At 39.8% G+C, this 72,089-nt stretch overlaps 1 protein-coding gene, 2 long non-coding RNA genes and 1 pseudogene across 3 annotated transcripts; 2 read left to right on the top strand and 2 right to left on the bottom strand.

The window, feature by feature from the left end:
• Positions 1-1,951: 1,951 nt before the first annotated feature.
• On the bottom strand, positions 1,952-3,449 carry LOC140779113 (protein RADIALIS-like 3). Its single transcript, XM_073124085.1, has 2 exons — positions 3,083-3,449; positions 1,952-2,238 (listed from the first exon to the last, which is right to left on the bottom strand). The coding sequence occupies exon 1, from the start codon at positions 3,354-3,356 to the stop codon at positions 3,111-3,113; it is 246 nt and encodes an 81-aa protein (XP_072980186.1). The 5' UTR covers positions 3,357-3,449; the 3' UTR covers positions 1,952-2,238; positions 3,083-3,110.
• Positions 3,450-20,601: 17,152 nt separating this feature from the next.
• LOC140776991 (uncharacterized) lies at positions 20,602-22,905 on the top strand (annotated as a pseudogene).
• Positions 22,906-33,674: 10,769 nt separating this feature from the next.
• On the top strand, positions 33,675-41,889 carry LOC140779344 (uncharacterized). Its single transcript, XR_012107327.1, has 2 exons — positions 33,675-34,091; positions 41,565-41,889. It is a non-coding gene; the product is annotated as an uncharacterized lncRNA (long non-coding RNA).
• Positions 41,890-55,771: 13,882 nt separating this feature from the next.
• LOC140779420 (uncharacterized) lies at positions 55,772-57,511 on the bottom strand. Its single transcript, XR_012107340.1, has 3 exons — positions 56,928-57,511; positions 56,250-56,351; positions 55,772-56,141 (listed from the first exon to the last, which is right to left on the bottom strand). It is a non-coding gene; the product is annotated as an uncharacterized lncRNA (long non-coding RNA).
• Positions 57,512-72,089: the final 14,578 nt, after the last annotated feature.

The raw sequence follows: 72,089 nt of genomic DNA, 5'->3' as shown, positions 1-72,089 counted from the left end.
TGGATTTTGTACCATGCGAGGACGATACTGTGGCATAATTAGAGCCAATTATTTATGAAGTGATGTTAGGCAAGTGAAACCTCTATAATCTAGAAATAGTGTAGATAATGCAATAACTTATCTTATGACATCATCATATTTATATTATGTATGTGCATATATTTTCTTACTATTATTAATATACATTATGCATGTTAATTTTATCTTGTTGTTCGACAAGATTTTATGTATTATGATTTCTACGCATATTTATTGGGCATAATTATGTGTGATAGCATGTAACACATGATAATAATGTGTGTTCCATTATGCTTATTGTATTGTATAATATCATGTCACTTACACACATACACGACTAGAAAATGAGTGATTTATATGTCTCGATAGTATTCAACACCTCCCCAAATAGAGTTAAGGGCGAGAGATATTATTTGAGGTCTCAGTTTGTTAATCACAGTCAATTAGGCAGCCATTTCATTAGGCTATGGATGATTATAGATCGGTGAGAGTCAAACCTTTTAGAGTATTTAAGTTAGAAAGTGAAGGGTAGGATGACATAAACCTAGCGGTACTTAATGACAAAGGTGAGGACATCCATGAGTGACAATTTATAATTTTCCACACGGTGATATAATGATGTGAAGTCAAGGGCTCAAATAATAGTATTGATGTGCGATACTGATGGTGACGAATAATCGATCATATTGTTTGCCGGGTGATAGGCTGGCGAGTTACTGCTAAGATTTACCCTCTCTTATGGGTATTGTACGGTCCATTGTGAGCGTTATTGTGGCTTACAAGCAATTCTAAGCCTATAAGAGGAAGCACCATAAATGAAGATACTTCACTATGATTAGGATGGGTGTTTCATGTTGTGGTTTTATATGAGTATCAAAAATTCCATATATAGAGAAAAAAAATCAAACATAATTTATAATAATAATATATAGAGAAAAACATAGCAAAAGAATAAGGGGGGCAGATTATAGAGCTTGCTTTTTTGTTTTAAATTGACACTTGATTGACTTAGATCAATTTGCTAATTTTACGTCAAAATTTTTATGCCTTCAATTTGGGAAAAAAAAACTTGTGAGATTAAGAGAGAGAATGAGAATATGTGATGAATTTAGAAGAGATTATTCTCTATTTGTAGACAAAAGAGTTAAACTAAAGTTACCTTATTACCTCTCCAAAGTAGATATTTTGACTATTTAAAAGAGTAAATTTAGTAATTATACATTGTGTTACATAAGTACCTTTACAAATTAGTCATTCTTTTACTACCATAACCCAAAATCCCTTTTTCCTAGAGGAAAGATATTGCCATGTTGTCCACCCTATCCACCATAGAAAGAGGCACCGAACAGGACGACATAGCATAGGAAGGAAGAATAAGAATAATAGAATGAATCAAGATGGTGCGACCAACTTTGGACAAGGTAGCCCTCTTCTGACCATCATCAAGCTTGGCTTTGGCTCTAAAGACCAGGTTATCAATATGCCTCACAATGGCCTTAGCAAGGCTGATGTTAGCCCTACCACATATTTAACCATGGGGTCACATTTCTACGAGGATCGGGTTGCCTAATCCGATTGGTGGATCCAACATTTCCTATAAATATATATGTATATTTATTTATCTTTAAATTGTATCTGGGGTACAACTACCTCATATAATGTATATATATATATACTCGTCTATCAATGTGAAAAAAAGTATTTCTTCTTGCTAATTTGGCAGGCTGGGAGGCAGAACCTTCATATTAGAATGTAAGATGTAGGTCAATTTGCTCCCTAATAGCGAGCCATATTATACAAAGTCGAAGCAACAATATTCTAGCAGCTCATATGCTCGTTAGCTTAGCAATCAGGTCTTACAAGAATGTAACTTTGGACTGACTCATTGGAGTATTATATTTCCAAAGCTGATGAATAAGATTGCATGGGTCCAAACAGTTTATTTTATTTAGAAGTAAGTTCCATAGAGAAACAGAGAGTTTGCACACTTGGCAGTCTGCTTAATATATAATATACACAAGAGCCAGCTAGGGAGAACAGCACACACACATATATATTATCTAAATATTGGCAAACTCAAACTAAGTTTCTACTAATTTATCTTTCTTAGAGTAGTAGATACACAATCTTGCTTTCTTTGCTCTGCATCTATCTATCAGCACATAGAGAGTTGGATACATAGGACACTCCCCACCCACTATAACTTCAGAGTACATTGGCCTGCAAAAGTTTGAAAGAAAGTTTCATTATTATATTATTATATGTAAAGATACTGTCCTACTAAGAGTTTGGCCGACGTGGATTATCCTGTAGTGCTAATCCATATGTACGATAAAGCTGACGTGGTTAATTAGGAGGTCCAGCTACTTAGGCAACTCTCCATGCAATCATACTCCAAGACAGCAGGAAATTCCTGCAATTATGGGTGCAGGCAATCGACTGCAGTGGGGCTCTCCAAAATATAATATAATCATGTATTTTCCTAAATTAACCTCCGTCCCTTTTATAATCCAGTAACGATCGAGCCAGAAATTTTAATTAATTTATAGACGGTAATCTAATACTAAAATGTATTTATCTGGAAACAATATGAGTATATAAAAGAATATTTTAGATTTAAGGGCCGCCAACTAATGATATTTATTAAATTTATTAAAAATATATTAAATAAGCAAAGTTTCCAAATCAGGGGGGATGGCTCCCCATTGGGTATACATGGCTCTGCCCTCGGTCACATTGCAACCGTCCGCAGCCAATTATGAGGCGCCATGTAACCGACTGCAGCAAGTTCCTCCACAAATGCTCTATACAATCCGATGCCGACTCATGGAGTGGCACATGAAGCCGTATATGTGGATCAAATCTCACGTGAGATTGGTGGGTTGAGTTAGTGGCAAGAATATGTTTCTACGGACCAATCAACTTCAAGCCAGCCAGGATACAAAGAAGAAAGAAGAAGAAGAAGAAGAAGAAGAAGAACGACCATTTGCTTACTAGTGTTAGGGTGATAAGAGTCATACATAACTTCAACAACAATAGAGAGAGTGAGAGATAATCAAGAAACCTCTTTATCGGGGGCGGAGAACGCCGCCTCAGTTGGTGGCGGAGGAGTTGCCATTAGAGCGATAGTGGCCGCGGCCGGCCGACTCGATGTGGTTGAGGTCCTGGATGAGCTCCTGGTAGTGCTGCTTGACCTCCTCCACCGACTTCCCACCGACGGCGCGTGCCACATTCTGCCACCGGTCCGGGGTGTCCTTGTCGTAGACCGCCAGGGCCCTCTCGAACAGCTTGTTCTGCCTCTCCGTCCACGAGCTTCGTGACACGGATCCCGACGCCATTTCTTAGGACTGCAGGTTAATGGAGGAGTAGCGGAGGGTTGCAGGTTATGAGTAGCTGATATTTGGGTTGTGGAGGAGACATGCAATGGGGTGGCTCCTTATAAGCAGGAGAAGGGTTGGTGGGGGTCAAGATGGTGATTGCAAGCAGTACTGGGGCAAGTTGGCTATTAATATTGGCCAAATCTGGGGTATAAAACTATAATAAGATATTATTCGCTTGCATGAGAAAGTGAGAGCAGACAGGCGAAGGAAATAACCTGAGCCAGCTTATTCATGCTATAAAAATTAATTTGGGCCCCATTTTATGTACTGATTCCTTCTTTATTTTCTGCTTAAATTAGTATTAATTTTGGTGTTGGAGTAAACGTCGGATGTGATTCTCATCGATATGAAGAGATATTTCTTAATCCGCAACATTCCAGATGATCGACTCAACGATTTCTCTTGAATTCGAGCGACTGTTGTTTATTTTACAATTTTCTATTCTTGAAGAGAAGTGAATTGTTCTATCCGATCGACCTTTTGATGAAACTATCTATAAACTGTAACGAGATCTAGCTGCAGCCTTTCTAGTTTTTATAAGATATGATGACGTAGATGCTAAAACTAAAGTCCTATAAAAGAAATGCTAGGTGGACATTCTATCCTGCAATCAACATCATATGGAGTCATTCATTCCCATTCTCTTTCCTTTTTCATTTTGTAAACTTGATGAGGCCCTCTTTAACAAGCGCAAAAGGATGCTCCCTCTATTTCTTATAATACAAAATGGAGGACAACTTAGATAAGTATTCGGTGTTGGCGCACATCTCATGGTCATGATCGCACCTGCTCTAATCTACCAGGCTCCTCGTGTATATCCTGTTTTGAGAATGATCAAATTCCCTTGATTTAACTTGGAAGATTGTGTAAACTGGCTTGACAAACTAAGATGATTAAGTTGAATAGAGTTGTCCCATGCATGCGCTATTCATGTTCAATCATGATTTAGTCGTTGGATCATGTGATAAATATTATCTTGAAGTAATTCCAATATTGATCAGTAAGCAACCATTGTCAATGAAAGATAAGCTATTATTTCTAACAACAACTCTTTACCAAGAAGAGAACAGGAGAAGAACATGTATAATCCATAATATTAGTGGTGGAAGTGGGGCGTTGATGGTTGAAAGGGATGGTTTGGAGGTAGGGACAATGTTGCACATTGTAAACATGTTGACTAAATGGCTACAGTTAGTAGATGGAAACAAGGACTAAGGTGGATGAAAGCAGAACAGAATAACTTGATTTATATATTATCTCACTAAAATTGCTAAATTCGTTGAATGAATGTGGAGAAAGTTAAATAGTTGTTAATAATGCTTGTGGACAATTGGATGCAAAGTTATTCTGTAACTCAATGTTGGAAACTTCTTTTCGGCTTATATAAACTCAAGAAAATCTTATTTGCATCTTTACCCTTAAGAAGTTACACGCAAAGGTTATCCACATATACCACAGAGATGTGTAATTATCAAGTTCCGGAGGGGGTTACTGTGCCAATAAGAATTTTTTGCATAAAAACAAAGAGAAGGGTGATTTTCACTAAAAATACATTTGTTACTTGAATGTCTCATTAAATATTGATGAGATATTATAGAATTAATGGATGATGAAGAGAGTGAAGTTAATGATGAAGAAAAAGACGAGGTGTCTATGAGTGATGGTTCAAACGTAAAGTATGCGCATATTACACATGCAAAATTGGTTTAAAGTGGTTATTTAGTTTGACAGACCATGATAATTTATTGTTGTATGATCTCTCACTATTATTGTAACACCTACAAATAAAAATAAATAAATAAATAAAAGAGGTTTGTCGATGCACAGCATGTGCTACCCTTCCTTACATGCTTGTCTAAGGATCTTATCTTCTATTGACCGCAAAACTGATAGCCTCCTCCACATGTCACCGACAGCATGAGTGTAGGGTGGCTGACTTCTGGTAGCAAGCCCACCCTTTTCTTTTCCTTGTCTAATTCCCTATTTCTTGATTAGAAATTTCCATTGAGTTTGCACCTCCCTTAATTTTTAGTTTGTCATGCCATAGTGAGAGCCAACGCCACTCTACTCCTCTCACCAGTGACTTCATGACTCTCCTCTTGGTGAGATTTCTCTTCCATTTCCCTCTTATTCTAGTTGTAGCCTTGCATGGGTGTGTTGCAATCGTCCATCACTAGTGAGTATGTGATGGCTTTCTCGTCAATTGGTGGTGACTAGAACGACGACCCTTGAGGTCAATGAGTGTCCCTAGGCAATGGACTACAACATGTACCCCTCCCCCACCTTCGACGAGGCTCAGTTGGCCTCAATGGTGGGTGCCCTACTCAACGCCTGTTGGACTGTTTGAGATCTCATCGTGGCCATCGACAAGTCGCGCCACCCTACAACACAACTTCCTTAGCATCTGCTGCCCCTACTCGGTACCTCATCGTGGCATTTAACCCTTTCCCATTGTCAAGGCCATCTCAGCCTCCACCACCTCATTTCTTTCCCCATAGACTATCATGGCGTGATTATTATGCCCTTGGCGAACCATGGTCACCTTCCTTGGTGGACCCTCGGTCGTTGTCCCTTGGTTGGTGGGTGATAAGGGATCAACGATGTCATTCCCCTCTCAATGTGGGTGAGAGTAGTGAGAGGGAGGAGAGAATTCTTATTTCCTCCTCATGAGTGTGGGGTTAGGTAAGCTCGAGCCACTTGGGTTAGGATTGTTGGGTGCCATGCCTTCTGGCTGGGTTGGGGTTAGTTGGCCTAAGCTCATTTGGGTTATGGGCTAGCTAGCTTGAGCCTAGTGAGGGGCGGGGTTGTTGGTTGGCTAGCCCAAGCCCTTGTTGGCCAGCTTGAGCCCTGGCCTAAGCCTTTCTTGGGTTGCTTTAGATCATCAGGGATGATTTTAATCTATTTTCATTTTTTTTAATGCTGAATATGTTATTAACCCTGCATCTTTGTCACAAACCTTTTTGAGACCATTGTGAACCCTAGAGTCAACCTATTTCAGATCAAGTCCTTTTCTTGTTATTTTCTTAATATATGCATGTGCTAGGCTATACTTGAGAATAGTTACATATTTGATTGCCCAAACATTATAGTTACACATGCTGATTTAACCTAGTGGTTGATATGATTACTTTTACCATGTTTGCTATGCATATCAATTAGCATGCTTTTTTTTTATGATAATACATATTACTCTATGATGATGATGTTTCCTCTATGCTTATTTTTGATACATAATATCATGTCACTAGCATACATATACTACTACAAATAGGTAATTTATATGTTTCGGCAATATCCAACACCTCACTAGCTAGGATAATAAGCGGGTTATTATATTATTATATATTAGGGCCTATACTTAAGATCTCAGTCTATAGATATATTAGTACAATCCGGCATGCTATTCGCTGAGTGATGGGCGATTATATTATCGATTAACAAGAGTCAAACTTTTTAGGATATTTAAGTTAGAGATTAAAGGCCGAGGTGACATAGATCTAACAATACTCGATGACACAAGGTGAGGGTGTCTTTAAGCAGTAGGTCAAGAATTTTGCATAGGCAATGTGATAATGTTAAGTCGAGGGCTCGGGTGAGTAGCATTGAGGCATGATACCAACTCATGGTGATAGGCTTACGGTTGAGATTCTTCATCTATGAATGCAAATAATCAGCAAATTATTTGCCCGATAATGGGTAGACAATTCTACTATTAGAGTCTACCATTCTTTGGGCGAAAATATATTGGATGAGTATGAGTGATAGCTTGTGGGCCCAGTGCCAAACATGGTAAGTAGTTTCAGTGGGGGTGAATAGAGTTATCATGAATCGAGTTGGGTTGTGCTAACTAATACATTTATGTGAATGACTTATTTTCTATTATAATGGTTAGCTATCTAGATATTCCTAAACTTTCCATGTTAGGTGTACTCATGTCCTTATTATTCTGCAAGTGATAATGCAACTTTCTAAGTGTTAGGGTAATCTATATTTGACATATATATTATATATTAACTGTTAATGTGATGGGAGCCCGTAATAGTTTCACTTAGTAGGGCATTAGGCCAAACTTTCTTATTATGTATATTTTGTAAAGAACTCTATATTTTTTCTTTATTATATCTTTCTTTTGACATGTATTCTTATATTTGATAACTCTACCTATATTACTATATTATGGATGAATCTGTTGCGGCTTGTGAGCCTCTATTTTATTTCTAATATTCTAGTCTTATCTAGTATTGATTGTATGTTGCTAGCTCTTCTAGCATCCATGTGAACCTCATCTATGAGGCATATGGCGGGTTGGGAAGGTTTCAAGATATAATCAGAGCTTAGTTACCAAACTTCAGCAAGTCTATCTATTGCTATATATTCTGATGTAGAATACCAATCATGATAATGTTAATAAGGCACCAACTTCTAGATGAATAAGTTAGGATGTTGTCTTTCACTATCTAGGATGTGCGCCATCATCATCGAGCCACTATTTTGGAGGGAGCATTGACTCTTGTGGGAAATCCCAATATAGACGTGCTAGTGATCAACATAGAGACTTTTGCATGCCTATTCCAACGACAAGAGCAACTCATTGAGGAGGTTCTCCATGTCTCCACAACCTTATCATGCACTAATGAGGCACCTAGCCATCTCACTAGCAATGGAGTAAGGATACTACTGAATTAGTTCATACAGCTAAACCCTCCCTTATTCAATGGTGCCATTGTACCTTTCAAACCCAACAGATAGTTAACTGGCAACATAAAGATCTTAGATATCCTTGAGTGTCTTGAGCGCCATCTTTTCACCTTTTTCACCTTCTTACTTTGAGATGATGTCGAGTAGTGGTGATAGGCGACACTGAGTTGATTCGAATGACAACCTGAATGTGAGACGATTACTTGGACCATGTTGACAAAGGACTTTAATATTAAAAGTATTTTCCTAAGACTGTGAGGAGCAAGTTGTAGACTGATTTCTCTTAGCTAAAGCAGGGAGATATGACTATGGAACAATATGAGACAACCTTCAATGCCATTTCTTATTTCGTCGCATACTTGGTCCCAAATGATGAGATTAGAGCAGAGCACTTTTATTAGGGTTTGAGACTCGACAGTAAGAAGCGATCAGCTATTTTGAGCCCACTACGTCATGATCATGGAATGAGCATTGCTCATAGAGGTAGGTATTTTGAAGTAGAGGTCACTAAATCATGATAATGCGAGATTTGGTCATCGACAAGGCCGCAGTAGAGTTGGACGTCATTCTGGTGTGAGCTCAGGGTGGGTGGCCCCTCGTTTTAGTCGAGGCTAGCTATTCATCCCTACTCAAGCAACACTACTTTTGAATCAGCCCTTGTTAGCTCTAGTCTCATAGTTCAAGAGGCCTTAGTCTTGGAGGCAATTAGGAGCCTCTCAAGGTGATTGCTAGGTCTTGAGGCATACCTAGACCTTTTGAGAACTAGAATGCTATGATTGTAGTTAGGATGACCATATGGCAAGGGACTGCCCTCAACTGTATTATCTAACTACTTTTACTAGTGTGGCCAATTGAGTCATCTTCATAATCACTGCCCTATGTTGTTTGCTACTCTTGTCCCACCCTTAGCTTTCTTGGTGCTTGGGAACTTCTTAGGTTCCTTCTCCCAAGAGCTGTGGTCAAGGATCAACTAGATTAGATAGTGGTCCCCATATTGGTCAAATGTTTGCGATAACTAAGGATGATGCTTTGGCCTCTAATAAGGTAGTGATATGTAGTATGACCTTATTTTCTCAGCCGCTAAAATTTTATTTGATTCGGAGGCCACACACTTTGATATTTTCTTTTTATTATTTCTCATGTTAACCGCCCTATTGAGTTCCTTGATGAGCCTCTCTTGATATCTACGCTTTTAGAGGATGCATATGAGGTTATCTTTCATTCTTGCATCATTGGATTCAGTAAGTGGGCTAGTGGATCTCCTACCTTTAGAGATGCACAACTTTAATATTAAATCTGAGGAATGGATTGGCTAGTGTCATATCATGATAGCATTGTTTGTCGCTAGAAGGAGGTGGTACTATAGTTAGTGATGGAACAGAATGCCAAATTTGAAAGACTCATCTAGGCTTCTTGTCTCGTATCTCTTCCACTTTTCATACCTGATAGCTGGTGCAAAAAAATTTCTTTTGCCTCGTTGCAAACATATTAGTTGTACCAAAGATGCCCTTTGCCTTGGCCAATGTTGTTGTTTGTGAGTTCCTTGATGTTTCCCATAAGACATGGATAGGCTACCCTGTTCGAAGAGTCGAGTTTGTTATTACCTTAATCCCCAGGGTGAGACTTGTTTTGAAGGCACCCTATTAGATGGCACCCATATGACATTGATGGGCTACCTCCTTACACTTATGCATCAACTTCTAGGAGTTGAATCGAGTGACTATGAAGAACATCTATCCTTTACAATATATCGAGAACATTTTTGATAGCTTCGTGGAGCCCAAGTGTTCTTCAAAATCGATCTAAGAATGGGCTATCATCAAATTGAATCAAAGAGGAGGATGTGCCAAAGCAATGTTCCAATCCATCATGATCACTTTGAGTTCTTGATGATGCCTTTTGGATTGACCAATCTGCCGTCTATTTTCATAGACCTAATGAGTAGGGTTTCTTACTCTTGCTTTAACCATTTTGTGGTGGTGTTTATTAATGATATTTTGGTTTATACTTCCGGTGAGCATGTGCATGAGCAACATCTTTGGTTGATCTTGTAGACCTTGAGAGAATAATGTCTTTTTGTTCAATTCTCGACATGAGAGTTTGGGTTCTAGGAGGTGGTTTTTCTAGGCCATGTTGTCTCAAGAGATGGCTTCTATGGACCAATCAAAGATCACAGTAGTTATGGAGTGGAAGCGGCCAACTAATTTTGTAGAGGTCTAGAGTTTCCATGCTTTAGCGTGCTATTATTGGAAGTTTGTTTAAGGATTTTAAAAAATTCTCATCCCTCTTTCTGAGCTTACTTGTAAGAACTAGTGGTTTGAGTAGGACCAAGAGTGCGAGGAGAGCTTCTAGGAGTTGAAGCATTGGTTGATTGCTACCCTAATTCTCATAGTGTCTAGGAGTGAAGCCTAGTTTCAAGTATACTATGATGCATCCATCCGCAGTTTGGGATGTGTGTTGATGCAAGACAAATTGGTAGTGGCATATGTTTCATGACAACTAAGGAACTATGAGAACTACCTAACTCACGACTTGGAGTTGGTTGCTATCATTTGTGATCTCAAGATTTGGCAATACCATCTCTTTGGGGAGAAATCTGAAATTTGTTCAAATCATAAGAGCCACAAGTATTTATTCATCCACAAAGACCCAAATCATCATCATTGTCGGTAGTTAGAGCTGGTAAACAACTGTGATTGCATCATTAACTATCACACAGGGAACGCTAATATCATGGCCGATGCGTTGAGTAGAAAATTCATTGGCAGTCTAGCCTACCTAATCACTGCTTGCAGTGGCTCAACACTTTGATACTAGCTCAGAGGGGATGGAGGAGTCTGGTCGCCTAGTTGATTGCCAAAAATGTACCTCTCTAGATAGGATCAAGGCAGCATAGTGTAGCGACCTTGCTTTTCTCCAGATCATCCAACATGTACGGAGTGCAAGAAGACAAATTTTAGTTTGGACTCTTCCATGGCATTAAGATATGGAGAAAGATAATGTGTGTGCTTGAGGTCGAGGGGTTACAGGGGAAAATTTTGGCAGAAGTTCATCAGTCCGCTTCCACTCTACAACCAGGTGAGACCAAAATCTACCATGACTTGCAAAGACATTTTTAGTGGTTGAGTTTGAAGAAGAATATTGCAAAGTTTGTTGCTAATTGTCTAACCTGAGTGGAAATGGGAGCACATTATGATACACTTTGTTATTGGCTTGCCCCAGACCAAATGGAGTAAGGATTCTAACCAATTCAGCACACTTTATACCAGTCAACGTCACGAACTCAATTAGCAAGTTGCACTCCAGTTCGGAGACGTGATCTTTGCTCGTTATTGAGTTCTAGTTTCTATTATCTCCGACCAAGATTCGAAACTTTTCTCTCAATTTTGACATCATTTGCACGAGTCATTTGGAACTAGGTTGTAGTACAAGAGATCATACCACCTTTACATTAAAAGGTAGTCAGAGTGCATCATTTAGGCCTTAGAGGATATGCTTCGAGCTAATATGGTGGATTTTGGATTAGGTTGAGATCAACACTAATAACGACTATCATTCTACTATTAGCATTCTCTATACGAGGCCCTATGTGAATGCAAGTGTATATTGATTAGATGAGATGCGATGGAAGAGAGAAAGATGGAAAATGTTGTATTGCTCTAGCTACCATAGAAAAAGCCCCACTGATTAGAGTGCCTTTGGACTACCTAAAGCCAATAGAGGAGTAATGTAGATCATTGTCGTCGTGATCTCAAGTTCTAAGTTAGGGACAAAGTCTTTCGTAGGGCGTCTTCTTAGAATGGAGTTTTTTATTTTTGAAAGGACAAATTGAGTCCTCGCTACGTTGGGTTGTAGAGATCCTTGAGCGTGTTAGGCCAGTGGTGTACTAGATTGCACTATCACCTGACCTGGCGCAAATCCATGATATGTTCCATATTTTTGTGTTGAAGAAATATGTGTATAACCCTTCTCATGTGCTTTATTATAAACCGGTCTACTTGAAAAAGGATTTGATTTGTGAGGACCAATCGATGTAGATTCTTGATAGGAGATGAAAACTCTGAGAGCCATAACCATACTCTTACTCAAGGTGCTTTGACAGAACCAAGCAGTGTAGGAATCCTCATGGGAGCTCAAGGAAGAAATGAGGGCGTTGTACCCCTTCCTATTTGATCTAGCTAGTGAATAAGTAAATTTTGAGTCAAAATTTTATTTATAATTGGTAGAGTTGTAACACCCAAAATAATAAATAAATAAAAGAGGTCTACACATGGAGAGCACAAGCTGCCTCTTACTTTCTGCTCCTCACTTAGAAAATAGAGGGTATTATCCTCTATTAGGGGCAAAGGGCTGTCACCCACCCATTTCTTTCCCCATTTAGTTTCTTTTCCCCTTCTTATTTCCCTTTTCCCTTTCATATACTTCCACAGAGTTCCCCCCACCTCCCTCAACCTCTATTGCCATGTCATGGTTGGAGCTATTGCCACTCCCCTCTGTCCACCATTGGTGACTCTACAATCCCCCTATACTCTTGATGATATTACCTTTTGTTTTCCCCTTATTCTAGTGGTAACCTCGACATGGGTGAGTTGTGGCCGCCTATCATAGTGAGTATATAAGGGCTTTTACACCGGTCGATGATGACTATACTGATAACCCTCAAGTTTGGTGAGCTTTCCTAGGAGATGAACTATGGCGTGGACTCCTTCCTAACCTTTGATAAGGCTTGATTGGCCCCAAAGGTCAATGTCCTTTAGACCACCTAGATCTTGCCGTGGCCCTAGGCAAGCCGTGGTAACCCATGGTAGAATTTTCTTGACCTTCGTCACACCTTCTCAACACCTCTTTGTGGCATTTAAGCCTTCCCAACATTGGGGCTAGCTTTGCCTTTGCCACATCTATCATTTCCTCATTCGACTACCGTGGCATGGTCACTGTGCCACCATCAAGCTATGGTCATTGTGCTTGGCGAATCAGTGTCTCCATGCCCTTGTTGAACCATAGTCACCTTCTTTGGCGACCCCACGGTTGTTGCTTGTTGGTTGGCTGATGATAAAAGAGTTACCGATGTAGTTTCCCTCCCAACGTAGGTGAGAGCAGTGAGAAGGAGGGGTAAATCTTTTTCCCCTCCTCGTGGTTGTGGGGTTGGGTGAGCTTGAGCTACCTAGGATGGCCTAACCCTATTTGGGTTGTGGGCTGGCTAACCTAAGCCTAGTGAGGCGAGGGGCTCTGCGTTAGGTTGGCCCAAGTCCTTGTAGATAGGGGTGGCAAATTTTGACTCGATATGATAACTTGTCTCTTACTCGGATTTAGATTTAGTTTAATCAGGTTTGAAACATAAACGGATCAACCCACCTAACTCGATTAATAATTATGTCATGTTCGGGTTAATAAGCTGATCCGTTTAACCCATTTAAGTAAACGGGTCAGGTCAGATCGGGTTAACCCACAAATCTGCCAACCCTTACTATATAAACTAAACATGAAACCTAACCCTACTTCTCACACAATCTCTCACTCTCACTACCTCACACTCACCCTCACACTGATTTATCTTGCCTCCACCAGTCTTCCTTACATCGATCACCCTCATTTCCCTGTGCCGCCACCCTCATCTCCCTACATTGCACTCTCATCTCTCGTACTGCCCTCATCTCCCCACGCCACCACCCAAATCTTGCCTCCCGCCTTCATCCCCCTACACCGCTGCTCTTAGCTTGCCTACCACTTTCATCTTCCTACGCCACCGCTCTCAGCTTGCTTGCTGCCCTCATCTCCCCACGTCGCCACTCTCAGCTTACCTGCCGCCCTCATCTCCTCATGTCATCGCCCTCAACTCACCTGTCGCCCTCATCTCCCCACGCAACCGCATTCAGCTTGCTTGTCACCCTTAGCTCGCCTACTGTCCTCATCTATCCATGCCACTTCCCTTAGCTCATCTACTGTGCTCATCTCCCCACGATGTCGCACTCATCTCGCCTGCCGCCCTCATCTTCCCACGCTGCTGCCCTCAGGTCGCCTAGTGCCCTCATCTCCGTATGGCGTCACCCTCAGTTTGCCTGTCGAGCATCATCTCTCCACACCGATATCCCGAAAACCCTCTTCAACTCACGTGTTCCCTTATCTTCCTCATGAGTAAACTGAAACCCTCATCTTCACTCCTATCGAAACCCTCCACCTCATGCCACTGCTTATCGAGCCCTCACCGCCGCAGCTACAGAACATATATCTCTGTTTATAAGAATTGATTACTTAATTAGATGTTAATTGTGCTTACTTGTTACTTGTTATACCTATTATGGTGGACTGATTATTTGATTAGATGTTAATTGTGCTTACTTATTACTTGTTATACTTATTGTGGTGGACTACTTACTTGATTAGATGTTAATTGTGCTTACTTGATTAAACGGATTATAGTGTCGTGTTAATGTGTCGCATTAGCACACATGACCCATTTATTAAATGAGTTATCGTGTCATGTTAACGTGTCGCGTTAACTTGACCCGTTTATTAAATGGGTTAGACGAGTTGTGTCGTATTACCCGTTTAATAATCAGGTCGTGTTCGTATCTGCTAAATACAATGCATTTATTAATCGGATCGTGTTTGTGTTAGGTTGAAGTTGACCAACCTGAATCCGACCTGACCTGAACCTATTTAACCCGACCCGATTGCCCACCCTAATTGTAGGCCAAATTGAGTCATGGCCCATGCCCTTCTTGGGCTATTTTAGCCCATTGGGGACGATTGTAGTCTATCTTTTGTTTTATTGAATGATGAATGTGTTATTAACCCCACATCTTTTTCAATCTTCCTGAGATCATTGTAAACCCAAGAGCAAATCTAATTTTGATTCGGTTCTTTTCAACACCAAAAAATGGACTATCTTCCTTTGCTATTTTTTGGTTGATATGCATGTGCTTTGCTATATTTGATAATAGTTACACCATGACATACTAGCCTGTGCATTATAGTTCCCAATGTCGATTTAACATAATGGTTGCTATGATTGCTTTTACCGTAATTTTTTATGCATACTCATTAGCACGCTTTTGTATAATTGCACATATTACTCCATGATGATGATGTTTCTACTGTGTTTATTTGTGTTGCATAATACTATGCCACTACCTATGTGTACTACCATAAAAGAGGTGACATTTATGTCTAGACTAACACATCCCTAGCCAAGGTAAAAGGTGATAAATTATGTTATATTATTATACAGTAGGGTTCACTTTTAAGGTCTTAGTTTATAGATCCTAGATAATCGAGCATGTTATTCAAACTAGCGACGAAATATTATATTGTTGATTGATGAGATTCAAATATTTTTGAATATTTAATTTGGAGATAAAAAGATAGGATGACGTAGACTTAGCATACCTCGATGACATAAGGTGCGGACATATATGAGCGGTAGCCTATGATTTTCTCGTAGGTAGTGCTATGATATTGAGCTAAGGGCTCGGGTGAGTAGCATCATACAGCAGAAGGACAAATTTGAAAGATAAAAAAGAAAAAAAGTTTGAATTGCGTGGGAAAACCAAAATATGCTTAAGTGACAAAAATAAAAAGGAAGTACATTTTTTATGCAAATCACCCTAAAGGAAACCCTTTCCAAATGGTTGATATAGGATATTAGGTCCACAATTAAGGAAAAATAATTTTTCATAGAACAAGTACTAATGAGTAAAGACTTTTTCTTGCTAGAAAGGATACTAATTACTTTTTAGCTGATTACAGTTTAACACAAACATATGACACAGTCGGAGTTTAGAAAAATAAAGAGAGATTGATTCGTCTCTCTTATTGCAACATAAATGATTATTTTTAAAAAAAAAGAAGAGTCCGAATATAGACCGAGTTGCATTTAGAATTTTGGGTACAACTGGGGATCAAAAGGGAATCCTGACTTACACATTACAAACTCTTTGCTCAAGAGCCAATCTCGCAAAGTTGTGGGCCTCCAAGTTGCAACATAAATGATCAATTTGAATATGCCAGAGAAAGTCATTTTGAGATAAGTGGAAAGACTGCCCCAGTTAAAGTTCTTTTTTGCTTCCTTCTTTTAATTTCTTTTGGCACGTATTGCTCAGTTAAAGTTATTCTCCATTAGGTGTTGTATAAATTCCCTATCCCTTAAGATAAGTGCTGTTGACCTAAAGGAGCATAACCTTTAAATTAATATATATAGATGAGCAAGTAGTAAGATTTCTTATCAAGAAACTTGAAAGTTAAAATTGAAGGTCTTATTTTTAGTCCATGTGGGCATTGAGTTTTCTCTTCTCAGTTATGTGAAGTCATAAAGAATTCCAAGAGTGGACAACTTGCAGCCTCAGAAAGATACCCATGCAACCATGCCACTTCACAGAGTGGAGATTATTTCACTGGATACTACTTCCATACATATTAGCTTCTATAAAAAATTAAATGCAGATAATTCGATCATTATTACTACCTCTAATACCTGGATTTGGCATGCCAGGTCTCCTGAGCCTTGCAGTGCCGATCATATAGCTAAGGCTTGCAGCATCTTTGAACTGGATTCAGAATATAGAGTAGTGGCACATCCATTGTAGCTGATTGCAAGGACAAAAAATAGTACACATATCAGTGTAGAATCTTGGAACAGACCTTTATGGAATGAGACATCAGCTTGATTCTGAAAGGTTGGCCAGCTTCTAAAGTATCAAGATTCTCTCAGCAAGTTGGTTTCCTGGTAATGGACTCCTACAAAGTGTTTCAAACTTTAGTCAATTCCAAACTGCAAAAGATCCATGACAGCAGCTCCAGTGAATTAAAGTTGCCGGGCGATCTGCAGCAGCTAGAACAAATAATTTGGGGTGCAAATAAATTAATCGTCATCCCGTCATAAAGTCAGTTGACAAGTAGAATAACCTACCTTCCTGGTTCAAGTTTAATGTCATGCAGTATACTATATATATTCTCATCAGCATAGTGCTCAAAAGCCGCAGCTAATAAAAAATAAATGAGTGCATCATAAGGCGTGCAGTTTAAATAACATGGCATGCTAAGATTTGAGAAGATTGCTGGGCCACTTAGTTGCAATTATGAATTTCATATTTCATCTAGGGCAGTCTTATCCTGAGATACTGCTCTCATAATTCAGACCAACCTCGTGAGGCTAGTCTTCCGAATTACACCCAGTGGTGCCCTCTACTGATATTTTCCTATGCCTATTACGGTACAAATATAGCTACTAAATAACAAAGTGCATGACTCTAAACAATGCTCTCCCTTTCTTGAGGTGTAGAGAGCTTGTAATAAGAGTGGACGTTTAATCGGGAAAAGGGCTTACGTTTTAACTGTGATAAGAAGTTTGTTCCCAAACAGTAAAGGAAAATAATTGTTCATTCTTGTAGCGGAATCGGACTTTAATGACGCAATGGATGGGGAGACCATCGAAGCCACCGTAGAAGATGTAGTGAAACCATCAAGATTACCTTGCAAGGCTTATCCAGCTGTGTGATATTGCAGACCGTATGGATTGCAAAATCTATCTTTGGAAGGAAGGCTAGTATCGGTGCTAATTAAAAGTGGGAGCACACATAAGATTGTAAGTAAATCGATCGTCTGAAAACTTCAAGGTAAAATAGTCTGCTACCTCATTTTTCATATTGGTGGATGACAAAAACATGCTAGAGTACATGAAGATATGTCGTGTTTTGAAGGTCCAATTGCAGGGCTGCTGCTTCCTAGTTGATATGTGTCCTTTGAGATTATAAAGCTCTGATAGTGCAATGACTGCTTTGTTTGGGACCAGTCACCTTTAATTATAAAATTTTAATAATACAATTTGAAAGAATAGGGAAGAAGTACCAGCTACAAGGGGATATTATTGTGGGCCTTCAAATAGGGAGTGTGAACTCAATGCAACAGATGATGAGTCATCTAATGGGGGTGTTCCTAATAATAATGACAAAGATGAATTTGATGGAGCCACCAACAACCACATGAAACCTATGAGAAAAGTACAGCTGATAAATAAGACTGTTGGAAGAATTTCAGCCAATATTATCGAATCTGGCGAGTCTTCCATCAAGGACGCATGATCATCATATCACAATCACACTTGACCAAAGTAAACAACTGTGCGATCGCATAATTACCCTCACTATTAGAAGGTGGAGATCGAGCTAATCATGCTAACAGAGATATCAGAGGGGTCGTGTTCTTTACTAAATTGGACCTTAAATCGAGCTATCTTCATATTAGGGTGGCTTTCCATGATGTATCGAAGATGGCAATTCGGATGCATGGTAGGCATTATGAGTTCTTGACAATGTCATTTGGTCTAACGAATGCACCAACCACTTTTTAAGTGTTGATGAACAATATATTCAGGTCGACCCTCCAAAAATCCATTTTTGTACTTTTGATGATAGTCTGATATATAGTAGGACTTGGGAAGAGCACAACTAGCACCCATGATTCATCTTTTTACTCTGTAAGAATATGTATTATTTGTAAATAAGAAGAAATGTTTATTTGGTCACACAGAATGGAATACCTAGCTCACATTATTTCATCTAAAGGGTTAGAGGCTAACTCAAGCAAGATTGTGTGCATGTTGAAATGGATGACGCCATATACGTTCGTAAGCTTCAAGGAATTCTTAGGTTGACTGATTACCACTACAAATTCGTACCGCACTATGATAAGACAATAGGTCATTGAAAAAATTATTATGGAAGGATCGGTTTAGATGGTCAAACGAGGCTACAGAGGCATTTGAGGTGTAGAAGAAGGCAATGACTACGATAACTGTCTTGGCTCTTTCAAATTTTGAGCAATCATTCTGGTTGATGCAGATGCTTCGAGCAAAGGAAGTATGGCAGTATTGATGCAAGGAAGGCAGCCAATTGCATACTGCAATCATAAATTATCCAAGCGTGGGAGGGCACACACTATGTATGAGAGGGAACTAACAACTGTTGTTCAGACTATAGAGAAGGTGATGCTATTATTTGATGGGCCAATGGTTTATCGTGTGGACGAATTACTGTAGTCTCAAACATCTCTTGAAGCAAAAGGTGTTAATAAGGATCATGAATATTGGATAGTTAAATTGTTGAGTTATGAGTTTTTAGATCAAATACTAGCCACAGAGTGAAAATAACGCGACCAATGACTTATCACCTCTGAAGCACCGACACCTCTCCCAGGAAGAGGTGTCCGTGTCCGACACGTGTCGGACACGGACACGCGTTGGACACGTGTCGGACACGGACACGCGTCGGACACGCATGGGACACGTGTCCAGAGTTTCCTAAAAAAAAAAAAAAAAAGAAAATTGGACACTATTGGGACACAGGCGGGGACACGGGCGGTATTTTAGATATTATTTAACAGGTCGGGTCGGGTTCGATCGAATGTTATTAACCTGGATCCAAACCCGATAATAAAACCTTACCTTCACTGTTGAGCGATGGAATCGTTCGATTCGATCGAAGCCCTAAAACCCTCGAGCAGCTGCCGAGCGACGATCCGAGGCGCGACGGGCAGCTGAGCGAGTGCGACGGCCGACGGAGCGAGTGCGGCGAGCTGAGCACGGCGAGGACGCAGGTTCTTCTCTCTCCCTGTCTCTGTCTCTCTCTCTCTCTCTCCATCTCTTCCTCCCTCCCTCCCTCCATGCCCTCTCCGTCTCTGTCTCTCTCTCCTTGTATCTTCCTCCCTCCCTCTCTCTCTCACATTCTCTGTCTCTTCCTCCCTCCCTCTCTCTCTCTCACTCTCTCGCTGTCTCACTCTCTCGCTGTCTCTTCCTCCCTCCCTCTCTCTCTCACATTCTCTGTCTCTTCCTCCCTCCCTCTCTCTCTCTCACTCGCTCGCTGTCTCACTCTCTCGCTGTCTCTTCCTCCCTCTCTCCTTTTCTCTCTCTCTCTCTCTCTCTCTCTCTCTCTCTCTCTCTCTTTCTCGGTGTTTCACTCTCTCGCTGTCTCTCTCTTTCTGTCTCTCCCTCCCTGCCCTCCATGTCTCTGTCTCTCTCCCTGTATCTTCCTCCCTCTCTCCCTCTCTCATTCTCTGTCTCTGTCTCTCTGTCTCTCTCTCTCTCGCCGTCTCACTCTCTCCCTGTCTCTCTCTGTCTCTTCCTCCTTCTCTCCCAATCTCTCATTCTCACTCTCTCTCGCTGTCTCACTCTCACGTGTCTCTCTCTCTCTCTTCCTCCCTCCCTCCCTCTCTCTCATTATCTCTCTCTGTCTCTATCTCTTCCTCTCTCTCTTTCTCTCATTCTCTCTCTATCTCACTGTCTCTCTCTCTCTCATTCTCTCTCGCTGTCTCTGTTATTAAATTGTTAAATTATATTAAAGCTTCTTTAATCTCTGTCTGTTAAATTATTAATCTGCTAATACATATCTCTTTACTAATGTAGTTTTATTGCGGTTGAAAAAAAATAAATACTGAAAATAATCCTGATTCTAGTCAAAATACTATATCTTCTGTGGATGATAATGCTCTCTTGTGGAGATATGTTACTAAGATGGAGAAATTGGAAGAAGGTGGAGGAAATCATAATTTTAGATGCAATTATTGTCAACAAGTCTACAAGGGATCATATTATAGAGTAAATGCTCATTTGCTGAAAATTAGTGGGTATGGAATTAGAGGTTGTCCAAAAGTGAGTAGTGAACATATTATGGAAATGAAAAGGGTTGTTGATATTGCCGAGATGAGAATTAAAAATTCGATACCTAAACAAATTCCTTTGCCAAAATTTGGACAAGCGACATCTTCTAGTAGCTCAGTTGGAGGTGTAGGTTTTGATATGGGAGGGACATCAAGAAAAAAAAGAGCAACAGGAATGACACCTATTGAGAAGTCATTTAATTCTGGTGCTCGCAATCAATTATATTATGAGATTGCAAGAATGTTTTATTCAGCTAGGTTGCCTTTTCATCTGACAAGAAACCCTCACTATGTTAGAGCCTTTCAATTTGCAGCAAATAATAATATTTCTGGATTTGTGCCCCCTAGCTACAATATATTGAGAACTACACTACTTCAACAAGAGAGAGCAAATATTGAAATGTTGCTAAACCCTATTAGAAGCACATGGGGAGAAAAAGGGGTGAGTATTGTATGTGATGGTTGGACTGATGCACAGAGGAGACCGCTTATAAATTTTTTAGCGGTGACTGAGAGTGGGCCTATGTTCTTGAGAGCTGTGAATTGTGAAGGAGAATATAAAGACAAATTTTTTATCTCTAATTTGATCATTAAAATCATTGAAGAGGTTGGACCTCATAATGTAGTCCAAGTGGTTACAGATAATGCACCTGTTTGTAAGGCAGCAGGGATGCTTCTTGAAGCAAGGTTTTCTCACATTTTTTGGACTCCATGTGTAGTTCACACTCTCAACCTAGCTTTGAAGAATATATGTGCAGCAAAAAACACCGAGGCAAATGAGATTGTGTTTGATGAGTGTAGCTGGATTTCAGTAATTGCAGGGGATGTAATGTGCATAAAAAATTTTATCATGCAGCATTCAATGAGGTTGGCTATTTTTAATGAATTTGTCAACTTAAAATTGCTTGCTATTGCGGAGACTTGCTTTGCTTCGGTGATTATAATGTTGAAAAGATTTAGAAAGATCAAGAAGGGTCTTCAATCAATGGTAATCAGTGATAAATGGAGTTCTTATAGGGAAGATGATATTGGCAAAGCACAGTTTGTCAAAGATAAAGTCCTTGATGACATTTGATGGGATAAAATTGAATATATACTTGTTTTCACAGAGCCTATATACAGTATGCTACGGGTTGCAGACACAGATAAACCATGCTTACATTTGATATATGAAATGTGGAATACAATGATTGAAAAGGTGAAGACAACCATATTTATGTATGAAAACAAGAAAGAAGGCGATGAATCTATTTTTTATTCAGTGGTGCATAAGATCCTAATGGATAGATGGGATAAAAGCAATACACCATTACATTGCTTAGCACATTCTTTGAATCCAAGGTTAATTTAATTTCTATCTTATAATTAAAAGTTTTATTGTTGTTTCATTGCTATTGTTTACTAATTATATGATTATGTTAATAGGTATTATAGCTCATCATGGATTCAAGAGGATCCAAATCGTGTACCACCGCATAAGGATTTGAAAATTTCTAATATGAGAAACAAATACTTAAAAAGGTTATTTCCAAATACAGAAGAACGAAAAATGGCATACCAAGAGTATACTAGTTTCTCCACATCAACCAAAAGTTTTACTGAGTATGATTCAATAGCAGATAGAAATGAGTTTGATCCAAACATGTGGTGGGTTGCTCATGGTGCTTCTGCTCCTATTCTTCAGAATTTAGCACTTAGGTTACTTGGGCAACCTTGCTCTTCTTTAGGTTGTGAGAGGAACTGGAGCACTTATTCTTTCATCCATTCATTGAAAAGGAACAAGATAACTCTACAAAGAGCTGAAGATTTAGTATATGTGCATACTAATCTTCGCCTTCTATCAAGGAGGTCTCCAGATTATTTAAGAGAGGAGACCAAGATGTGGGATGTTGGAGGAGATTCTTATGATTCCTTTAATGGTGCAGGAATGTTGGAGTTTGCTGATCTCTCAATTGATGAACCGGATTTAGAGACTATAATGTTTGCTGATGAAGGCAATGAGGCAGTTGAAGATGAATGATCTACCTTATGTTGCTATTTTGTAATGATTGTTAGTTTTTAAACTTTTGTGGAACTCAGTTACTTGGACAGTAGGACATGTTTTGTTGATGAAGGCAATGAGGCATTTGATTGTCTTTCAATTTTGTTATTATCTTTAAATTAGTTCTTACAGCTTGATGTGTACTTCTTTTTGAATGATACTTCTTAGTTCTTATAGCTTGATGTATGTTTAACGCTATTAGATTGCAAATTTTTACTTTAGATGTATCAATTTTTTATTTTATTTATTTATTTATTTATTTATTTCGTCGTGTCTTATACCGTGTCTGTGTCCTATATTTTCAAAATTTGCCGTGTCGCCGTGTCCGTATCGTGTCGTGTCCGTGTCCCGTGTTCGTGTCCGTGCTTCATTGCTTATCACATATCTGAAGGTGATGGCTAGAGGAACAAGTATAATCACAATAGCTTGTTGGGTTGTTACAACCATTGACCAATTTTGGATTATATTTAGAAAGATTTCTCAATGGATTTTATCAAAGGGTTACTAAATTTGCCAGGATATTTAATTATTTTTATGGTAATTGATTGATTGTATGTATGAACCACGGGTAAAATCGGGTCATTATGTTATTAGTTCAATAAGTGGTTCACTCAATTAGATAGCTGATTTTTAAAAAATATTTAAATAAGATATATAGATAGTTCTAAATATTTCTAAAAATAAATAAAAAATATCTATAAAAGTAATATAATTATTTGTACACCCTCAAAATATATATTATTTGTGTGGATACCTGATGGTTACTTTTTAAGTTAAGTTATTTAATAAAAAAGATAAAATTATTCTTAACTAAGATAAATACTTGAAAACTAAAATAAGGATATTTTTTATCTTTTTATATTTAAATTGTTCAAATTTTAATTGTAGTTTACTTCAAGAGGTATTTATACAAAAAAACGAAGTATTTTAAAGAGCATATATACAAAACTTATGTATTTTTAGCGATATATGTGTAAATATAAACTTGAATAAATACGAGTTTTTTTAAGGGCATATGTGCAAAAAAAGGACTAATTTTAAGACAAAAATATGAATTCAATTAAACATTTTAAAAATTTTAGGACTAAAATATCCTTGGGACAAAGAATAGAATAATTAGGTATTAAGGATAATTCAGTAACTTTGTAAAAGTATAGCACCTTGCTGATTCGCCAAAAAATAGTAGGGTTGCTCGGGTCATCGATTCAATCGGTGGGTTGATCATTTTTATCGGGTCAATTGCTTATCCAATTTGATAACAAAATTGAACAAGTTTGGTTTTTAGTTCACTTGTCTGACTAGCTGGTCCGGTCCAGTTTTGATAACTATGGTATAAACACTTTATGGTCTTAAAATACTTGTACACAATCAAGTTGGTCAATGAGGTGTTTGCTAAAGAAGTTGTTGGGTTGCATGGGGTGCCATAGTCAGTCATCTCAAATAGAGTCTCTATGTTTGTTGAAGCTGGTAGAAAATATTTTTATTTGTAGGGGACCAAGTTGAAGATGAAGATGAGTACCTCATAACCTAGAGCTCGATAGCCAAACTGAGGTCCTAAATTGTTGTTTACAAATTAATTTGTGATGCTTTGCAAAGATTCCTCCTAAGTAATAGGCGAAGTGGTTGTCTTGGACTGAGTTTTAGCAATAACACATCCTTTCAGTTGACTTCACAAATGACCCCCCTTTGAGGCAACGTATTGCAAACCACTACCAATCATTCATCGCTATAAATATGGCTCTACAAGGGTGGCCTTGGTTGATTAGGAGTTGAAAAGCCGCAGTGAGATCTTGTAGATTCTAAATGATAACTTGATGGTTGCACATAGCCGAATCAAAGATAACAGGACAAACATCACTGAGAGTTAGAATTTCAAGTGGGAGACTAGGTATCTCTCAAGTAGTCATGTTGACAGGCATCAATGCAAGAGTAGGTGAACAAGAAGTTAGCTGCACAATTTTGTGTAATTGAGTAGGTTGGACCTGTGGCATACCATCTGTGTATTCTAGAAGAGTCACACATTTATCCACTGTTTCGTAAATCCCAGCTTAAAAAGCAAGTAATTATGAAAGGGCACAATATACCTTAATTACAAAAATTATTGATTATGGGGATGTTAAAAATTGGCTCAAATTCAGTTTCAACAAAATTTTAACATGTATCAGCATTTCTGTGCCGTGCGTTCGAACGGGCCCTAGGGGCGTTCGAACGCGGGCTCCAGATAGAGAGCAGTTTATAATGCAGACGTTCGAATGGCCCCAACTGCGTTCGAACGTGAGCCAACCCGAGAGCAGACTTTTCTGCAAGCGTTCGAACAACCCCAGCTATGTTCGAACGCAAGCCAACCCAAGAGTAGCTGTTTTTGCAAGCATTCGAACAGCCCCCTCCTACGTTCGAACGCTCCTTTGGTTTTGCTGTATTGACATGTTTGAATGCGCCCCTGAGGGCGTTCGAACGCGACACGAAAAATTTCAAATTCTGAACCTGACTATAAATACTAAAGAGGGTTTTTTAAGGTTGGTAGTTGGAAAGAACATTTATGAGGGTTGAGCCACCGTTATATTGAGAGTGATTTGAGTTATTAAACTCTTTGTAAGTGAGGGATTTGCATAGTAAAAAAGATTGTTCCGCCCATGGACTTAGGCACATCGCTGAACCACGTAAATATTATCTCTCTCTCTCTCTCTTTATTGTCTCTATTGCTTCCATTGTTGGTGATTGCTTGCATTAAGGTGTTAATCCATAATTAGAACTTGCTTAGGGCTTTTCTATCACCATTAACATCTCTTTTGAATTCTTTTTCCAAGCATTGCATTGGTTTTCTTTCATTATTCCCATTTGAGCTATTTGGGGGTGAAGGTCTTGCTTCCGCTTCCTTCACCCATTTGGGTATTTTGCACAACAAATTGGTATGAGAGCTATTAGTTTCAAACGTAGGCTATTGAATTTGAAAATAGTGTGGAATTGAAGAAATTTTTGGCAAAATGGGGGAATCATCCAAATCGGGCAAACTTGTCTCAAATGCAAAGTTTGAAGTTGAGAAGTTTGATGGCACTAACAACTTTGGAATGTGGCAATGTGAAGTTATGGATGTTTTGTTCTGACAAGAATTGGATATGACCTTAGAGGAGAAACCCGAAGATGTATCCGAGAACAAATAGGAGAAATTGAATAGGCAAGCATGTAGCACTATTCGGCTTTGTCTAGCAAAGGACCAAAAGTACTTTGTGATGAAGGAGAATTCGGCAAAGAGCTTGTGGAAGAAACTGGAAGACAAATTCATGACCAAGAGCATTGAGAACTGGCTCTATTTGAAGAAGAGGTTTTTCAGATTTTAATATAAGATGAGAACATTAATGGCGGAGCATTTGAATGCCTTCAACAAGTTACTTGCGAACTTGCAAAACTGGGATGTTGAAATTTTAGATAAAGACAATGCATTGGTATTGTTGAATTCCTTACCGAATACTTATAACCACCTCACTACTACCCTACTGTATAGAAAGGATTCAATTCATTATGATGATGTTGCAAATGCATTGATTAACAATGAGTAACGGAAATTGGACAAGCAAGCTACTCATGAGTCATCATCTAATGCATTGATGGTAAGGGGTAGATCAGAAAATAGAAAATTTGGGAAGAGAGGCAAATCCTTCTCAAAGTCAAGAGGTGCATCCTCAGATAGGAAATCAATTGTCAAAGATCAATGTTCCTATTGCTGCAATAAAGGGCATTGGAAGAAGAATTATCCTGTTTTGAAGAACAAAGACAAGAAATCTCAAAAGGCAAATGTGGCACATTCGGATGATGAAGACTTAGAAAGCGTCTTGGTAGGCTCGGCTCTTGCATGTAGCATGGATGAGTGGATCTTAGACTCCGGTTGCACATACCATATGTGTCCAAACCGGAGTTGGTTCTCCACTTTTGAAAAGATCTCCGGTGGAGTTGTGTTTATGGGCAATGATAGCCCTTGTAGAGATGAAGGCATTGACACTATTTGCCTAAAGCTCCAAGATGGGTCTGTCAAAGAGCTAACTGAAGTCTAATATATATCGGATTTGAAGAAGAACCTCATCTCCCTTGGGGTTTTGGAATCAAAGGACTTCACTGTTACTTTAAAGGGTGGAGCATTGAAGGTGACCTCAAGGGCATTGGTGGTGATGAAGGGCATAAGAAGAAGCAATCTGTACTTCTTACAAGGCTCTATGGATTTGGGAAGAGTAGCGGTCGTCTCAAGTAACACTATTAGTAAGGTAGACTCTTCTAGACTATGGCACATGAGGTTGGGGCACCCAGGACAAAAAGCCTTGCAAAGCCTATCAAGTCAAGGTTTGCTAAAGGGTGTGAAGAGCCTCAAACTGTAATTTTGCAAATACTATGTTTTGGGCAAACAAATTAGAGTTAAATTTGCCACTGCGGTACACTGGACCAAGGGGATCTTGGATTACATTCACACAGATGTTTGGGGGCTTACCCGGAAGGCCTTATTGGGAGGAAAGCACTGATTCGTCACCTTTGTAGATGACTATTCTAGAAGGTTTTGGGTGTACATCATGCATCATAAGAACCAAGTGCTTAAAACTTTTCAGAATTGAAAGAAGATGATTGAGAATCAGACTAGCAAAAGGATAAAGAAGCTCAGATCAGATAACGATGGAGAGTACACTTCAGATCTATTCATGAGGTTATGCCAAGAAGAAGGGATTGAAAGACATTTCACCGTTAGAGAGACACCTCAGCAAAATGGCATGGCAAAACGTCTAAACCGGAACTTATTGGAGAAGGTTCGGTGTATGTTGTCCAATGCTGGATTGAGTAGGGAGTTTTGGGCTGAGGTAGTAACTATGCATGTCATCTCATCAACCGGTTACTTTTATCCGCAAACAATGGGAATAGCCCATTGGAGGTATGGTCTGGCAAACCCGTTTCAGATTATGATTCCTTACATATTTTTTATTGTCCTGTATACTATCATGTCAGAAAAAGCAAGTTGGACCCTAGAGCCAAGAAGGGCATCTTCTTAGGCTTTAGCATTGGGGTGAAGGAATTTTGGGTTTGGAGGCCAAAATTGAGGAAATTGATCGTCAGTAGGGATGTTACATTTGATGAATCATCTATACTGAAGCAAAGTCAAGCATCAGATAGCCCGATTGATGACAGTACTGAAGATGTTCCACGGTAGGTGGAGTTTGAGACAAATTCAAGTCCACCACAAAATACACCTTCAGATTGGGTAAATGAAGAGGAAGATTCTAATTTGCAAGAGGATGACAGTGTGGAGCTAGAAACTAATGATTAAGATTCCATAGCAGTTAAAAGGCCAAGGAGAGAAATCAGAAGGCCAGCACGCTATTTTGATATGTTGGCCTATGCTCTTCCGGTGATTGATTAAGACTTTCTCACTTCCTTCAAAGAAGCAATGAAGAACACTAAAAAAGCAATTTGGAAAGGGGCAATGAATGATGACATGAAGGCCCTTGAGAAAAATAAAACGTGGGATTTGGTGGAGCTCCCTAAGGGGAAGAAGGCTATTGGGTGCAAGTGCATATATGTCAAGAAAGATGATCCTCAATCAAAAGGCAGGATTAGATTCAAGGCTAGATTGGTGGCAAAAGGGTATGCTCAAAAAGAGGGGATTAACTATAATGAAGTATTTTCTCCGGTGGTAAAACACTCCTTTATTCGGATTTTGCTAGCCTTGGTAGCTCAGTTTGATCTTGAGCTAGCCCAGATGAATGTGAAGACCGCCTTCTTGCACGGGGATTTGGAGAAGGACATCTAATGACACAGCCGTAGGGGTTCAAAATCAGTGGAAAAGAAGACTTGGTTTGCAAATTGAAGAAATCCTTGTATGGCCTGAAGCAGTCTCCTAGGCAGTGGTATAAACGGTTTGACCAATTTATACGGAGGCACAAGTACAAGCGAAGCCAATATGATCATTGTGTGTACTTTAGGAAGCTTCAAGATAGATCCTTTATTTATTTGCTCTTATATGTTGATGATATGTTTATAGCATCTAAGAACAAGGTAGAGATTGATAAATTGAAGCTCCAATTGAATAAGGAGTTTGAAATGAAGGATCTAGGAGAAGCAAGGAAGACACTTAGCATGGAGATTAGAAGAGACAGGAAATTGGGGACAATATGGTTAACTCAGGAGCAGTATTTGAAGAAGGTATTGCAACGGTTTGGAGTTGATAGCAAAACAAAATCAGTGAGTACAACATTGGCACCTCATTTTAGGCTCAGTGCAGCTATGTCACCCACTTTAAATGCTGAGAGAGAGTCTATATCCAAGGTACCATATGCAAGTGTAGTTGGAAGCCTAATGTATGCAATGGTGTGTATTAGGCCAGATATTTCACAAGTCATTAGCATTGTTAGTAGATATATGCATGCTCCAGGAAAAAGGCATTGGTAGGCTGTGAAATAGATTATGAGATATATTCATGGTACTATGGTTGTTAGACTAAAATTTGTAAAAGATGATAGACTTAGTCTACATCTTACTGGATATGTGGATTCAAACTATGCAGGTGATTTGGATAAGTGTAAATCCACTACGAGATATGTTTTCACACTTGCTAGAGGGCCGGTGAGTTGGAGGTCTACCTTGCAGTCGACTTTTGCTTTATCTACCACAGAGGCAGAGTATATGGCAGTGACAGAGGCTATAAAGGAGGCTATTTGATTGCTTGGTCTGACGGACAACTAAGATGTATGCCAAGAGAAGGTGGAGGTACATTGTGATAGCCAAAGTGCAATTTGTTTGGCTAAGAATCAAGTTCATCACACAAGGACAAAGCACATTGATGTCCGTTTCCATTTTGTGAGAGAAATTTTGGAAGAAAAGGATATTTCACTTTGCAAGATTGGAACCGCTGATAATCTGACTGATATGTTGACAAAAGTAGTGACTAAAATCAAATTCCAACATTGTTTGAATTTGATCAATGCCACTCACTATTGACCAAGTTCGGTTTGGCGTTTAAGGACGCAAATTTGTAGGCAGAGCACCTTTTGGATGATTAAATCACTTTGGGATAATGGAGACTGATTTGTTGAAGTTTTGAATTCTTCGTCAAAGTGGAGAATTGTTAAAAATTGGCTTAAATTCAGTTTCAGCAAATTTGCAGTAGTTGTGCCGCGTGTTCGAACGAGCCTTGGGGGCATTCGAACGCGGGCTTCAAACAGAGAGCAGTCTGTGATGCAAGTGTTTGAACGGCCTCAGCTGCGTTCCAATGCAAGCCAACCTGAAAGCAGACTTTTGTACAGACGTTCGAACGTGAGCCAACCTGAGAGCAGTTATTTCTGCAAGCGTTCGAACGACCCCCTCCTGCACTCGAACGCCCCTTTGGTTCTGTTGTATTAACATTGTATGCGTTTGAACGCGCCCTCGAGGGTGTTCGAACACGACATGAAAAATCCCCAATTATGAACCTGATTATAAAACTAAAGAGGGTTTTTTCGGGTTGGTAGTTAGAAAGAACATTTATGAGGGTTGAGCTACCATTGTATTGAGAGTGATTTAAGTTGTTAAATTCTTTGTAAATGAGAGATTTGCATAGTAAAAAAGATTACTCCGCCCGTGGACGTAGGCACATCGCCGAACCACATAAATCTTGTCTCTCTCTCTCTCTATTGTCTCCATTGCTTTCATTGTTGGTGATTGCTTGCATTAAGGTGTTAATCCATGATTAGAACTTGCATAGGGCTTTTCTATCACCATTAACATCTCTTTGGAGTTTTTTCCAAGCATTGCATTGGTTTTCTTTCATTATTCCCATTTGAGCTATTTGGGGGTGACGGTCTTGCTTTCGCTTCCTTCACCCATTTGGGTATTTTGCATAACAAGGGAAATTATTTTAGAGTCGAAGGAGATCCAAAATTTTTGCTGGGTCAAGCATAGGGGTGTCTTAGTGTAGGAAGCATTTGTCTATTGGGAAGAATTGCTATTGGAGGATATTATATACGAGGATTTTAGAGGAGCTGAATCTGCGGTTTCTATAACTAAATCTTGAGGACAACCTTCATATTTAAGGGGAGGAGTATTATAGGAAGAGAGGTCTAGTCGCTCCATTTTAGTTCATCTATCAGAGGAGACAACACTCTGCAACTAATAGAGAAGGTAGTACGGACAGTGTATGGACTTGCGACATCAAGCAAACGGGATAGTTAGGGAGGTTAGATCGGATGCATGGTGGAGATTAAGTCTATCTTAGTGAATGAGTCTTTAGTTAGTTTAGTTTATTAGTTTGAGTTAAGTTGCTTTAAGCTGTTGGATTGATAGAGTTTATTATAAAAGGAGTTGCAATCGGTCATTTTGGATACAGATAAAATAGTTCTTCTCTTCTATCTCTTAGCCCGGTAGAAATAGCTAGGAGGCTATTGTTTTTTCGATTTTGGGTCAGATCCTATTATCTTGGATCCAGAAAAGAAAGTCAAGTAACTAAATGATTCAGTAATTGACAAGGAATACATATCCCTCTGGCGAAAATGAGTTGTGCTACTTTGGAAGAAAGTTTACTTCAAGTGGTCCCTGATAAACCCATGCACGCTGTTAGAATCTTTATCATTTCATGTCATTATCCACTAAAGCAAATGACTATAGATTCTTAATTTCTTCTCCAGAGGGAAGTATCTATTTCACTGACGTGGTCCATCGATGCAACTTGTAGGAGTCCATATCTATCTTTGTATCAGTGTATATATCAATCTGAACAGAATTTCTGCAGACATTCAACTTGCATATATAATCAACTAAACGTTCAATCTGAAATGACTGCAAAGACCCAAGAAGGAAAAAAACTCTCTATCAGAGGCAATTGGCGGAAACTTTCTTTGAACAAAGGGAAAGATGCCGGTAGTTTAATTCTTTAGATCCCAAAGTAGGTAGACAGAGGATTCTTCTGTGCCTATCTGTGTCCATGGATACGCAGAGATAAATACACATGATATCGACGAAAAAAAGAAGAATAAGAATCCCTCAGCCTTACCATTAAACTAACAGAGATTTCAATCGTGCGGATGTGCACTTGCAAAAGGTCAAGTCTCAGAACAAAAAAAGAGCCATAATTTGATAATGGGTCTGTCTCTTTGGATCAGTTGGATAAGATACGATGAAATAATTGTGTAAAAGGAAGGACCGAGAATAAATCTAATGATAGATGCATAGATTGCTAGCTTGTCTTGTCGGACAGTCGTCTGATTAAAACGTAGCTTTCAAAAGCTCGAAGATTGTTGTTTACCATCTTTGATCTGCTTCACAGGGATAATCCTAGTAGTAGGCACTGACTTTGTCAAGAGTAGCATCGAGTTTGCAGAAAGAATGTAATTTATTAGGTAATACTCTGAAAGTCATGACGTAAGGCGGATGAGGTTAGATGGTTAGGCCAAAAAGCTGCAATAATCTATCAGATTTATGATGGTAATTCATCATGAACAGTACGCAAATTAGTACATGCATAGGAAGCTTATTCTTTTTTTTCTCAAAGGGTGTGAACTCTTATGAAAAGTTTTCTGGGTAAAGAATATGCCAGGAGAAAAATGACTATCATAGTAATTAGCATAACTTTCTTAGTTAGCCAACGCCTAGTGGCGGGGACACCATTATTCAACACATTTATTTTCATAAGCACAAGAGAGCTGTACCTGTGGCCCTTTGGCTTAAAGAGGATTGTAACTAGCCACCTTTTAGGGTTATCTTATCTTTTTATCTTTTACTTTATTTTACCTATATAAAGGCTTGTAATTCTCTTTTATTAATTAATAATATTTTAAGAGTTTTCACATATTGAGTGTTTGCTGGTGGATTCCACTTCGATGGATTCTAACACCCTAGTTGGTGGATTCTCCTAGGTTTGATTATTTTCCCTATTTCTTCTTCTCAAATATGTAATTGAGAAATCGTCCTGCATTGCATCAGCTTTAGTATTATAGCTAATCATTTCTCAGTTTATGGACACTCCACTGCTTAGATTCTACACTGCGTCACATCTTTTCTTCGTCAGATTAATCGCCGTGCTCCATCGGAGAGCTACGAGGTCAATCGCCCAACAACATTAAGATCCGAACCTGAGTTGCACGAGAAGATCACCCTCAACGAGGAAAACAAGAAATTATTACCATTACCAAATCTCCACATAAAGTTAGGAGATCATCAAAAGTAAGCTTTATTTAGTAGATTTTTTTTTCTTGTTGTGGATAAAAAAAGAAAAAAAAAAGAGAAAAAGAGAAAAAAAGAAAAAAAAAAAAAAAAGAAGAGAGAACTTCTTTGTTGGAAAAAAAAAATCTAAACTTTTTAGTTTATTTGTTTCCTAGTTATCTCTAGTTTTGAATTTTGAAATTTTGAAATTTGAATATTCAGATTTAGAAGATAATTTTTCTTTATTTATCTCAATTAGTTTCTATAATTTTGGAGAATTAGTTTCCAAAATTTTGGGATTAATACCTATCTTATAGTAACTTATTTCCCAACTTCTCAAATAGCTTTTTCGAATTCTAAATTCCAATATACTTTCCTTCTAAATCAAACCCCAAACCTAAACCTATTAACCCATAAACTAAACCAAACCCTTTTAAAGCCAAATTCATTAACCTAAACCAAACTCATTATTCCAAAGCCCAAAGCCCAAAGCCCAAAGCCCAAAGCCCAAAGCCCAAGCCAACTTAGCCTACCAGCCCAAACTATCTTTTAACCATGGTGGATCGGTATTCCTACTCAAAGACCAACCTGTTTACCTGTAATCCACAACCATTTAACTTAATCCATGCCCCACCAATTCTTCTTCAAGCCAATCCAATCCCGTCATTTTCTTCCTCTCTAGCCCTAGCCTTCAATTTCACTAACATCCTAACCCTCATCTTCACTGACATCGCCAACATCGCTGCCCTCCACCAAGACAACAAATCGTCTTCCTCGGCCCTTCTGCTCCGTCGTGCCTTCCAACTCCATCACCTCACCAACGCACCACCATCGTCATCGCTAACGTCGTGCCGCCTCCCCTACTATTGTCACTATCATCGTCTATCACAACTACTACTGTTGCTGCTGCAACCACTACTACTGCCACCACCACTGTCTGTCGTTGCAGCCATATGCCGCAATCACCCATGTCGCTGTAGCCCCTATCGCTGTCACAGTCGTTGCTTGCCATTACCGCTGCCAACTACTGCAGCGCCTACCACTGTAACCACTCACCGCTGTCGCCTGTCATTGCCGCTGTCGCCGTCACCACTATTGCTGTTAGGTTATGGCCACCACTGTCACTACCACCATCTTCAGTGGACTAGCATAATTCGGTAACATCCATCCATTTATTTAGTGTTATTTGTTAATTTTTGAATAACAACTGTTTTTCTTTTGGTGTGAATCATAACCTTATTGAGCTTGCTACTACCTGCTATTGCCTACTTACTTACATTGCTTACTTAATCTGTTCAAGCCTTCTAAATAGGTAGAAAGGGGGTGGGACAAGGCTTGTGGGTTTACATAATGCAAGTGCTAGTGAAGCAAGCATGCAACCAATAACATTCAAGCAAGCATTATATATATATATATATATATATATATATATATATATTTATATTGATATATATATTACCTGGTTTGAAATTGATGATAAAAGAACCTCTTTCTCCCTTTTAGAATGGCTCCAGTGGCTACATTTATGTTAAACCTAGTCGCTCAGGCCATTGTACCTTTTGATTATGGTATGGTATTGTCAGATCCGAACATAGGGCTACGTTTGGATTGACCAATAAAAAAAGCAATTTCTTAGACAAATGCTTGAGCCTGCTTATGCCTACCTACTTATATTGCTTGTTACAACTAGAACAATTAATATTAACAGTAGAACTAGCTAGGCTAGAAGAAAAATCTTGACATATTTGAAGTCCTTGTCTCAATCTCGAGAGCTTATACTATTGATTTGTAATTTCATAAGTGGTTATAGGTTATTCTGGCTATTACTCTCTTATTATTCGCTCTTGATTTCTTAGTTTGCATATCAATATTTATTTATTGTATTTATTCCCTTAGTAGTACAGACACATTACATGAATCTTCGTAGTGGTAGGGTAGTCTCTAACACACCATCATAATATGTTATGGAACTCGATACCATAGAAGACTTCCATTGATTTTCACAAGAGTCTATTAAAACTATTACAACTAGATTGAACGACTTCAATGCTCGTCTTTAGGCTATTGAGATGGGTCATGAACAATATAAGAATAGAAGTGACATCGATGCATCTAACATGGGTGCCACGTGTGTCGCTCCAAATATCGATGCCGATCGATAGGCCCCATACTATCCTAATCATGAGAGAGGTTATGAAAGAGAACCCCAGAGGCAAAATTATCAAGAAAATGCATTCGATTTTTACAATAACAAGGGGTTTAAAGCCAATGCTACTTTTAGAAATGTTTCAAAACCACGACAATCAAATTATAAAAAAAAAAACATTAAGGTTGATGCCCCCACTTTTGACGGCCACTTAGATCCTGCTATGTTTACTAACGGGCTTAATGAGATGGACATCTTCTTTGAGTAGTATGATCTATCAAAAAATTAAAGAGTTAGATTTGCCCAAATAAAACTAGTCGACTGAGCCAAACTGTTTCGGTAAAGTATGGAGCAAATCTTCGTGTAACGAAATCAACCTCCCATCATTCATTAGCATAAAATGAAAGAAAACTTAAAAGAAAAGTACTCACCACATTTTTATCTTGGCTACCTTTTGGATCAATGGAATAATCTTAGATAAGCGATTATGTCTCCTAATTTGAGGAGTATATGTTGAGGTGTAATATTATGGAGGATGAGAGGATAACGTTAAGTCATTTTAGGCGTGCCCTTAACAACTACATCTGAGGTGAGTTAGTTTTCCGGGGGGTTACCTCCTTGGATCAGGCTTATACTTTTGCATTAAACTACGAGATGGTTAGTAGGCAACATTTGCTTAGGCGATCAATTAGGAGCACACCTCCCAATTATGCACCTGCTAGTGTAAAAGCTTCAACAATAGCAGTACCTGCCAAAACTACTCAAACTGCCACACCTGCCTACCTTGACAAAGGAAAGGGGCTCCTCCATGAAATTGCATCTGCTAATGATCCCTGTCAATGTTACAAATGTAGACAAGTTGGTCATATAGCCTCCAACTATCCTCGAAAAGCCCTTTACCTTGGGGGAATAGAATGACACTATTGGAAAAGATGAGCTCAATGAACAAGTTTATGAACCTAACCCCGATGACATCTAAGATAGTGACGATAACCATGGTTATGAAGACCATACTATTAGTGTTATTCGTTGCAGTTTGATGCAACCATGGAAGACCAATGATTGGCAAAGGAATGCAATATTCTACAGTTACATTAAATGTGGGACCAAACATTACAAGATAATCATTAACAGGGAAAGATGTATTAACGCCATCTCTTCTAGCATTCTATCTCACTTGACGTTAAATTCCACACCTTGTCTGAACCATTATAAGATATCTTGGGTCAATAATTCCTCAATTGCTATAAATGAGAGATGCCTAGTTCCTATCACATTCCTTTCTTATAAGAAAGACGTGTGGTGTGACATTGTGCCAATCGATGTAAGGCATATTATTCTAGGCTGCCCTTGATTATTTGATCATGATTTAACTATATTTAGGCATTCCAAATTGTGCTCCTTCACTCTTGAAGGTAAGAAGATTAACATAAATCCTATACATCCTAAAATAATTAACAAAGATAACAAGAAAATGCTCCTAGTAAAAATGATTTGAACATAATAAATTCCAAAGAATTTGAAAAGAAAGCAAACTAAGGTTCTGTTGTGTTTGCCTTGGTGGCTCGTGAAGTTGGGAGCATTACTTTCACTTCATCATCCAAAGAAGCTGCTCATATACTAAATGAGTTTCAAGATGTGTTACCAAATGATCTTCCGAATCAATTGCCTCCTTTGCGTAGTATCCAACATGCAATTGACTTGGTCCCTATAGCTTCTCTCCTAAATTTGCCACACTATCGCATTAGCACCAAAGAACACGTTGAACTACAATGCCAAGTGAATGACCTTCTTACGAAGGGTTTCATCCATAAGAGCCTAAGCCCTTGTGCTGTTCTTACCCTACTCACGCCAAAAAAGGATGGGTCTTGGCATAGGTGTGTCGATAGTTGAGTCATCAAAATAATAATAATCAAATATCGTTTTCCATTCACGGCTTGATGACATGTTTGACATGATGGCGGGAGCTTCAATTTTCTCTAAGATCGATCTTAAAAGTGGTTATCATCAAATCTAAATTCACTCAAGCGACGAATAGAAGATCGCTTTTAGGACGAAAGCTGGATTATATGAATGGTTGGTGATGTCTTTCAGTCTATCTAATGCCCCAAGTACTTTCATGCGTGTTATGACACAAGTGCTTCGACCATTTATGGGAAAATTTATTGTGGTATATTCTGATGATATTTTGATTTATACTTGAATAAAAGAGCTAAATTTGGACCATTTGCGTTAAGTTTGTTTCGCACTTCGTGTTGCTCAACCTTATGGCAATAGGAAAAAGTGTGTTCTTTTTTTGTAGATCAAATCATCATTTTAGGGTTTGTGGTTACTTTTGAAGGAGTCCGCAATGATTCTGAAAAGATCAAGGCAGTCATTGATTGGCCGGAACGATGAAACATTCATGATGTGCGTAGTTTTCATAGCCTCACTACTTTTTATCGATACTTTATTCAAAGGTTTAGCACTATCGTGTCCCCAATAACTACTTGCTTGAAAAAAGAGAATTTTCATTAGAGTAAGTTAGCAAATACGACTTTTGAAGAAATTAAGAGGAAAATGATAGTGACACTTAGCCGACGGGTTAGCCTTCTTTCTACCATTAGTATCAAAGTCATTAGCTTTGACAAAATGAAAAATGACTATACAACTTGCTCGGACTTTGAAGAAAACATTCTCACTTTGCTGAATGATCCAAACATAGCTTTGGACAATTATTCCCTCCAAGATGATTACCTGTTTAAGGCTAACAAGCTCTGTATTCCCCGTACGTTCGTACGTGACTTTCTAGTTTGGGATATCCATGTCGATGGCCTGTCGGGTCATTTTGGACGTGATAAGACCATTGAAAAAGTTGAACACCAATTCTATTAGCCAAGTCTTAAGCGTTACGTAGCAAAATTAGTTGGTCAATGCAGGACTTATCAATTAGCAAAGCATATAGAATAAAACATTGGACTTTACACCCTGTTACCTATGCTTGATCACCTGTGATCACCTGTGGTAGGACGTAAGTATGGATTTTGTCCTATGATTACCTCGCACCTTTGAAAAACATGATTCAATCCTCGTAGTTGTCACTTCTCTAAGATGGCCTATTTTATTCCTTGTGCTAAGACCTTTGATACTTCACATGTGGCAAAATTATATTTAGCTCGTATAGTCAAGTTATATGATCTTTCAAAAACTATTGTATTCGATTAAGATGTTAGCTTTATAAGCTATTTTTAAAAAACATTATGACATATGGTTGGCACAAAGTTGAAGTTCTTTACAGACTATCATCCTCAAATCAACAATCAAACCAAGGTCGTTAATTGAGTCTTGAAAATCTTTTGCGATGTCTCGTGGGTAATCATAACAAAAATTAGGATGTCATTTTTCCTCTAGCCTAATTTGTATATAATAATTCGTCAATAGATCTATAGGCATGAGTCCATTTGAAGTTGTTCATAGTTTTAAAGCATGCAAACCTCTAGATCTGTTGTCCATGTCACCTCATGCTAGAATCTTAGACTCTACCAAAGCATTTGTATATCATGTACATTCTTTGCATAAAAAGATCACTAAGTGAATTAAGACAAATAATCGCCAATATAAAATGCATATTGACTTGCACAAATGTGCCAACGAGTGCAATGTTGGAGATCACGTTATGATTTGTGTTAGACTCGAACGATTCCCTTTAAGAGCTGTTCGAAAGTTGCATAGTCATAGTGCAGGATCTTTCCAAGTTCCGAACTTTGTAGGCACTAATGCTATGTCATTGATATCTCTTTGATTATGGTATTAGCTGTACTTTTAATATTGAGGCTTTAATAGCCTACCAATCACCTATGAACATCCCTACTAAACCATATGCTGCATCCACTACTCTTCCAGATATATTTGCTATGCCATATACCACTACTCCTTTCTCATCCACATCACAAGAATTGTAGAAAGAGGGGTGGTTCACCATTTTCTTATTCCGTGGCATGATTAATCAGAGTTTGATTGTACGTGGATCACTCACGAGGAGTTACAACAGCTTGACCCTGACATCTTGGAATATTATCAAAGCTATTCACACCCCCACTCGATCGGGTCGAGTTTCTTCCACCTAGGAGAGTTAGTGGCGACACTACTATTCGTCATATTTATTCTCGTAAGCACAAGAGGGCTGCACCCGTGGCTCTTTGGCTTAACGAGGGTTGTAACTAGCCACATTCTAGGGCTATTCTCATCTTTTTATCTTTTACTTTGTTTTGCCTATATAAAGGGTTATTTTAAGGACCTTGGAGGAAAGTTTTGAAGGTGCAATATTGATGAAAAAGGAGTAGCGAGGGCTCCGAAGTCAATCCAAATCGCCTTGGATAGAGAGAGAGACATTGGAGAGGTCTTGGCCACTAGTAGCTTCGCCCAAGGTCATGATGGATGAGACATCATGGTGGCACGAGTTAGGCTTGAATTGAACCAACTTACGGTGTTTTCTAACTTCACACATTAAGAACAAAGTGAGGAAAGCATGGTGGACTAATACGATTCAATCATAAGGACGAGCCCAACCACATTAGGCTCGGTGCCTAAAGAGTGGTTAGGGGCAAGCTTGGCTCTAGACTCTTCTTTAGAGGAAAAAACACAAGTTGCATTTCCAATCCACCGGTTCTTTTACAGATTATTTTTTGTTAAAATTCTGTTCTAACACATTATCCTTAAAAATGCCCTTACCTCCAAAGGTATCTTCAATTTCCAAATCTTTGGAAAAAAAAAAGTGAGATTAAAACCTCCATTGCTCAGAAAACAATATAAGGATTTCACACCATAAATCCCATTGCTTGCAAGTTTTCATTTTATTTTGTCCATTCTTTCATTAAATAAACTCCACTGCTCTCCACCACAGCAATCAAATTTTGTTCATCCTCTCTGATGTTCAATAAGATGTCTTCTATGATAGACATTAATTCATGCATAACCATACTACAATTCATAAACCCTAAATTTACCATGATCCTCTAGTGAACCTGTAATCTTTGATATTAATTTATGCATAGCCATACCACAATTCATAAATTTTGGATTTATCATGATCCTCTAGTGAACCTCTAATCTTTGATTCTAAATTACCTTAGTCCATAGTCATGATTTTTTTGAGAGACACAATCGCAAGTGATCACCGTAAGCCTTTAGATCTCCAAGTAATCCCTCTCAAGTCCAATGGAGAGAGCAAGAGAGACGACAAGGACAGACCTTTTCTACACAAAAAAAAGACACTCGAATTACAAGTTTTTGACATAAAAGCCCATCTCAAATCACTCGAGATCAATCTCTATATATAAGAGAGAGATAAAAAGACGAAAATAAAGAGAAAGAGAATCGGAATTTGAAGAGAGGGAGATAGACCTCTTCCTCTTCTCGTTTAATAGGCACCTCTTCAGAAGATAGAAAAGAGTTGATTTGTAGCCTATTTTCCTTATTGGACCCTTAGCGGGTCTAAATGCAGAACTTGCCTATATTATTTCGTTATTTATAGAACATTGTCATATTTAATTGTGTTTCCCAGGAACCAATAACATAATTGTGTTATTTACAAACTTTATATAATTTAGACCATCACTAAATCATAATGTTATTAATATGCATTCCACTCCTCATGACACCTATTGAACCCGATAATTAATACTTAATTTGATCACTTCATAATGGGTCTTATTAGATATCTGACAATCCATTCAATATATATTTATATCACATATAAGCCCATATATGTTGTAATTAATTGAAATTAATTCCAACATTCTATACTTCAATCACATTCCAAACATCATGCACATCTACTTTTTCATCCCACACAATTTCAAATAAACTAGAGAATCTAGTATCCATATTGCACTCCCAGTAGTAGATTTCTTGCCAAAAACTAACAATCTTTCCATTCAATATTTCCCTATTAGAACCAATATTAAACATCCTACTAGTCTGCAGCATTCATCTATAAAAAGGTGACACACTTGTAGAGCTATTTAGTTTGAAGTCCTCCAACTATAGTATCTTTGCATGACTACTTTTGCCCATAATTGATTCTCATAGTTGAGTAAATGCAACTACCATTTTACAAGTACAGTCTTGTTCGTATCAGTTAAATTAATAATCCTCGGTCATCTAAATTCTTTTCTCACAGATACTTTTTTTCGTTGGATCAAAGAGTAGCCTTTTCTAGCCTCCTCAGTACCCTTTCACAGAAAAGTTTTGGTGATGCTATATTATAATTTTATCATAAGATATATATATTGTTGAGGACATATTTATATGCTCATGCATAATATAATATTTATTATATATTTATATATTATTGATGATATACTTACATGGTCATTCAAAATATCATATTTCTTTCTAATTTATATTATTCAATACATGATTTACATTTTGTTTGTCATCTTTGATTCGAAGTAAAATCTATTCACTAAGCCTTTAGATCATGACTCTATTTATTTTTCCTTAGATGTGTGATATCTGATAATAGCTTTAGATATCAGGATGAGACATTTTCAAGCAAAGAAAGATGGGATGGGCCAGAAGTGAGATAGTATAGAAAATATTTTATATGAGAATTGAGTTGTAATAACATTGTCTATTAGATTGTGGCTTGTAAAATACTAGAACATTGTATCTTTTTCATGTATCTGTCATAACTTGGTAGTTTGTCGTATGGGTCATCCCAGATTTTGTGGTCATCTTATAGTATTATTGTGAATTGGATAAGCATATGCTACAAGGTTTATTTAAATTGTAATATGATAAATCTGTAGGATAAATTATCTTGAGTATAGGTTATGTGTTTCGCACTTATTGTGTGGAGTTATGTGGGCGTGCACGTGCCAGCCGACGAGGCATTACAAAGATTTTCATACATGGGCAATTGTCATTCATACATCTTGTTCTATTGTGAATTACTATTTTCAGTTTGGTATTTCATGTATTTCAATTCAGACGAGTCTTACCCAAATAAGAATTATTCATTTAATTCATGTTACTTACTGTAATTCTTAAAGTTCACTTATTTAGTACGGAACAACTGAATCTACGTTATTATATTTACTGCATGAAGGTAACGACTAACCTGAATAAGAATTATTACTTAGTGTAATTCTTAAAATTCACTTATTCGATATGGAACAAATTCATGTACGTTATTATATTTACTGCATGAAGAAAAATGAATCGTTCATAAAATCCAGCTTAATCGGAAGTTATCTATCAAGACATAATTAACTAGAATCTATCAAATAAAATTCTTGATACCTTTCTTTATCCTTAAATTTCAGCACCGAATGACCTCTTTACCAATAAAATAGAAGTGCGAAGAGAAAAAACAAATGGCACACCTCGTGGGGCCTGCTTTTCCTCCCATCTTCATTGGTTTCAATTTATGAATGAAAGACTATTTACATAGTAGTACATATTTTAATCTGTTACTCATGGTAAGTGTTGTTTCTTTTTAAAAGTCATCTAATGAAGAGAGCGAAGCGTGGCAGACATTGCCAATCTAATCGGAATAACTGTGCATCAAATGCAACGATCCATCAAAGATAAATAAATAAATAAAATAGTATCATGCAATTGCTTCGCCCCTAATAGAGGTGATCATCGGATGAACCAAATTTGGGCTAGGTTTTTCAGGTGGGCTGGGTTGAGTTTAGACCGAGCTTTCTAGCCGACCGGACTTAAATATTTATTCACAGCCTAACCCACTAATCATTCGAGCCAGATCGAATTTAGGCCAAGATAGAATACTTTAGCACGTTACAACCTACTAGCACAATAGATATTGGACTTGGGTTGGGCATAAAGGATCTAACATAATGGGTTAAATATAAAAAATAATTTATACCATTGGGCCGAGTTTAATAGGTTTATATGATAACATTTTAGTTATTTTTCATGTAAACATACTATATATTAATATATAGTTTACTAAAAAACTATAAAAATAGATATGCATTATGGGTTGGGCTATAGATAAAAGTAGTGGGTCGGGTTTTCGGGTCGGATTGAGCGTACAAAGGCTTAGCCAATGTCGTACACTACCATCTTAGGCTCGGGTCAGGCTGAGCCTAAATCGGGCTTAAGCCAAGCTTAGCCTAGTTAAAACCGAGTGGGTTCGAGCCGAGTTTGGGCTGGTCGGGCCTAATGATCTTCTTCTCTACCCCTAGTTGTCCAACCTAATGAGAAACTATTATAGTCGTACAGGGAGTCAAAATGAAAGTACAATACTTTTGTAATGATAAATTTATTAACAAATCATATGTAATTGAGTTGTACAAACTAAATTCAAATTTACAGTAAAGTCATATATATATATAGCTTACGAAAGATCATATTATATAAAAATATCAAATCATTTGTAGAATTTAGTTGAAACATAACCCCATCAAATACACACATGCTTATCGCGTGGGTAAACCCCCCACATGTTACTTCATATGACTCGTCAGTAAAATACTTTCAGAAAGTATACAAGAAAGGTTTCAAAACAATAGATAACGTCGAGCAAGTATATCCATATACAATTTCATAGGCCTCGACAAGCTTTCAAAGATATATGTCAAAAATATAAAATTCAGCATAAAACCTTCCCAGGTGTTTAGTCTAACTAGACAATAAAAAACTCTAATAGGAAGTAAAATAAGCTGCTCCTCTCTACACGCATCTGCCTCCTCTAAATATGTCATATTTCCTATACAATTATGAGAAACAAAAAAACAAGAAATGCATAATAATATCATTGTCTATGCCAACTTTCTATTTTATCAATATAAGCTCACATAGAATATAGGATAATATGATAAGGTTCTACGGTACCAAACTGATAAGCTATGATACCAATGATAGATTACGAAACGATTCCTTCAAGATCTAGATTTATTGTAGCAAGTAGTCCGTGCAACTAAGGAAAAATATTCATCAAATATTCTCCCGAAGTCAGAAAATTACGAAACCAAGTGGAATCGATATATAACTTCCTGATCTACGTTTTCTATATTTACGCCCTTTGCAAATTCGAACTACAACATAGACAAAATTACAATTTAATGCGGGTGATGGTGGTGGTGATGGGTGGAGTGGATGTTAAGGTTATGGATGGTAATAAAGATAAAGGTGAATGGTTAATTTTGTTTTAAGTGATAAAGACGAAGGGAAAGAAGTGGTCAAAATCCCAAAGAAGAGGAAGGACTCGATAGACGAGAGAGATTAGAAGTTATGAGAGACCTTGCCAATGGTAGAGATAGTAGGTTAGTGAAGAGGGAGGAGGAAGATTAGGGTAGAGAGAAAAGAAAGAAAATAAGAGACAAGAAATCAATAATCTAATAGCATAATGAATTTGGCTGCCATCCACATTTTTATATTGGCTAGCTAGCAAGCCAAAATACAATTATTAACCCTAACTCTAGAAGATTCTTACCGATTGCGTTCGAACGCGCCTAATCGCGTTCAAACGCACAAAAGACGTTCTCTATATGTGTGAACGCGACGCAAGCGTTCGAACGTGCCCCCAATCGTATTTGAACGTAACCTACAAAAAATTTATTTTAATAAAAATAAACAATTAATGCAATAAGAAAAGGCTCTAACTAAAATTATCAGCCCACCACACTTTCCCCACCTTGTCATCAAGGTGAAAAGTCAGGGAAACGCTCTAAAATATCAGTCTCCAACTCCCACATCGCCTCATCGAATGGCTTGCCAAGCCACTCGACTAGAATCTCTATCTCTAATCTAGTACTATGTCGTCGTCGGCACCTAACAAGTACATGACTCTATGATCTCTATCTCCTCCAATGGCTCCGATAAAACTGATCCAATAACCTCATGATCTCCAATCCGCTCTCTTAACAATGAAATATGGAAGACTGGATGTACTCTTGACTTCTCCGACAGCTCCAAACGATATGCAACCAGACTAATACGCTCTAACACCCAAAACGAACTGAAGTAGCAATGTGCTAACTTCTGGTTTCACATCGGACGCAAGGTCACCTATCGATACAATTGTACTCTCACAAACACCTAACTACCGATGTCGAACTCCTGCTCCTTATGGCTGCGATTATAAACTTGCTTCAGGCGATTTTGAGCAAGTTTAAAATAGGCATGCAACCTCCTCACTGTGGCGTCTCTATCCATCAAAGCTAAGTCGACCTCTATTTGATCTGTAGATGCCACTGGATGATAAGTGCATAATGTCAGAGCCGCACGTCCATACACCACCTCAAATGGAGTCATGCCAATGCTGCTATGGTAGGCAGTGTTGTAAGACTACTCTGCCCACAGTAAGAATTCCAACTATTGTCTCGACATCTCTCTAACAAAGCACCTCAAGTACTGCTCAATGCCTCGATTGATCACCTCGATTTGGTCGTCCGACTATGGATGGTAGGCTAAACTGAAATTCAATTGAGTCCCCTGCAATCTGAAAAACTCCATCCAAAAGTCGCTCATAAATATACGATCACGATCTGAGACAATTGTACGTGGCATGCCATGTAACCGAACAACATCTCTCACAAATTTTAGCCACTAACTTGGCTAAAAATGGATGTGATAATGTCGAAAAGTGCACATACTTGCTCAACCTGTCAACGACTATAAAAATAATTGAATAGCCACGTACCAGTAGAAGACCCTCTATGAAATCCATAAAAATATCTTTCCAAACACTATCCGGTATAGGTAAAGGATGTAATAATCTTGTCGATTTCAATGTGGTTGCCTTAGCCCTCTTATAGACTTCACAAGTATGGACAAAACTCCTCATATCCCACCTCAATTCTAGCCACGTGCAACTCTGAGATATCCTCCTATAAGTCCTCAAGACACTCTCATTACTAGCCTTTGGAGTTTGATGGAAGTGCTTCAACAATTTCTGTCGCAGTCCATTATTTGCGGGCACCCGAATGCATCCGTAGTTCAGCAGCAAACCATCTCGATTCTCCAACTCTGGATAGCGCTCTAGATTATCCATCACCTCCTGTAACAATCTCAAAACATCTAGGTCAGATATACATGCATACCTTAGCTCATCAAGAAAAGAAAAAGTAGGAGAAGAATAAGTTGTAAGCTCGGTGGTATCGGGTTGGCGTGATAGTACATCCGCCGCTCTATTTTTCGTTCCTTTCTTGTATTGAATTTTATAATCATACCCCAGCAATTTCATTATCTATCTCTGCTATGCCGGAGTGTGTATATGTTGTCCCAAAAATATGGAAGGCTCCTTTAATCGATTTAGATAATGAATTTCCTTCTGATCAAATAAGGCATCCACTTTGTTACCGCATGCAGAATTGCCAACATCTCTCTTATAAGTCGATAATTGCTAAAATTTTTGTAATAAAGTTTTCCTCTTTATATTAGTAGAGCTTCTATGCCATCTCCCGACGCATCACATTCCATAATGAACTCTTTAGTGAAGTCCAGTAGCGCTAAAACGGGAACCGTCGTCATTATTGTTTTTAATTTTTCAATGGTTGTAGTGGCTTCATCTGTCCATCTAAAAGAGTCCTCCAATAAAAAAAAATGAGCGGTGCAGCAATTTTGCCATACCCGACGATGAAGCGGCGATAATATCCAACCAACCCCAAAAATCCTTGCAAGCCGGTGGTGATAGTAAGAATAGGCCAAGCGGTCACACTTGTGATACTCCCCTGAGATGATGTGGCCTAAATACTCCATTTGTGATACTCCCCATAGGCACTTGTACTTCTTAATCTTTAGTTGGTTTTATTTCAACAAATTTAGCACATCCTCCAAATGCTACCAATACTCCAATTCAGTCCTGCTATATACCAAAATGTCATCAAAGAATACCAAAATATACCTTCGCAATAGAGGCCAAAATATATCATTCATAAGGCCTTGAAAAGTAGCTGGAGCATTGAAAGGCATCACCCAAAAATCACAATGCCCATTCGGAGTACGAAATGCATTTTTTGTGCACATCCGCCAGGTGAACTCTAATTTGATGATACCCGAGACCCTAAGTCAAGCTTACTGAATATGGTCATCCCTACAAGCTTGTCCAGTAGTTCCTCTATAACCAGAATGGGATACCGGTCCTTAACGATAATAGCATTTAATGCCTGATAATCGACACAAAAACGTCATGTTCTGTCCTTCTTTCGCACTAATAGCACAAGCGATGAGTAAGAGCTATGACTTAGTTGAATGAGGCCTTGCTCCAACATCTTGGCTACCATCTTGGAGATAACTTCCTTTGACACATGTGGATACCGATATGGCTTCACATTCGCTGGTGTAGCCCTGAGCACAATCTCTATGCAGTAGTCCGCCATTCTCCTTAGTTGCAACTCCTTTGGTTTCACAAATAGTCTAGTAAATTTGTCTAATAAATTCGACAACTCGATGGTAATATCTAGACTCATTTGAGGCTCGTCTCATGTTGGTCCTAATTGAAGAAGATAGGCCAAATCACTCGCATATGGCAGTCCCACCATCGGCTGCATCGCAGGAATTGACAGAGATCGAACGCCATCAAGCCGCACATCTTTGTTTCTTTGTTTAAATTTCATTCACATGCTTTGGAAATCAAAAGTCACGAGTCCCAAGCTTTGTAACCATTGTGTGCTTATGACAATGTCCGCTCCTCGTAGCGCCAATAGATATAAATCCACAATGGTGTCATGTCCTTGCACCTGTATACCAACCCGATGACAAGCTCTCTACCTTAAGCTTCATGCCGTCTCCAATATCAACGTCAAACCCCATGGTCGATTTAGCACCCAAACCCAATCTTCTCACTAATCTCTCGTCTAGAATGTTGTGTACTCCCGGAATTGATGAGGATGTGCACACAATACTTTCTAACAAATCTATCTATCCGTAACGTCCTCAGTGCGAAAGTACCCGAATATATATGCATCGATATTTTGGCTTGGATATATTCCTCCACATAGTCGGGCGCGTTCAAACGCCTACATCGCATTCGCACATACAAAGAACGCCTTCTGTGCGTTCGAGCGCGATCGAGCGCGTTCGAATGCAATCAGCGATAATCTTCTAGAATTATGGTTAATAATTATATTTTGGCTTGTTAGCTAGCCTCTATAAATGTGTGGATGGTAGCCAAAATCATTATGCTATTAGATTATTAATTTCTTGCCTCATATCTTCTCTATTCTCTCTACCCTAGTCTCCATTCTCTCTCTTCACCAACCTACCACCTCTACCATTGGCAAGGTCTCTCCTAACTTCTAATCTCTCTTGTTTGTTGAGTCCTCCATCTTCCTTGGGATCTCGACCACTTCTTCCCCTTCATCCTAATCACTTAAACAACATCTACTATCCACACTCATCTCCATTATCATCAATAACCTTAACATTCACTCCACCCATCACCACCACCATCATCCGCAATATATCGTGTTTTCGTCCTAGTTGTAATTCGAATCTACGAAAGGCGTAAATACGAAAAACATAGATTTACGGATCGATTCCACTCAGTCTCATAATTTTTTGACTATAGGAGAATATTTGATGAATATTTTCCCTTGATTGCGTGAATTGCTTCCTATAATAAATCTAAATCTTGAAGGAACCGTTTTGAAGCCTTATCATTTGGTATCAGAGCCTATCTTTTGGTACCATAGAACCTGTCATTGGTATCATAGCCAAGCGAACCTCAGACCTCTATTAATGGTTGAAATAAGAAAGATGACGTCGACAAGGAGACCAATGGAGACCAGATCGACAAGGGAAGACTCAACCCACGATAATCCTAACCGTGAGGCCGATTCCTTTGGAGCGACCACGGTAGGACCGAATTAACCGACGTCCATGGGTGTGAATGTGAGCTTGGCGGATGAACTTAAGGGCATGTTCCAAACATTGCTGCATAGAGTTGACGTAATACAGAACGATCATAATGCTTTAAAGGAATATGCCATGAACCAATCAACTTTGTTATCTCCTTGACAAAAATCAGTGCCTCAAGGACCAGCGGTGGGACCACAGTGAACTAATAGCCCATAGATCTAGGTGTGACATGTTAGTGTCAATGATCCTCTTTTACCTATGCCTACACATCATTCTCCACCTCCGTTACAAAACACAAGACGGACGATGGTGAAACCCGAGAGGCGAGCAGCATTAGTGCGCTTCGTCGATGAGGAGGATTGGCACTTTAAGGATGAGGTTAATCCCTTTGGAGATGGTGATGGACGTGCTCAAGGATTTAGAGAAAGAGATCAACATGCACAAAGGTTCAAACCTGAACCAAGGATCTTTCGTGAACCTGACAATGCTATTCGGGGGAGAACCGTACATCTGGACTTTTCAAAATTCCAAGGCGGTGATCCAACGGATTGGGTGTTTCAAATTGACCAATACTTTGATTGTTAAGGGACAGCAGAGGATGTAAAGGTCTAGATGGCGACTTGATGACGTTCGATCTTCGTCGATTCCTGCGATGTAGCTGATGGTGGGGCTGTCATGCGCGAGTGATTTGGCCTATCTTCTTTAGTTATGACCAATAGAAGACAAGCCTCAAATGAGTCCAGATACTACTATTAAGTTGTCTAATTTATTAGACAAATTTGCTGGACTATTTGAGGAACCAAAAGAGTTGTCACTAAGGAGAACGGTAGACCATCGCATAGAGATTGTGCTTGGGGTCGTACCGGCTAATGTGAGACCATATCGGTATCCACATGTGCAAAAAAAATTATCTCTAAGATGGTAGCTGAGATGTTGGAGCAAAGCCTCACTCAACCAAGTCATAGCACTTACTCATCGCCCATGCTATTGGTGCGAAAAAAGGACGGGACATGGTAGTTTTGTGTCAACTATCGAGACATGATGGATGATGCCGTTTGGGTTGATGAATGCTCTGATGACCTTCCAAAAGCTGATGAACGACATATTCCATCCACTTTTACGACGATATGTGTCAGTATTTTTCAATGACATTTTGGTGTACACCAAGACTTAGAAGGAGCACTTGGATCATCTATGGTCTGTGTTGGCGCTTTTGAAGGACCATTCCCTTCAGGTGACGCGAAGTAAATGGATATGGGGCGAACGGCGAGTAAAGTACTTGGGGCATAACATTTCAGCTGAGGGAGTTGCGGTCGACCCAAGCAAAGTGGAGTGCATGGTCAACTAGACACAACCGAGGACGGTACAAGAGTTACGTGGTTTCCTTGGTTTAATAGACTACTACCGTAGGTTTGTGGCCAACTATGGGAAGATTGCAACACTATTGACAGCCTTGCTAAAAAAGGATGCTTTTGAGTGGACTGATGCAGCGACAAAGGCATTTGAGGAGTTGAAGAAAGTGATGGCGTCCGCACCGGTATTGGCACTACCCGACTTCACCAAGTAATTCGTGATTAAGTGCGACGCGTCGAGCGCAAGAATTGGAGCTGTATTGATCCAGACAAGAAGGCCCACTACTTATCTTAGCAAGGCCTTGACCGGGGAGGTCATAGTAGTTTTTCAGTTACGAGCGAGAGATGCTCGCTATCTTGCATGCTGTGACAAGGTGGAAATCCTATTTGATTGGGAGGTGATTTGTGATCTGAACAGATCAAAGGAGCTTACCTTTTTTCATGGGGCAACAGATTCACACGCTTACACAGTAGAGGTGGGTCACCAAGCTATTAGGGTATGACTACGAGCTGCAATACAAGAAAGAAGCGGTGAACAAGGCGACGAATGTGCTACCTTGACAACCTTAACCGACCGAACTAGCAGCCCTGTTTGTGCCTGTCTTTCTTTTCTTAGATGACATACTAGCAATAGGAGCTACTGATCCAGATATCCTAAGAATCTTGCAAGAGAAGGAGGATGACCCCACTAGTCATCCTAGTACGGTGAGCTAAGATGGATTGCTCTTGGACCATGGGCGTATCCGGATACCTGCAGACATAGGCCTACGACGAAGATTGATGGAACATTTTCATGCCATTCCAGAGATGGGACACGAGGGACTCCGACAGACTCTCAAGAGACTACTACAAAGTTGTACGTTGCTTGGAGTACGACAAGAGCTAAGGGCGTTAGTATGTGCTTGTGAGGTATGCAAATGGGCAAAGTTTGACTCATTTAAGCCAACCAGACTACTCCAGTCAATGCCAGCACTGGAGAAAATTTGGAAGGACATCTTTATGGACTTTAGTGAGTACTTATCTTCTGTGAGGGGGTACTCAGTTATATTCGTGGTGGTAGACAAGCTGAGTAAGTATGCTCACTTCTCATCCCTAGCGCACCCCTATTCAGCGAGGACGATCGCAAAGGTGTTCATGCGTGACATTGCTAGACTTCACGACTTGCCACATTCAATTGTATCCAACCAAGACCGAGTCTTCATTAGTGACTTTTGGACTGAGTACTTCACACTCTAGGGTACTCAGTTGAACCTCAGTTCGACCTATCACCCACAAATAGATGACTAAACTGAGGTGGTGAATAGGGGCATATAGCAATGCCTGCTTTGCTTTGTGGGCGAGAGACCGAGAAAATGACTCGACTACTTACCATGGGCGGAGTGGTCCTATAACACTACATTTCACAGCACCATTGGGATGACTCCGTTCGAGGTAGTGTATGGTAGATCACTGCTTACTTTGAGGACATATGACTTCGAGGCATCAGTAGTGAGGATGGAGACAAAGATGGAGCTAGCAGATCCGGATGTGGTTCTACGGAGGTTACGAGAGCACACGACGAGCAAGTGTATGACCGTCGAATTTTGACGTCGGGGACCTTGTATTGTGCGAGCCCAACCATACCGACAGGTTACCCTACAACCTATACGTAACCCTCAGTTAGCGCATCGGTATTTTGGACCGTTCCACATGTTGGAGTAAGTTAGACCTATTGCGTACAAATTGGAGCTGTTGGAGGGATTCGAGTTCATCCTATGTTTCATGTATCGCTACTACGAATGGAGAGTAGAGGGGAATCAGACAGTGAGCACACAGATACCCAATCCAGTGGAGCAGATACACACATACAAGCCGATGTGCGTGTTGGTGAGACGGAGGCACCATCGAGAAGGTCGACTAGAGATTGAGATCTTGGTGGAGTGGCTTGGACGGCATTCCAACGAGGCAATATGGGAGTCTAAGGAAGACATCATGGAACGCTTTTCGAACTTCTCACCTTGATGTCAAGGTGACGGAAGCGTGGTGGATTGATACAACTAGAGTTGAATTAGGTTGTATCAAAAAAAAATTCTTTTGAAAGAAAAATAAAATTTTTGTCAAGGGCATTCGAACGCCGGGGACCGCGTTCGAACGCACTGTGCGAATGCCTCATAAATACAACGAAAATTATGCGTTCAAATAGCCTCAAGCCCGTTTGAACAGCCTCAAGCTAGTTTGCAATTACAGAGAACGAAAAATCTGTGTTCGAACAATCTCGGGCACGTTCGAACAGCCTCAGGCGGGTTTGAACAAACCGCGGTGAGAACACTTTAGTTTTGGGGTTTTATTTCTATTGTTTGATTCCCAAAGATAGCCTCTAAGTATTGTGGAGTGCACCTAGTTGAGTTATGTTATGAAGTCATATTTTCTTTTCCTATCTCTCTCTCTATCTCTCTATTTCTCTTCTTTTTCCTTCTTGCCCTAACTTCTCTTCGTCCCCTAACCTTCATTGGTTAAACCTTCCTCCTCGTCTATCGTGGCCCTACTTCTCTAGAAGCGACCCCTTCTTTCCCTTCATTTTATTCCCATCTCTATTCGCCAATATTTCCATCCACATATCATCTTTTCTTTTTTCTTCCACCACCAACAAAATCTCCCTTCAATCCAAATAACCAACCCATCCCCATATCAATCCGGTTCTCAACATATTCTAGTGTATCAAGTATCAACAGCCACCACAAATACAACAAATTTTCAATGTACGATACCAAGTATAAGCCCTCAATATGAAGTTTTTAAAGACTATCAACCAATAGCGTTTGATATGTTCAGCTTATGTTAATGTAAGGTGTTGATGTCTCAAAAGTCGAATCAGCACCGGACAGTCAATAAGCATATGCTGTGAAGTCACTATACAAGTCAAATTCTCATTAACGATGTAAAACATGAAGAAAATAGAAATAGCAAACGAAAACCAGACCAGCTTCTAGATCTCAAGACTTTTCTATCTTCTAATAAAATGAAACGACAAACTTAATGCAAAGCTTCTTGCTTCAAAACATTTATAGCTACCGCATTGCTTCAATGGAGAAAATCGAATCAGGAACCAGATTGGCATGCAAATCCATAGTATATTGCAGTACCCACCATGAGCCCTGGAACGAATCGATCAAAGGGACACCTCGAGCTTACCCAAATTTTGAACGACAAAAGTGATTAGCGCAGCAATCTTAGCATTAGAAGTGGGTAAGAGATTCTAGGGCAAAACACAGATGCTCTGATACGTGTAAGTAGTGATTGGATGACTGTTACGCGATCCATGTGTCCCGTAAATTGTGCTAGCCAACCTAACTATCAGATTAGTAACTCACTCGATACATATCAAACAGATCAATTGCTCGGATCTAATTAAATTATTTTTTAATTATATAAAATTATAAATAATTTTAAGTTATTTGACATAAAATATCTCATAAATTTACTAATTTTTCTTCTCGTATCAAATATAATCATGATACTACTAAACTGATTTACACCCAAACACCATATTTTTAAAACCGATTTATGTTACCTTATTCAAATTTAAAGTATAAGAGTAGTAACCAGATTTAGGAGTTAAACTACATCCATATCCAAACCCATATCCAAACGCCTAAAAGAAAAAAAAAATAGAAGTGTAGCAAGGCTTGTCCTATTTGGGTGCACCAGAGAAGAGTAAAGAGGGCAGTGAAAGAATATAACAAATAAATAAACAAATTGATTTTATCTCTAATCGTCAGATAATTTTTAATGTAAGATACCAAGTATATGCCCTCAAACTTGAACTTTTTGAGGACTATCAAACAGTAGCATATGATATATGTAGCTTATGTTAATGTTAGGTGTTGATATCTCAAAGTTGAATCAGCACCGGACCGTCCATAAAAGCATATGGAGTGATCAGTGAAGTCACTATGCAACTCAAATTCTCATTAGCGATGTTAACTGCCACCACTGATCTTCAAAAAATATAACTTGAAGAAATATAGTAGCATCAAATGAAAACACTACATATTCTAGATCTTAAGACTTTCTCATAACTCACTGAACAATCTTCTTCATCGCCGTCGTCGTTTGCCGCTCAACGTCGCTGCTAACCTGACCGTTGCACATCGTCTATTGTGCCAAAGGTCATGGCGATGGTGAGCAACGACGATGACAGTGAGCAGCAGCGCGGCGACGAAGCGCTGCTATTCTCCCTTTTTTTTTTTTTCTCTCCCTCTATTGTGGCACGACCAGCAAATGTCACGAGACGTGTTGTGTCATGTCGACCACAGGTCAGCACGAGCGATGCCATCCATCCATGGGACAATCTACTTAAACCCATTTTTTCTCCTCTCCTCATGCATTCAACTAGTTTGTTTACTAATAAAATCCAATTAAATCACTTTAACTAAATATCATTTTAATCCAATTAAATCACTTTAATTAACTATCATTAATCTAATTAAATCACTTTAATTAACTATCATTTTAATCATTCTCTTCCTTTCTTTCTGCTTTCTCTTTTTTCCTCTTCTCATCTACCCACTATAAAGTGTATTTAAGTCATTTGACATAAAAATATCTCATAAATTTACTAACTTTTCTTCTCGTATCAAATATAATCATGACACTACTAAACTGGTTTACAGCTAAAAACCATATTTTAAACCGATTTAGGTTACCGTATTCAAATTTAAAGAATAAGAGTACTAACCAGATTTAGGAGTCAAACTACATCCATATCCAAAAGCCTTAAAGAAAAGAACAAGTGTAACAAGGCTTGTCCTATTTGGGTGCACCAGAGAATACTTTTTGAGCGCAACGCGAAGGTTTTTATTCCAATTTCACCAACAAGCCGATGTACGTACAAGCGAAAGACCATATCAATGAACCGAAGGCCTTTCCTGCGTGTGCCTGCCTCTACTTAATGGGCTATTTCATTTCTAAACCTACTTTTTTAGAATTTGGATTTCGTCTATACTACATACATGGGATATTCAAATGAAAAGAAAGATTTGTGTTTAGCGGGACAGGATCACCGGGAATGGAATAAAATAATGATAAAAAGAGAAGTGTGTACCCTTGACCAGATGAGAGATCTGGAAAAGCAAAATCAGAGAAGAGTAAAGAGGATGCGAAGAAAGAAGATAACAAATAAATAAACAAATTAATTTAATCTCTAATCGTCATGTCTTATTATAAATGCCATGAGAACAGTAAATTTTCAATGTAAGATACCAAGTATAAGCCCTCAAATTTGAAGTTTTTGAGGACTATCAAGCAATAGTATATGATATATGTAGCTTATGTTAATGTTAGGTGTTGATATCTCAAAGTTGAATCAGCACCGGACCGTCCATAAGCATATGCAGTGAAGTCACTATGCAACTCAAATTCTCATTAGCAATGTTAACTGCCAACATTGATCTTAAAAAAATATAATTTGGAGGAAAATAGTAACATACTAACATCAAATGAAAACACCACCAACTTCTAGATCTCAAGACTTCCCCACTACTCATTAATAATATAAATCTTTCTTATAATCATATGAATGACGAACTTAATGCAAAGCATCTTGCTTCAAAACATTAATAGCTACTGCATTGCTTCAATGGAGCACATTAACTCAGGAACTGGATTATTAAGCCCTAGAAAAAATAGATTGAAGAGACGTAAAGCTCGAGCTTACCCTATTTTTGAATGACGAAAGCAATCAACAATGCGATCACAGGTGGTAGTGTTGGTGGCTGCTTGCTAGGGTTTGAGTGGAACGAGAGCAGCAGTGAGATGCAAGGGTTTATAGGAATCAAGAGAGTGTGGGTAACAGATTCAAAAGTTCAGAGCATGATGGTGCAATCTTTTGAAGCGGGATTCCGGTACTAGAGCAGACCCTAGATTATTACAAGTTTGGAATAACATAATTAGTAAGAACTTAGCAAAATATAATGAATAACTAGAAATTTTTTTGACAATGTACATAACATGAGACAAGGATTTACTCAATCACCAACCAACGCATAACTGCTGGATCCCCATCGCTTATTGAAGCAGTTTGCACTTCAACCATATACTTTCTCTGTTGATCGGATGAATGCTCATCTCTGCTAAGTATCAAAGAATGTTACTAAAGCAAAATTGATATGTTACGTAGAAGTTAGAAAAGCCCAAATAGAACAACAAATTCAGAAGAACAAATATTAATCAGGAAGTGACCCTCTTTCGTATCCTCAAAACAATAGAATGCAATAGATTTGGAATTTCAGTTTCTCCAAATCTACTGTTTGGACCCATTGAGTAATTAGATTTCAATGGATTTCAATATACGTACTCATATCCGATGTAGGTCAGATTTGGATGAAATTTCATTTGCCAAGTTAATTTCTCCAAATTTCAAAACTAACTAATTTGGTTACATTCTTATTCACTGCATGAAATAGGGAAAATGAACATAACAAAATGAATGGCTCCCTAGTTCAAAATAACAAGATTAGATAAATTTCTTTCAATTTCATTATTTTCCATACAGCATAATTCATTTCCAAATAAAATTAATCGAATTCCATCTAGAAATGGTTCCAAACCTATGCTAAGACTATAAGTCAGATAGCTACACAAATAAGCAAACGAATACAGATAATTAGCAATAACTGGATGAAATGAGAGAGATCACAACTTGCCTTGCGATTGACAACAAAGATATTTGTCAAATTGACTTCAAGAATTCGATCCCCATCATACATCAATAAGATTCCCATCGCCAAAGGCGGCCTCATCTTTTCCAAACCCTTACTCATCCTATTATCAAGTAATAATAAAAATGGGAAGAAAATAGATTTAAATACTTCACTATCACAGCATTCCTCCCTCATCCAGCCAACGCCATGCGTGCTTTGCCGAGTCCAAAGTCCAAACATTGGCAATAAGCGGAACCCTACATGAAGGTGTACATCAATCCCTTCGAACTAGAGTAGTGATGGTCAACTTGTCCTCCGTCTCTGTGATCTGTCGCTTCGCGAGCACCAACTCCAAGCCGGTCTATAAGGAGACATTGGCCAACGGTTCAATAATCTCCGGTCCGTAAGGAGACATTGACCGACGGCTCAGCAGTTGGAGAAAACTCGGCTCGACCCAAGCAGATCGAACGAGAAGCTCTGATGGGATAATTCAACTCATATTTAAATCTATATTTTTAAATAAAATAAATTTAGATATTAGATAGATAGTAAAATTTAAAATTATATTATAACTAAATAGATATAAATACAGATCAAATTTTAATCGAATACAAACTTATCTTCATGAAGCACAAGTATAAATAAACTTACATAAATACAAATAATTTTATACGCTGCTGTGAATCAAGGAATATACACATATATATATTCTTGTAGATAATATTTAATACCAAAGTTCAACTCAATTCATCCTATCTATAGAGTACAATACATGCCTAATCCAGTATAATTATAAAGAGACCAAATTCATATTTACAGTTGCCTACTCAATTTCCTGCAGGATCAATATTACAAAAGAGAAAACTTAGAAAATCAATAACATATCAAATTTCATTGAAAAAAGGAGTCAGACCATCGTAGTTAAAAAAATGATTTTTTGTCCCTAAGATGATTATTAACGGACAGCCCAAAGTGTTTGTTCCTTTTACTCAAGGAACAACCGAAGCACCTTCAACTATTAAAAACAAAAAACAAGAAAGAAAAACGAGATGGGTACATTCGAAATTTATTGGGCAATACGACAAGTACAAGAAAGGCAGATACAAGAACTCCGAGGGAGTGAACGTGAGAGAAAAAGCCCACTGGATTGGAGGTGAACTAGGGGAATTCGAGCACGAGAGAGAGGAAGCAGCAAGTGGGAGATGGATTTCGCCGCGGCGAAGCGTAGAAGAGAGCGAGAAGTTGTCGGAACAGAAAGCAGAAGCTGGAATGCTCAGGCCATGGAAAACAAAAGGCGCCTCTATTTTTTGTCTTATCCTCCCACAACCATGGAAGGGAACGCACTCTGGCGAAACTTTCTATCTTGTAATATACGGACGGGGTAGCCATTGGTGAAGAGGGAGAAAGGTGGAGGCGACGGGTGAAGATGGAGAGATATGGAAATGTAGGTTTTGAGAGTGATGGAGGCGGTGGATGAAGAGGGACTGAGGAAGAGATGGAGAGATGGGTTAACGGGCGGGTAGAATTTATTATTTACAACTCCGTTCAACTTCACCAATATTTTTTGTTTCTTATTCTAAAATATAATTATTTATTCTTTAAAGACAATTAAATATTATGATAACCTTATTCTAGAATACAGATATTATTTATCAACACGAACTAACCCAATTATTTACTATTGATATGTACCCATCAACATATTTTATATTAAATCAAATAATATTTATAATAGTTTATAAAAAATAATATTCTTTTCATCTTTTCTTTTACTTTACATCATATTAAATATAATTATTATATTTTTATTTTAAAATATAAATAAATATAATTATTATTATTCTTAAAATAAAATAAAACCACTATTTGAGAATAAAAAAGAAGAATATTTATTTTAGAATTAGCATTAATCTTAAAGTAAACGATGAAATTTTGTATTGCATGTTGGTCAAAGAATATTATTCTTTGTTTGTAGTTCTATTCAAATTATCTTTTAAAAATGTTATTCGTATCTAACTTAGCCGGATATAATTATGAATGTCAATTACATAATTATCAAGATATATAAATTATGAGATTAAATAAATTAATATTTAAAATAATATAATTATTTCAGAGCTATAAGACTGAAAATAACTTAAATAAAGAAGAGTCATCTCTCAGCCAAGTCAATATGATTAGCTATACATAATAGCTTCTTCTTTCTTTTTGATATTCTTTTCTGTTTCCTTTTTCTCTCCCTCTTTTTTCCTTTTTCTTTTTTCCTCTTTTTGGTATCTTTTAGGAGTTCTTTAGGATTTTTTTATGATATATTTTTCAATGCCTCTATCTTTTTTTTTTTTTTGAAATTAAGTAACTTCATTCAGCTAGCCTGACTCGAGTTAGCTAGCTAACCCGGGTTTTCCTTACCCAAAATGGTACATAGGTCTGAGGGAACCGGGTCTGCCGGACCCAAAATTACAATGGACCCAGCCACCTTCCCACGATTGGTTGCCCAGTCCGCCACTCTATTCGCCTCTCTATAGACATTTGATACTTTCCACTCTCTACATTCTCTCAGCAAACTTTTGTATTCATCTACCATATTCTTAATGCACCACGGAGGGCTCATCTCACTTCGAAGGATATCGGTGAGCTCCCGGGAGTCTGTCTCGAGGGACAGCTGACACTCTTTGCCCACCATCCGGAGATCAAACCTCGCCGCCCATGCTTTCGCGTATAAGGCTGACTTATTAGGACACGGCTCCCACGCGAGCTGCAGCACCTTGCCATCTTCGTCCTGCAACACCATACCGACACCCCCTTGATAGTGCCCTGCATCATAGCACCCATCTGTATTGAGCTTTACCCGGCCCGTATCTAGGGCTTCCCATTTGGCCTGCCCTCTTGTCGTAGCTTCCTTGGATGCCTTCTCGCTCTTGGCATATTCTTTGGCCATAGCCAGCGCCTTCCAAGTGATTATCCTCGGGCTTAATCTTCCTCCACTGAAAGTCACTGTGTTTCTTTGTTTCCAAATCAGCCACAGTGTCGAGGCAATAATGGCCTTAACTTCTGCGTCTTTCTTAGGGTCTGCATGCCAAGTAGAGGTCAGCCAGTTCTCATCCACTTGATGCTCCAACCTCCTTATGCAGTTTTGGAGCTCGGCCCAGCACTCGAGACAGTATCTACACGTGAAGAAAAGATGGGTGATAGACTCTTCATGAAGCTCACAAAGCACACAGCACCCCGTGTCTCAGGCCAAACCCTCCGAGAAGAACTTTTGTGGGGAGCCGTCTCCACAAGAGCTTCCACATGAAGGTACGCACTCTAGGCGCTACCTGGAGTTTCCACAACAGCTTCCAACCCAGCCAGTTGTCCTCCGCTGCTGGCTGAGGAAGGAGTAAATAGACTTCACTATTGGCATGCCTTGCGGATGAGGCCACCATATCCACAGATCAGCTGAGGTAGGGCTCCCGGCTTGGAATGTCAAGATGTCGAAGGCCATCTCTTCTCCTGCCTCACTAACAATCCGACGTTCGTCCCACCTCTGCCGGTCAAGCAGCTCCTTTACCTTTACAATCTCATCTAGTAGGCGTACAATCATTATCCTAGGTTGTCTGCTCCACGGAACTGGTGAAAGCCAAGGTTCTGCCACCGCACTGGTCGTGCAGCCGTTGCCAATCAATTTCCTGAGGCCAAGCTTCAGAATTCTCACCACGCCATTGATCGTCCTCCATAGCTAGGAGACGTTCTGCCCTTCAAAGCGGGTCCATGGGTTCAGTGGTCCGTACTTAGCTATAAGCAAGTTGACCCATGGTACCTCCTCCTGGTTCAACACCTTTAGCGCCAACTTTCCTATGTGCGCAGTTCGAGCTCGTCGGAGATCTCTAATCGCCAAGCCACCCTCAACTTTTGGTCTGCTAACCGTCTCCCAGCTTACTAGGTGCATTCCACGACCATTTGATTTGTCCCAAAGAAATGATCTGGCTTTCTTGGTTATAGTCTACAAGACCGAATTTGGTATCCAGGTGCTCCCGAGCCAGTACGCCAGAATTGCTAAGAGAGTGGCATTGATGAGAGTACTTCAACCAGCCGTAGATAGCACACCTCTCTTCCAGCTCGTCAGCTTCTTGTCCACTCGATCTACTAAAGATTGGTGCTCCCTGACCTTCACACGTTTTTTCGAGATGATCACCCCAAGGTAAATGAAAGGTAGCGCCGCAATCTGAAGACCAAGGCTACCGCTTAGTTCAGCTTGCTGCACTGTTGGCATCCAGGTCGGTAGGTACAGAGCGGACTTTTGAAAGTTCACTCTCTGGTTGGACAGGACCTCGTAGCAGCTAAGGCATTCCAGGATGCAGTTCACGTTGGCCCGCGAAGCTTGAGCAGTTATCAAGAGGTCATTAGCAAACAGAAGGTGGGAGATCTGCACCTCACCGGCCTTAAACGCTAGCAGCTCACCATTACTCACCTTCCAGTTGATTAATCCGGACAGTATCTGGGACACCAAGATGAATAGGTAGGGAGATAAGGGATCCCCTTGCTTGAGCCCCCTTTGCGGACGGATCCATTCTGACGGCTTGCCGTTGATCATGATAGCGTACCTAGGCGATGAAATACAGGCCCATATCCACTTTTGCCATGATGCTGGGAAGCCCATACGCGAGAGGGTGCCCATGACAGCCTCCCAGCTCACCCTGTCGTAAGTCTTTTCCATATCTAGCTTAGCCATCATCACTGGTGGGGATAGCCTATCCGAGCACATTGAGTGCGCCACTTCTTGTGCCACAATGCCTGCTCCGGCCCTACCAGAGATGGTAACACCGGCTTAAGACAATCGATGAGTATTCTGACGATAACCTTGTAGGCAACATTACATAGAGATATCGGTCTGTACTCTTGAACCCGGGTGGGATAATCTTTTTTAAGGATGAGAGTGATGAAGGTCTGCCCCCAATTGTTGGGGAGAGAGGCGTATGTGAAGAAGTGATTCACAGCCTTAAGCAGGCTTTCACCCATGTCTTCCCAAAACTGGATGTACACCTTTGCATGCAAGCCATCTCGCTCCGGTGCTTTCCCGCGAGGAAGACTCCACAATGCAGCCTTTATCTCTTCTCGAGACATAGGAACATCTAGCTGCTGGGCATCTTCCAAGGGCAGCTGCGGTAGGTTTGGCCAATCTCCTTCAAAGGGAGAGATGTTGGCCTCCGATGCCCACAGGTCCTTATAGAAGTCTAAGAACAGCCTGCCGACTCCCTCCGACTCTTGCACTCAGTTGCCATTAGAGTCAAAAACACTAGGGATCCGGTTGCATTGCCTCCTGATTGTTGTCGAGAGCTAGAAATACTTTGTGTTTCTGTCTCCTTCATTTACCCAGCGCAGTCGCGACCTCTGCAGCCATTTTTGGTTTAGCTGCCTGCTTAGAGCAGCTTTCTGGTTGTAGAGACTTCTTAGCAAGGGGAGGTCCTCCTCACCTAATCGACTTTTAACATCTCGCCCCTCCATCTCCATGAATTTTTCACAGGTGCACTTAAGAAGTAGTTCCAGGTTACCCACTTCATGTTTAGCCCATCTTCTAAGCTCTCCTTGAAGTCTACTGACCTTATGCATGAAGTCCTGCATGGGGTTGGCTCTACCCTCTTGTCTCCGAATCCGCTCGACGACGCTCCCACAGCTTTCATATTCTAACCAAATCATCTCAAACCGAAATGGATGTTGTACTCTTTCACTGTTAATCTGCACTGTGAGGAGCAAGGGTGCGTGATCAGAAGCAAATATGTCCAGGTGGAACACCTTGCAGTGAGGGTGGTCCCCCACCCATCGAGAGTTTGCTAGCATCCGGTCAAGCCGGACCCAGATATGGTTGGCCCCAACCTGGTTGTTGCACCAGGTGAACGGAACCCCCACGTAGCCAAGGCCGCATAATCCGGTGTTCTCAACAAAGGCTTTGAAAGCCTTACACTTAGGGCCCAGCTCCACTCCACCTTCGCTTTTCTTCTCATGTACTGAAGTATAAGTGTTAAAGTCCCCTCCAATGATCCACAGCACATCAATGCCCCTCAAGGTTGATAGTTCCTCCCACAGTTCACCTTGGGCTTGAAGATTGTTGCTCGCATACACCGTTGTCCACATCCACGTCCAACACTTCCTACCGGTGATCACCGGATGGACCGCATAACAGGACATCGCCACTGCATCCACCCAACCTACCTCCATTTTCCACAACACCATAATGCCTCCAGACACTCCTAGCACCGGTATTGCGAACCAGCTCCAGCAGCGCCCTAAGGCTCTTGCCACCATTTTGGCTCCACCCTAGCTTATGTGGGTTTCTAACAAAATCAGCATATCAAGATTATGCTCTCTATTCATATCTCTACATCTATCAAGTGCTTCTTTTTTAAGAGCACCTCTGTAGTTCCACCTAATGGCTTTAAACATTGGATTGATGGTTGATGAGGAGGGGGTTCCGGCTAGGCCTGTCTCCCCCGTTTGGTTGCCCCGGGCTGACCTTCCCCCGAGCTCTCCCCTGTGAACACCAGTGGTCTGTCCATGCCCCTAGCTCCAACCTCCACAATCGCTAGGTGCGAATCTTCGACCTCTAACTCCATTGCCTCGGGGCCCTCCTGGCTTAGCTCATGGCAGAGGGCCTGCTTCAGGTTAACCACCACGGTAGTGTGGAGGTCTGGTGTCCCCTCCATCTTCTCCGCCTCCGGCCTGACCTGGATTGAAGCCATCCACTTTTGCATGATCTCTTTGGAAAACTTGCCAGCTTGTATGGCTCCGTTGCTTTTGTGATGTATGGTTTTAACGTAAGGTGATCGGTGGGTACGTAGGCCGCCGGACCCCAGCTTGATGGACATGCCATTAATGTTAGCTATCCCGAGGTTTTGCATGTGGATATTGTCCTCCATATCACTACGCATCCCTGTTACGACAGGTGGCTCAGATAATGGGTGACTAGGCGATACGGTCTGTGGGGCGAGATTTGGTGTGAGATCCTCCGTACGCATTTGTTGCTGGTCAGACACCGACTTGACCTTCGAACAGGACCCTATGCTGATCCCTATTGACGGTGTGTTGCTGTGCACACTATTGTCCATTATACCCTTTCCTTTGTCTCTTGTGTATGTATCCCCGGCCTCACTCCTGCCAGGCTCCTTCTCCTTCGATTGCTGATATTGCTTAGGAACCTTCGAGATCTGGCACACCTGAGATCTTCTCGGCCTCTGATCCTTTTCCTCTCTTATTTTGGGAAAGTTTGCGCTCTTAGTTGGTCATGCAGGTTGCCTCATGCCCCAATTAGCTTTCCAACTCTGTTTGGTCGTACCACGTAGGGGCTCCATGCTAGCTGGTTGCATGCATGGCCCTACACCATCTCACCTCCACGAAGCACCCCCATTACCTCTCAGACTATCACCTGTAAAGCTATTTCCTTTTCTAGCTTGGCGTTGAACTGTGAACCAAGGCCCGTACACCGAGCCTGGCTCCACCGGCTCATACTCCCGTTCCGTTTGGTCACCACCTTGTTCCGGCGCCATCTCATGTTCCACCCCTGTGCACCCTGCACCATTTTCGGTACTTGAGGCTGACGGGCAACCCTCCGCTTTATGGCCAATCATCCCGCAGAGGTAGCAAAATTTTGGTATGCTTTCATAGATCACGGTTTGCTCGAGCTGATCCTCCTTTGGGCATAGCTAGACAATCGTCTTCAGCGGCTATCGGAGATCCACCTCAATACATACTCTACCGAACCGGCTACGTGAGTGGTCAAGTGTCGTTTCATCAATTCGGAGAGGCTTTCCGAAGTAGGTAGCTACTTGGACCAATGCTTCCAGTTCCTAGTATTCCTTTGGGAGGTTATGGAGCTGGATCCACACCGGGGCCGTAGTAAAGGCTTCCATTGATGGCCGAAAATTATTCCTCCATGGAATCAAGTTCAGCACCTTGCCCAGTATGGTCCAAGGGCCATTCGTCAATCCATAGGTGAGGTCCTCCTGCCTCTCGAACCGGAAGGCATAGAAGCCTTCCTGCATGTCTGAGACCGAGAAACCCTCTATACCGTTCCATAACTTTGCTAGTATGGCCTTCAGCCACATTAGGGGTATACCCTTCCCCAAGAACCTCTTGAAGAGTGTGAGTTTCCATCTTGCTTTGCAGCGCTCCAGTGTCTCGGGGTCGATCACCACTGAATCCTTAAGTTGTGACCGGATTTTTGCCATCACCTCCGCAGGGATGGGTCTCACCATCAAGCTAGGCGGGGGCTGCCAACCTGCTACAGTAGACACCCATGATCGGCCTTGAGCATTGGTTTTGGCACTTCTAGGAGCATCTGTCCTGGCGTGACCGGACTTAGACGAGGAAGCTCGACGCTTCAGAACGTCTTCACCCTCGTCCCCTATCTCTCTAGTAGTCAATGCCTCTATCCCTCTACATAGAGGAAATTTCTTGAAAAATATTGTCATGGGATTTGTCTCAATGTGGGCTATAGGAATGCAATGCAACTGGTTGGATGGGCGAGTATTGTCTCGCAAGCATGTAATTAAAATTTAAGGACAGATTTAATGGAAGATAAGAAGATGATAAACTCATACACATAACCAATAAAAAGACAATTTCTATTTTAAAGTATAGTAAGTATCAAAGTAAAGAGAATAAGTGATGTGCTAAATAAGAGACATATACCTTCTTTTAGGTAAATATTTGAAAAAAAAAACCCCCCACATTTATTTATAATATAGACAAAAGAAGCTCATAACGCCAAAAGTCATAATAAGTCTCAAAATACAAGTGCCCACATTGAGGCCACTAGCTATTAGCTTAATTTACAAGAATAAATAATTAAGAGAAATATAGGACAATTCTTTGCCAACTCCTCTACGAATTCTGGCTCATTTACTAATCTAAAATTATTTTATAAAAAAATATTGAACATAAAGCCCAGCAAGTATTCACTTCTACAGTCTAAAAGTAGTGAAAAAAGATACAATAATAGGTAAAATAAATATGCGCATCATGATGACAATCAATGTAACAGCATCACATACTCATTAGGTTCACATAATGTGCAATTACATTAGCAATCTAGAAAATGATATGCATCAATCCGGACTATTATATTCTCAAACTTAAGCTCACATTGAGCTCCGCTCATAAATCATATCAACACTATATAACTAAATATACATTATTTTAGATTATCAAGTCTTTCACTTAGAGACAATATAGCCACACCTGTAAGCCATCTCAATACTCATACCCGATCACACAAACACCTACAAGAGAGGGTAAATCCAACCAGTAATTCGCCAGCTTATTACCTGATGAACAGTATGACTGATTATCTACCACCATAGACTAAGAACCTTAGTTATAAGCCCATCACATGAGTCAACATCGCACCTGATACTATCCTCCAAGCACTCGGCTCTACCTCGTCACATTATCGAGACGCAAAAGTCACTTCCTTTATGATCGTGAATGTGTACAAGTAGCATGATATTATACCAAACAAACAAACATAGTACAACACACATCCCTATCATGTAGTATGCTATCCTAAATAATCATGCCTAAGGATATGAATAGGAATCATGCCCAAGGACATGAATAGGAATCATGATACGAGTGATCATACCGGACAACAAGTAAAGTTAACCTGTACTACTTGCATTACTAATAATAAATAAAAGTTTGTACATATGCATAATATAAATACGATGATACCATACAGTAAAATATTGCATTCTCTACACTACTCTTAGCTCTGCTACAACCCTGCTTAGGGTTGTCTCAATTATTGATGGGCATTTTATCCTTAGGTCATAGACCAACCGACTTGAGATGCAATCACTAACCTAATCATCCTCGTCGATGCACACCCAAAAGCCTTAGGGGTGCACCACTTTCAATTCAAATTAGGGTGCCCTTTTTTGCCAATCTAGCCTGGATAGAGTGCACCCCTACATTGGGCTACATCAATTGATATCAGAGAGCCTTAGATTGGGTGGAACCCTATCTTGGTATTACCCAATGCTAGTTTGAGAGCTCAACTAGTGCACACTCGCCAAGTTCGTACTTAGAGAGAGAGAGATTGATACGATTCGGACTTCACCGACATCGTCTCAAGCATGGAGTCACTTTAGGAGTGTCTTTGTTTCTTTTTTAGTGTTTAATTTCTATGAAAATAAGTTTTCTGTAAATCAGGTTCGAACACGGGTGGAGTGAGTTCGAATGCGATTGTGAACGAGGTTGTGAACGTGGGTGAAGAGTGTGCATTGTGCGTTTGAATGCCCCGTTCGAACGCACTGTGAACGCCTGCATCGCGTTCGCAAATCCAGAGAAGTGGAAAACAAGTGCGTTTGAACGCTTGCATCGCGTTCGCAATTCCAGAAAAGAGCAAACTCAGTGCGTTCGAATGCGGTCGGGCGCGCGTTCGAACGTGGTCGACGAAATTGTATTATTTCGGGTTAATTTTGAGTTATTGGTTAACCTCTAAAAGGATCTGGATGGCAACCAGAGGTCATTATTGATTATTGAAGAATTGAGTTTTGCCTTACCTCCTTCATCTTCTTCACTCTCGTTCTCTCAATCCCCGGCGACGCTGCTTCTAACCTCCCTCGACCGGCCAATCACCCTAGACCCTTAGGGGCAGCCCTCTCCTCCCCTTTCTTCCAATCTATCCAACACTTGCCCTAACACTTCCATCAACCATAACCTTTCCATCTCCACTTTTCACTAGTGCCACCCCACAAACGCCGGTCCACCTCCAGCCACCATCACCTAGGATCTCGTGCCTCTATCTACGGATCCTAAATAAACCACCCTAATGTTCATCCACTAATCGGACGATATCTTGAGATCCCCATGTCTGATTTGCGTGAAACTTGATTTGTTGGAAAGATATTTTCTGGGGCTACAACATATCTAAATTTCACATCGATCTGATAGTATCATCTTTCAGGATCTTATTATAAAGTTTCATGCCAGATCTAGTCCAGATCTGAGAATTAGAAGAGATCGAGCCTTAGCCAAAAGGGGAGATCGTATCATATATTAACCACTCGACAATCATATAATCAGATGATAATTAAATCATATGCATTTCTCAACATCTTAGTCATCAATGTTATCTTTGTATGTCATCATCATACTAGACCACTATGCATAGTCAACATTCGGTACCCAATTTTAATATCATGCTTGAAGGCTCAAAGCATACTTTACCACTCGTAAAGACTATCTCAAATATAACCATATCATACATCAGAACACAGGAGGGGTTACGTTCGAACGCCCTTGTGAATGCCTACATCAGGTTCACAAATACGGAGAACGCATATTGTGCGTTCAAACACAGTTGGGCGAGTTCAAACACCCGCGTTTGAATGCCTATATTGCGTTCGCACATCCAAAGATGGAGCTTTTTGAGTGCGTTCGAATGGGATCGGGCGCGTTCTAACGCGATCGACGAGAATCCTCTAGAATTAGGGTTTCATATTATTTTAGGACTTGTTGGTTAGCCTTTATAAATATGTGGATGGCAGCCAACTTTATTATGGAATTGGATTATTAATTTCTTGCCTCCTATCTTCTCTCTAGACTTCTCCCTCCTCCCTCTTTACCATCCTTCCATCTTTATAGTTGGCAAGGTTTCTTCTAACTTTTGATCTCCCTCGATTGTCGAACCATCCCTATTCTTTGGGATCTCGACCATTCATTCCCTTTGTCTACTTCCGTTAACCACATCCAAAATCACCTTCATCTCCATACCCATCCATAACCCTAACATCTACTCCACCCACCACCACCACCACCACCATCATCCACGTTATTCCGTATTTTTATCCCTGCTACATTTTGAATCTATAAAGGACATAAATACAAAAGTTGTAGATCAGGAAGTTATGGATCTAACCCAATTAGTTTCATAATTTTCTAACTATCGAAGAATATCTGACAAATATTTTCTCACGATTGTGCAGACTGCTTCTTGCAATAATTTCAGATATTAAGGAATTATTCCGTAGCCGATCTTTTGGTACAACAACCCATCAATTTGGTATCAAAACTCATCAAATTGGTATGAGAGCCTATGACTGGTATCAGAGCAAGGCGAACCTTAGACCTCCATTAATGGTTGAAATAAGGAAAATGACATTAACAAGGAGACCTATGGAGAGCATACCGACAAGGGAGAACTTAATGCACGATGATCCCAACCGTGAGGCCGATTCCTTTGGAGCGACCACGATAGGACTGAGTCAATCAACGTCCATGGGTTCGAATATGGATGAACATAAGGGTATGTTTCAAACATTGTTGCATAGAATTGACAATATACAAAATGATCACAATAAATTCAAGGAATATGTCGTGAATCGATTGGGTTCGTCATCTCCTCAACGACGATTGGAGTTTGAAGAAGGACTAGCGATGGGACCACATCGAATCAATACCCCATAGGTCCAGGTGCATCATATGAGTATCAATGATCCCCTCTTACCTATGCCTTCACATCATCCCCCACCTCCGTTACAAAACCCAATACTGACGGTGGTGGAATTTGAGAGGTGTGTGGCACCGGTGCGCTTCATCGATGAGAAGGATTAGCACTATGAGGATGAGGTTGATCCCTATGGAGATGGTGATGGACATGCTCGAGGATTTAGAGAAAGTGATCAACATGCACAAATGTTTAGACTTGAACCAATGATCTTTCGTGAACCCGACTATGCTATTCGGGGAAGAACTACACGCTTGGACTTCCCAAAATTCTAAGGCGATGATCCAACGGATTGGGTGTTTCAAGTTGAACAATATTTTGATTGTTAAGGTACATCAAAAGATGTAAAAGTCCAGATGGCAAGCTGTCACCTCCAAGGAACGACATTACATTGGTTTAGATCGGTTATTCGTGATGGTGGATTTACCGAATGGGTTGATTTTTATAGGAGGATTACACGTAGATTTGGGATAGCGGCATAAGAACATTAAGCAAGATGGTCCAAAGGACAACCGTATTGGAGTACCAAGCGGAGTTTGAAAGAGTTAGTAGTCGTTGTGAGCCACCGTGGCCCGAACGGACATTGATGAGTACATTTATTTTAGGACTGTAAGATGAGATACAAGCGTATGTTCGTGCTCTATGTCCTACTACTCTTGAGGAGGCCTTTAAGAAGGCCGTGAGGATGGAACAAAAGCATAGGGCTCTAAAGATGGCAGCGAAAACTAATTGGGGCAACTGAGATGGGCGGTTTGCGCCTAGAACGCTAGCTGGAAATTCTGCGGGTTCAAAAACAGCGACTGTGAGCACTAGACCACGACCACTTTTGAGACCTTCTTCAGATGTTAGAGGAGGCACTAGACCTCCCGTTCGAACTCTCATACCTGCCTAGGTGGAGGAGCGAAGAGCGAAGGGCCTTTGCTTTCGATGTGATGAGCATTTCACCCCTAGCCATTGATGTTCTAAATTGATCGGGTGTAATGCTTATCGATGGTCTTGAGGAGGATGATGAGGTTGTTGATGATAGAGATTGTCCAGAGGAGGTCCATGAGGAGGCCATTGTGGAGGGCGTTGAGAAAAATATCCAAGCTGAAATATCGACGCATGCATATTCGGGTATTTCCATGCCGAGGACGTTACGGGTAGACGAACTTATTAGAAAGCGTTGTGTGCACATCCTCATCGATTCGGGGAGTACACACAACTTTCTAGACGAGTGGTTAGTAAGGAGATTGGGTTTGGATGCCGAACCGACCATGGGATTTGACGTTGCTATTAGAGATGGCACGAAGCTTAGGGCGGAGAGCTTATGTCACCGGGTCGGCATACGAGTGCAAGGACACGACATCATTGTGAACTTGTATCCGTTGGCGCTGCGAGAAGCGGACATTGTCCTTGGTGCTCAGTGGTTACATAGTTTGGGACTCGTCACATTTGATTTTTGGAGCATGTATATGAAATATAAACAATGAAACAAAGATGTGCAGCTTGATGGCGTTCGATCTTCGCCGATTCCTGCGATGCAGCCTATGGTTGGGCTGCCTTGTTCGTATGATTTGACATATTTTCTTTAGTTAGGACCAGCAGGAGATAAGCCTCAAACGAGTTCATGTACTACTATTGAATTGTTTAATTTATTAGATAACATTTTTAGACTGTTTGAGGAGTCATAAGAGTTGCCACCAAGGAGAGAGACCATCACAAAGAGATTGTACCCGAGGCTACATTGGTGAATGTGAGGCAATATCGGTACCCACATGTGCAAAAAGAAGTTATTTTAAAGATGGTTGCCGAGATGTTGGAGCAAGGCATCATTCAACCAAGTCATAGCTCATACTTATCCCCCGTGCTATTAGTGTGAAAAAAGGATGGAACATAGCGTTTTTGTGTCGACTATTAGGCATTAAATGCTATTACTGTCAAGGACTAGTATCCCGTTTTAATTATCGAGGAGTTGCTGGACGAGCTTGCAGGGGCGACTATATTTAGTAAGTTTGACTTGAGGGTCGGGTATCATCAAATTAGAGTTCACCCGGCGAATGTGCACAAAACTGCATTTCAGACTCCGGACGGGCATTACGAGTTTCGGGTGATGCCTTTTGGTCTCACCAATGCTCCAGCTACCTTTCAAGACCTCATGAATAATATATTTTGGCCTCTATTACGAAGGTATGTCTTGGTATTTTTTGATGATATTTTGGTGTATAGCAGGATTGAATTGGAGCATTGGCAGCATTTGGAGGATTTAGGCCACATCATTTCAGTGGATGTTGTAGCAGCGGATCCTCAAAAGGTTGCATGCATCATCGCTTGGCCTATTCCTACTACTACCACCGGATTGAGAGCATTTTTAGGGTTGACCGGATATTATTGTCGATTCATCGCCGGATTTGGCAAAATCATTGCTCCTCTCACTTCTTTGTTGAATGACTCTTTTAGATGGACGGATGAAGCCACTTCAGCCTTTGAAAAATTGAAAACAGCAATGACGACGGCACCCATTTTAGCGCTACCGGAATTCACCAAAGAATTCATTGTGGAATGTGATGCGTCGAGTGTTGGCATAAGAGCTGTACTAATACAAGGAGGATGTCCCATAGCTTTTCTTAGTAAGGCTTTGTCACAAAAATCTCAGCAATTCTGCATGCGGTGACAAAGTGGAGGTCTTATTTGATCGGTAG

This window comes from Typha angustifolia, chromosome 15, assembly GCF_048772165.1.
Source record: "Typha angustifolia cultivar Huaian chromosome 15, ASM4877216v1, whole genome shotgun sequence".
Lineage (NCBI taxonomy): Eukaryota > Viridiplantae > Streptophyta > Magnoliopsida > Poales > Typhaceae > Typha > Typha angustifolia.
This window is presented reverse-complemented; position numbering and strand designations above follow the sequence as displayed.

What these genes read in the sequence shown, in the direction of transcription:
- LOC140779113 (XM_073124085.1), bottom strand. Translation starts at nt 3,356, where the DNA reads ATGGCGTCGGGATCCGTGTCACGAAGCTCGTGGACGGAGAGGCAGAAC.